The 72,089-nt window shown below is 37.5% G+C and overlaps 2 protein-coding genes across 4 annotated transcripts; one reads left to right on the top strand and one right to left on the bottom strand.

The window, feature by feature from the left end:
- The first annotated feature begins 28,589 nt into the window (after nt 1-28,589).
- On the top strand, nt 28,590-39,093 carry LOC107810514 (PHD finger protein EHD3). 3 transcript variants are annotated; one of them, XM_016635303.2, is made up of 7 exons: nt 28,590-28,711; nt 29,443-29,722; nt 30,917-31,153; nt 31,256-31,567; nt 36,741-36,830; nt 36,930-36,974; nt 37,837-39,093. In XM_016635303.2, exons 2-7 carry the CDS (start codon nt 29,495-29,497, stop codon nt 38,722-38,724), a joined length of 1,800 nt encoding a protein of 599 aa, XP_016490789.2. In that variant the 5' UTR covers nt 28,590-28,711; nt 29,443-29,494; the 3' UTR covers nt 38,725-39,093. The 3 variants fall into 3 exon arrangements, with proteins under 3 accessions (XP_016490789.2, XP_016490791.2, XP_016490790.2); XM_016635305.2 differs by having other exon boundaries at nt 28,592-28,711; nt 29,479-29,722; XM_016635304.2 differs by having other exon boundaries at nt 28,595-28,711; nt 29,232-29,722.
- A 242-nt stretch (nt 39,094-39,335) lies between these two features.
- LOC107810516 (uncharacterized) lies at nt 39,336-43,430 on the bottom strand. Its single transcript, XM_016635306.2, has 5 exons — nt 43,070-43,430; nt 41,485-41,623; nt 40,950-40,981; nt 40,201-40,287; nt 39,336-39,866 (listed from the first exon to the last, which is right to left on the bottom strand). The coding sequence occupies exons 1-5, from the start codon at nt 43,289-43,291 to the stop codon at nt 39,732-39,734; spliced, it is 615 nt and encodes a 204-aa protein (XP_016490792.1). The 5' UTR covers nt 43,292-43,430; the 3' UTR covers nt 39,336-39,731.
- Nucleotides 43,431-72,089: the final 28,659 nt, after the last annotated feature.

Here is a 72,089-nt window from a genome sequence, read left to right as displayed (position 1 = left end):
CTGAAAAAGCAAATGCAACATAATCTCCAAACCTTAATGGTTGTTTACCTTCTCTTCTTGATCTATGTTTGGCTATAGAATACTACTCTTCTTCTGGTTCAACTTCAGGAGTCTCAACTTCAGGAATTTCAGCTTCTATCTCAACTTCAGGAGTTTCAACTGTATTTTGCTCTAAAGTTGATGAGCTTGGCTCAGAAGGAATGCCAATCTCAATCTCCACCTGGTTTTGTGTACTCTTTTCTTTATCTGTATCACAAGAACTAGAAGACTCTTTTCTAGAATGTAACATAGAGGATTCATCAAAGGTTACATCTCTGCTAATTATAAATTTTGGTGCCATGGAATCAGGATACCATAGTCGGTATCCTTTCACCCCAGATGCATACCCAAGAAAAATGTACTTTTTAGCCCTTGGCTCTAATTTTCCATCATTTACATGCATGTATGCAGGGCAACCAAATATCCTTAAATCAGAATAATTAGCAGGAGTACCTGACCACATTTCCTTTGGAGTCTTAAAATTCAAAGGTACATAAGGAGCTCGGTTGACAATATAACAAGCTGTAGAGATAGCTTCTGCCCAAAAAGCGTTTGTCAACCCAGCATTTGAAATCATGCAACGAGCCCTTTCCAAAAGAGTTCTATTCATCCTTTCTGCCATACCATTTTATTGAGGTGTCATTCTCACAGTACGATGTCGAGCAATTCCTTCATTCTTGCAAAATTCGTTGAATTCATTATTACAAAATTTCAAGCCATTATCTGTTCTAAGTCGCTTAACATGTTTTCCTGTTTGCTTCTCAATCAAAACTTTCCATTATTTGAAATTTAAGAAAAAATCACTTTTATTTTTCAGGAAATAAACCCAAACTTTCCTTGAATAATCATCAATGAAAGTTAATATATACCTGGCACCACCTTTTGATGGGGTACGTGAAGGACCCCAAAGATCTGAATGAATGTAATCCAAAATACCTTTTGTTCTATAAATCGCTGGAGATTTGAAGTTGACTCTTTTCTGCTTCCCGAACACACAATGTTCACAGAACTCCATATTTTCGGTACTTTGGCCACATAAGAGATTTCTTTTGCTCAGGATGGAAAGACTTTTTTCACTCATATGCCCCAATCGCATATGCCACAATTTGGTGATGTCAGAATCTGATTTATCTGATATTGAAACTGCAGCAGTACCTGTAACAGTAGATCCCAAAAGAGTATACAACGTACCAGATCTGCGTGCTTTCATGATCACAAGAGCACCATGAGAAATTTTCAGAACTCCACATTCACCTGTATACTTGCACCCAAGAGATTCTAGAGTGCCCAAAGAGATGAGATTTTTCTTCAAGTCAGGAACATGTCTAACATCGGTGAGAGTTCTTATCACACCATCGTGCATTTTGATTCGGACTGTATCCTTTTCAATAACTTTGCAGGCAGCATTGTTGCCCATCAAGACAATTCCACCTCCAATAGATTCATATATGGTAAATAAATTCCGACTGGGACACATATGATAAGAACAACTTGTATCTAAAATTCACTCATTATTAGATTTGAAACTATTATTAGTTGCTAAGAAAATAGTTCCCTCAGTCTCATCAGCAACTACACTTGCTTCGGCAGTGTCAGAATTTTTGTGCTCATTTTTGTTTTTTGTATGCTTTTCTTTGTTTTTCAATTTAAAGCATTCAGAAATAATGTGACATTTCTTATGACAATATTTACACATGACATTTCTCTATCTGAATTTTGACCTTGATTTAGGTTTCTCACTACTTGAATCTTTCTTATTGGATCTACCTCTTATGAATAAGCTTTCCCCTTAGTTCCCACTAGTTTTCCCAGTAATATCTCTATCTATTTGTTCTTTTGATTTCAAAATAGATTTGATATCTTTATAAGAGATATTATCCTTTCCATAAAGCATAGTATCTTTTATATGTTTAAACGACTGGGGTAAGGAAACAAGCAATAACACAGCTTGATCCTCATCTTTGATTTTAACATCTATGTTACTTAAATCTATAAGAAGAGAATCAAAAGTATCAAGATGTGTAAGTATTGAGGTACCTTCAGCCATACGGAAAGTGTAGAGTTTTTGCTTTAGGTAAAGCTTGTTTCTACTGTTCTTTTTATATATAGGGTTTTAAGCTTTTCCCATATGCCTTTGGCTAAGCTTTCTGCTGCAACTTCACGCAAAACCTCATTTGAAAGATTTAAAATAATACCTGCTTTTATTTTTTTGTCTATGACAGCAAACTCCTCATCCATCATTTTATCTGGCATCTTCTCCTTTCCTTGCAGTGCCAAATCTAAGCCATCCTGAATTAGGATAGCTTCCATCTTTAATTGTCACATTCCGAAGTCTGCACTTCGGTCAAATTTCTCAACATAAGACTTTGTTAAAGTCATTTTGGCTATTAAACTAACCCGGTTAGATCTGGCTCTAATACCAATTTGTTAGGATCGGGTTATCGGGTAGTGTGGAATTTAGCCAAACAACATTATAATGACAATAACAAAGACAATGAAAGTTGATAATAACGGCAATTAAAGAATATAAAGAAGACACAAATTTAACGTGGTTCGGTCAAGGTGACCTACGTCCACAAGCGGAGATGAGCAATTTTACTATACCAACAAGAGTACAAAAGAGAGTACAAAATTAGAGTAAATACTCTAATTAATCCCAAATACCCCAAGAGAATAACCTCACAAGATCACTCCAAAGAAAGGGTTCACACAAGTGTTTCCCAACACTCACTCTCTTACAAAATACTCTATAATAAAATAAAGGAGGAAAAAGAAAGACAAGAGTGAAAAAACTCTTGAATTGGTGTGTTTGCAAATGAGGAGAAGCTCCTCTATTTATAGCAAGAAATCCTTGACCTAATAATGGATATTATGTCATGGCAAATGTCATGATCCACAAATTTTGTTATAATAGATATTATGTCATGGCAAATGTCATGAAAATTTGGCTATATTACACACTTTTTGATACTTTCGCCCCTTAGGATTGCCCGGGGCGAGTTTGCTACTCCCAGTCCTGGGCTCGCCCCAGTTTCATTGTTTAAAATACTGGTAATTATGTATGAAATCATTGATTGTGATAGTTTTTTTGCAAGTATGAAATTGTTGCTTGTTCTGCTCTTCGTTATTTGTCGCTAGGCTATATTTTCTTTCTCTAGCTGTATGTATTTCTAGCAAATGCCTAACCATGCGAGTTTCTCTAATTCCACCTTTAGTAATCTAAGTTGAATCTGTTATTTGATTTTTATTTTCTTCTCCAATAATTATATAATAGCGCAAGAAAAAAAGAACGTGCAGTACAGGGGTGCACATAAAATCCGAAAAATCGAATTACGAACTGGACCAAACTAATTTGGTATTTCGGTATCGATTTATTCGATATTTTAGTATTATATTTTTCGGTATTTTGGTATGGTACTTGATATTGAGTTTACAATAGTTCGATATACCGAAATGCCAAAATACCAAGATATTTAAGTGCTACACTGACCAGCTCACCTCTATTTATATTTTTCAGCCCAATAAAACTAATCCCAACACTTATACCCCAACTGCCCAACGCCCCAAAACTGTGATGATCTGCTTATCCATATACTGCGAAGTATTCATCGATGGTGTAGTGTATATATAAATTTTGCTTTGTTCTTGTGATTTTGGATTACTTGCGCTGAAAACTATAGAGTTTGTTTTATTCATCGATGGTGTAGTGTATATATAATTTTTTTTGTTTTTGTTCTTGTGATTTTGTTTTATACTGCGAAGTATTCATCGATGGTTATATTTTGCCATTTACCTGAAATTAAATGATATAATAATGTCATAGTTTACAATAAATAAATATTCATTTTAGAACACAAAAGCCTTATACAATAATAATAATAATGGAGTAATTACTCTTTCTTTATATTCTATTATTGATATCTCATCCTCTTTCTTTTTTCACTTTTACTATCAGAAGTTATGGAGCTACAAGAAAGGCACAAAAGTATGAAAAAGAATGTACATAAAGGTCTAAGAAGGTGTTAGTTCACCTTTCCTAAGACCATCTCTATGACTCTTGGATGATGATGACGCCTATAAAGAGTTAAATATATTAGTACTACCTTTCAAGTTTGACCGGCTATCTCTAGCACGTTTGGGATTTCTTTCATTTCGTCAATCGGCATTTATACTCAAAATTTTAAAAATTTCAGCCTCTAAAGATGACACAAAATAATACTCTAGAATTTTGAGTTTTAAAAAGCAATCCCTTGATAACATATTGACAGAATTTGTGATCTTAAAACTCTCTTGCACAATAAAGGTGAATTTACATTCAAAAAGAAAGACTTCTATCTGATTTAAGAGATGCATGATTAAACTGAGAGCGAGAACATAAAGTATATATATAGTATCCTTTCAAATAGGGGAGTTGCTGCCCTAATCCTTAGCATCAGAACTCTGTGGCCTCTTTTGCTGCCATTGTCGTATTCAACCAATTGTTTTAACCTCCATCTTTCTTCAATGCCCTCACTCCTTCTATTTCCTTCCTTTGCTTGTCCTCCTCATTAGATACAACTAATTTATAGCCATTGGCCAATACATCAACAGTGCTTCTCAGTTCTAACTGCAAAAAAAAAAAAAAAAAAAAAAAAAAGAGAAGAAGAAAATTTAAGTTTTTGGAAGCAATTTGACGAAGAAAATATTATTTTTCGCAGTCACATTTGTGCTCACATACAAACAAAAATTCAGCATAACCTGTGTTACACATATTCAATATTTCTTATTTTTACTAATAAAGAAATTAGCTATATAGGCATTTGATACATTTAAATTACAAATAGAAATCGTAATAATCAAATCCAAAACTATTGAAGAGAAGATAAATAGAACTTACCTTGATGAGAGCAAACTCTTGCTTGTTGAAAGTTCAAAAATTAAAATTTTTTAGTACAAAAAAGAATTATAGCATAAAACGTGAAAAAAAAGGTTAAGAGAAAATTTAGAAGATAAATAAGGATACAAACGACAAAGCAGACTGATGAAGCTTCTTGTTCTTCACTCACTGTTTTGTCTTTTTACCATACCATGATGTTAGAGATTCAAGAACATCTCCATCTCAAGTATAGGCGTATCCAGAATTTTAAAACTATGGGTGCACTGTTTGAAAGTAATGAAGGATTTGTCATCCTTTGAACTTCCGGAGCTATTTGTGAACTCACGGATGGCCGAGTACGTAGTACTAGAACTTGGCTTACCATTTTTTGGCTTGGTGAGAAATCTATCTATTTTAATGTTAAGGATTATCGTTCCTATAAAGTTAAACATTTACACTTTTATTCAATCTATCTTAATTCAAATAGAATAGTATGATTCAAATCATAGAGTAATTGAATTTAAGGGACACAAATCAATCGATTACTCCATTAGATCAGTTTTCTCATTCATTGGCCTCATAGTATGATTCTTTTTTTGATTGTTAGTAATTACTTCATTTTTAGAGAATTCTTAGTAGAAGTTCAAACTCTAGTTCTTAGCAAAGTTCAATCTTATGTTATCTTGGTACAAAATACTAATAATTAGTTAGAAATTAAGTTCACATAGCCCCTACTTAACTAAGCTCGATCAAGTATTTTCTCAAACATAATATGTGGGCAATAAATACTGCCAATATTCAAGACTTTAAAGCCATAGCTCTCCCAAATTCTCCCAAAAAATAGCGTTCAATAACCCAATCTTAGAAATAAACAATAATAATCACCAACAACAAAACAAAATCTTGGCAAGAGATTCATACATTGAAAAAAGGAAAAAGAGAATTCGAAAAACTGCAAGAGGAGAAGAAAGTTCAGCGAGTAAATTAAAATATAGAGCAAGAAAAGAGACAGGGTAGTTGCATACCTGAGAAACTAAAAGCAGAGAGCAATGAGAATGAGGAGAAATTGCGCTCTTGATTCTTGAAGAATCCACCGAGGGTGAAGAGAGATGGAGTATTCGAAGAGAGAAAGAGAGTAGTTGTAAAAAGGAAAGAAAAAGATAGTAAAAAGGGACTTGGGATTGGGGTCTTAGTGTTTTAGGGATCCGTTAATAGAAAATTTTAAGACAAAAGGGGCACTCAATCACTAATACACCAAAGTAATCAATTGAGCATGAGTGATCATCAATATATTTATGTATATAACTGAAAATTTTGTACTGTATATACATAGCTTAGGAAGGGAAGCATGGGTGCATATACCCCACTCCCCTCCACATAAATCCGCCCCTGATCCCAAGCAATTATTATCCATTTCAATGGGGGTATTACAAGGAAAGAGAAGAGGAACCAACGCCTGTTAAAAGGAAAGGCATCTACGGTCTGCCTTTGTAAGCAAGAATTGGAAGAAAAATGCCCATGCATTAATACTCACTCATAATTGTGGTACTTAATTCATTTTAGGAAGAGAAAACGGAATCAATACAAAGGAAATTTGAGAGATTTCAATGAAGTAGTAACTAGTATTAGCATCGCGCGGACACTAACCATGTCAAATATTTGAGTTATTTGGATTATATGTGAATAATCTTAAAATTTAAACATTCTCAATAAATATCTTTCTATTTATAAGGGGACATGGGCCACAAAACCCTAATAGTACAGATTCCCGGAATATTCCTTGAAATATTCTCTTTACAGTTCTATCCCTAAAACTAGCCGTTACTGCTCCGTTAAGGAGAGTACTCATCCTCGACCTCGATCTCTGTTGACTCCTCGACCTATCCTTCGTCCTTTGTCAAATCACTTCGACCTTGTCTTCATCTTTTATTGAACCATATTGATGACACGTGGCAGCTTTTGAAGGTTCTCTTAGTATCGACGTGATCCAAATATAACTAGGATAAATTTTGGCCCATACAGTTAGTCTCTCCGTTCATTGAGATCTCTTTTGTGGGCGAGTTCAACGAGTGGATAATATCGTTCAGGGCCGTCTTTATGGTCGAGCTCCCTGAACAGATAACATTGGTCGTGATCGTTGTAACGAGCAGGAGACATGGCTCTTCGTGGGCCGCGTATTTCAAATCCTTTAAATTTTCTGAGTGATTTGTTGGGACCATCTGGTCCAAGAGAAGGTGTGACATCAAGACGTCATGCGTCATGATGATGCTGGTTCCCGACGCATTGCGTCAATTCACGCGTGATCTTTGATTGGATCTTCCGTTTCGATTCCAGTGTTAATTATGATGAACTATTTTGGGCTTAGTGCCAATTATGGAAAACCGTTCTTGCCGGTGTCATTGGATCCTAAAAATAGTCACGAAACAAAATAATAACTCATATTTATGGTAAAATAATCAAAGGTTGAGACTATGAAGGACTCTTTGGATACGACTTGAATTTTTCACTATTACTTGAACTCTTATTTGGTGTGTTGATATCTTACAAAAAATATTTCTATTTTAAAATTTCAGTTTCTAAAACTTTATTTTTCAATAATAATTATTTTTATAATAATGGAAGTAAAAATATTATCCTTAATTCAAAACTCATTTTAGTCGGCTATCTAAACATTTAAAAAATTATTTAGCTAGTGAATTTTTTTTCCCCAGTATGACTCCATTTTGATATTTGACATTAACCATATTAAATATCTGAGTTATTTGAATTATATGTAAATAACCTTAAAATTTAAACCTTCTAGATAATTATAGATTAGAGCCGTCAATATGGGTTTGGCTCGTTGGGCCAACCTAGCCCAACCCGTGATTTAGCAGGGTTGGGCTAGAGTTTTTGGAGCCCATTTAAAAACGAGGCTTTTAAACCCGACCCACGTAAGCCCGTGGCCCGTGAGGCTTGATTGAGGCTGGTCTGGGCCGGCCCGTGGGCCTAATAAAAATATTTATTTAAAATATATGAAATATAAAACGTATACTGCCTCTAGTGATGGAAAGTCAGAATTGAATCTTTACTTAGAGGAACCAAAGCTTGATCTTGAGAAGTTCCAAGAGATGGATGTTGTCATGTATTGGAAGGACCATTTTAGAAATATCCCGATCTTTCATTGATGGCGCGTGATGTACTTAGTATTCCTATTATCACTTGTAACGACCCGGCCGGTCGTTTTGAGAGTAATAGCCCCGATCCTCTATTAACTACTTTTCACAAATATTTTTCTGCTATTGTGATTTGTCGGGATGATTGGTTTTGAGTTTCGGAGTATTTTGGGACACTTAGTCCCTAAATGAGAGCTTAAGCCTTAGAATTTGGACAGTAGTCGGAACTGTGTGAAGACGGATCCGGAATGGAGCACGTCCGAAATGTGTTTTGGGGGGGTCTGTAGCAGATTTAGGCTTGAATTGGCGGAAGCTAGTTTTTTGGCAATTTCGGTCGATAGTGAAAATTTTGATATCGAGCTCGGAATGGAATTCCGAAAGTGGCTGTAGGTTCATAATGTTGATTATGACTTGTGCGCAAAATTCGAGGTCAATCGGACGTGATTTGATAGGTTTCGACATCGGTTGTAGAATTTTGAAGTTTCAAATTCTTTAAGTTTGAATTGGAGGGTGATTCGTGATTTTAGCGTTATTTGATGGGATTTGAGAGCTCGACTAAGTTCGTAAGGTATTTTAGGATTGGTTGGTATGTTTGGTTGAGGTCCCGGGAGCCTCGGGTGTGTTTCGGATGCTTAACGGGTGAAAACTTGAACTTAGAGGAATTTCTGAACTTTGCTGGTTATGTTGTTCCTCGCACCTACGTTTCTTTGATTTCTTTGTCGTGCGAGTTATTGACACCAAAAAATTCTAAGATTCTATCCTATTCTTTTTCACAGATGGTGAGGACTCGCAATGGGAGGACCGACGATCAGGCACCCGAGCCCCCTGCCAGAGCCACCAGAGGCCGAGGTCAGGGTAGAGGACGACCACGCGGTGCAGCCCGAGCACCTGTGGTCTCTTTTACGCTGGTGCGAAAATACCAGAACCAACAAAGTTCAGAAATTCCTCTAAGTCCAAGTTTTCACCCGTTAAGCATCTGAAACACACCCGAGGCCCCCGGGACCTCAACCAAACATACCAACCAATCCTAAAACACCTTACGAACTTAGTCGAGCTCTCAAATCCCATCAAACAACGCTAAAATCACGAATCACCCTCCTATTCAAACTTGTAGAATTTGAAAGTAACGACCCGGCCGGTCGTTTTGAGAGTAATAGCCCTGATCCCCTATTAACTGCTTTTCCCAAATATTTTTCTGCTATTGTGACTTGCCGGGATAATTGGTTTTGAGTTTCGGAGTGTTTTGGGACACTTAGTCCCTAAATGAGAGTTTAAGCCTTAAGATTTGGACCGTAGTCAGAATTGTGTGAATACGGATCCAAAAAGGAATTCCGTCAACTCCGTTAGCTCCGTTGAGTGATTTTAGGGTTAGGAGAACGTCCGAAATGTGTTTTTTGGGGGGGAGGGGGGGGTCTGTAGCACATTTAGGCTTGAATTGGCAGAAGCTAGTTTTTCGGCGATTTCAGCCGATAGTGGAAATTTTGATATCGAGCTCGGAATGGAATTCCGAAAGTGGCTGTAGGTTAGTAATGTAGATTATGATTTGTGCGCAAAATTCGAGGTCAATCGTACGTGATTTGATAGGTTTCGATATCGGTTGTAGAATTTTGAAGTTTCAAATTCTTTAAGTTTGAATTGGAGGGTGATTCGTGATTTTAGCGTTGTTTGATAGGATTTGAGAGCTCAACTAAGTTCGTAAGGTGTTTTAGGATTGGTTGGTATATTTGGTTGAGGTCCCGGGTGCCTCGGGTGTGTTTCAGATGCTTAACGGGTGAAAACTTGGACTTAGAGAAATTTCTGAACTTTGCTGGTTCTAGTGTTTTCGCACCTGCGTAAAAGAGACCGCAGGTGCGCGAAACGCACATGCGGAGATGGAAGCGCAGATGCGATATATCGAGAGTTGGCTTGGGGTCGCAGGTGCGAGGAAGTTTCCGCATCTGCGATGCCCGCAATTACGCAAGGACGTTCGCAAATGCGCAAGATGCGCAGAAGCGGAAGGGACTCCGCAGGCGCGAGTGCACAGATGCGGCCCTTTCGTCGCAGATGCGAAGGCAGAGTGGGTAAGTGAGTTGCACAGATACGCACATTTTTCCACATAAGCGCACCCGCAGGTGCGAGCCCTGGTTTCGCAGGTGCGGAAATACTTGAGCAGTGATTAAAACAGAAGGGCTTCGCGATTTTTATCATTTTTGGCTTTGCAAACTCGGGTTAGGGCGATTTTTGAGAGCATTTTTGAGGCATTTCTTGAGGTAAGTTCCTTATGCTTATTTTTGGTCAATAATCTTGCCTTGCCATATATTTTCCCACCTAGTTAATGTGTATTTAAGGTGAAAATTGGAAGTTGGAGACTAGGGATTTGAAAGTTTGAATTGTGGATTGGAGGACCATTTGGTGTCGGATTTTAGTAAATTTGATATGGTTAGACTCGTGGGTGAATGAGCTTTCTAGTTTCGTGAATTTTGTCGGGTTTCGAGACGTGGGCCCTGGGGGCCGAGTTTGAGACAATTTCGGATTTTTGGCCTAATTTTTGTAGTTTTCTTGTGGGATACATTCCATTAGCGCGTATTGATGTTATTGTACTGTTTTGAATAGATTCGGGCCATTTGGAGTCGGATACTCGTTGCAAGAACGTGATATCAAGTTGATTTGAGCAGTTCGAGGTAAGTGGCTTACCTAACCATGTGTTGGGGACTCCCCCTTAGGATATCTTGATATTATTTGGTGTGTGGGCACCGTGTACGTGAGGTGACGAGTACGTACACGGGCTATTATTGCAAAAATCCCGTTTTTCCTTTCTAAATCATAAATTGTTTTTTTTTCTTATTAAATTGCACTAATACGTTTAATTGTGAAACTTAGACTAGAGAAGTATGCTTACGTGTTTTAATGCCTAATTGACATTCTGTGGGTCATGTTTAGTTAAGTCCTTATTTGCCTTATCTGTGTCCAGTATAAACTGTATAACTCGATGCCATATCTGGGAGATCCCCCTATACTGCATATTTAAATTGGGACTACGGACGTATTCCGGGAGATTCCCCTGTACTGCATATTTAAATTGGGACTACGGACGTATTCCGGGAGATTCCCCTGTACTGCATATTTAAATTGGGACTACAGACGTATTTCGGGAGATCCCCCTGTACTACATATTTAAATTGGGACTACGGACGTATTTCGGGAGATCCCCCAGCACTGCATATTTACTTTGGGATTACAGACGTATTACGGGAGATCCCACATGTACTGCATATTCATTTGATACTACGGGACGATATCCCGAGAGATTTTCCACTGTGTTTACCTTGTTCTGAGCCGAGGGCTCCCTTTTTAATTGTGTTATCGTAAATTTTACTTATATCTTTTACTGTTTGAATTACTATATTTTCTTCGGTAGGGCCTTAACCTGACCGAGGTTAGGCTTGGCACTTACTGGATACCATTGTGGTGTACTCATGCTCTTTCCTGCACATATTTTTCGTGTGCAGATCCAGGTACGAGCTATCAGCCTTGGGGTTAGCGCGTGCTGCTGATTCTAGGAGACTTTAAGGTATTTCTGCTTGCGTCCGTAGATCTTCGGAATCCCCTTCTACTCCCTCGTCTAGAGATTTTTCTTTATTATCTTCAGACTTTTGTATAGAGCTACATAGATTATAGCAGCTTGTGACTTAGCGATATTTCGGGTCTTGGAAAATTATTTTGTATATGCCGAGTGGTACTACTCTTGGCTATTTATAATATGTTGATTATCTTTAAAATATTGTATTTCTTTATATTTTTTGCAATATTAGGCTTACCTAGTCGTAAAGACTATGTGCGATCACGACATCTTACAGAGGGTTAATTTGGGGTCGTGACATCACTGTAGCATCGGAATTAGCATTTAGCATTGGTGGGCGTGTTTTGACAAAGTACAGAAGTTGCATCCATCATGAAAATGTCCAAACACTTGTTACTACTCGAAATTAGCTGCACGGCTTTTCCAAAACTCAAACTGGTAATATTTTTTTTTATGTGAATTTGAATATTATTAGTTTTTAAAATTTAATTATTCTTAATATTTAACTAATTAATATTGCATATGAATTATAGATGTAGATGAAAGTGAAGATGTTAAGACAACCGTGTCACAAGCGGATCCAAATGTGTTTGATGAAAATAATGTGTTGGATATCCCATAAGCGTCATGGACGCTCTTGAATAGTTTGTTTTGAGTTTTGACTTTTAGTGAATGATATATAGTTTTGTCTTTTACTTTTTTAGTGTTTATTGTGATATATTGGAACAGTATAAAAATTTACTAAGTTTTGCAAAAATTTTCTAATAAGATATTTTTTAACGTTTAAACATTTATCTTTTTTTAGTTTATAACTTAAAAAATATATATAATTATATTTTAAAAAATAATGGGCCGGCCCATGGGGACCTGCGGCCCACATAGGGCTGGGGTGGGCTGACCACTATAAAGTCCATCAAAATGGTGGGCTAGCCCAACCCAGTTCGGCAATTGCTAAAGCCCACATGGGTTGTGTTGGGCTAACCCGGTCATGCCCATATTGACAGCTCTATTATAGATAATCGTTAGATATTAATTAAGAAACACTAAATGAAAAACGACTAACATTTTCTCAAATCTCGTAGTAATAATTTTATTTTTACACTATTCTCATTGGTGTCATTGGAACCTAAAAAAGCCACAAAGCGAAATAATAGCTCGTATTTATGGCAATTCATAAAGGTTGACACAATATGAATGATTCTTTTGTTATGACGTGACTCTTTTACTATGACTTGAATTCTTATTTGGTATGTTGTTATCCTTCAAAAATATTTCTATTTTGAAATTCCAATTTCTAAAACATTATATATATTTAAATAATGATTATCTTTATAATGATGCAAGTGAAGATATTATTCTTAATTTAAAATTCACTTTAATCGGCTATCTAAAAATTTAAATGATTCTTTAGCCGAAATTTTTATTTTAGTATGACTCCGTTTTGAGCTTATCGATATCTCTAGCCACATATTTTAAATTTTGAATATGCTATGTATACAGATTTTTTGTTCTTTGAATCATTAAATGTTAAATTAGTTGATTGTTATAATATAACATTGCATATATTATCTTAAAATTGCCAAGTAGTTTTTTTTGACACCATACTTGGCTTAACCTTAATGCAAACTACTCAAATTGTATTTAAATTTAAATTCAAATATTATATCAGTTTGTTAGTAATAGTAATTTTTTTAAAAACGACACACAATGTAAAGTAAAAACAATATTCTAAGATATCCTTATCTTATAATCTATGTATTTGAGTTGAAAATAATATTTGAAATTGATGAGATCAACTTTCAAATTTTTATACTTAACAAAGATGAAACAGAAGAAGACATTCGTTGTCATCTCTTATTTCTGGTTTTTAGAATTTTCATACATTATTTTCTATATTTATTTTATTTTATCTTATTTTTTGTGTCTTTTTTATTTTGTTACAAAAAATTAATTTATTTCGCTATAAAAGGATGAGTTTTAATAGAAATTTTCTACATAAGAACTTTATTTATATTTTTAGTCTTTGGTTGAAATTCTTTTATATTTTTCTTTTGGCTTTATCTAATCAACCTAAATAGGTGCTCACCCAAGTTGGGCGTAAAGCGGGGCGTTTTAATATATGTCTCAGCGGGGCGTAAGCCCCGAGACGCGAGGCGTAAGCCCCATAGGTATTTAATTTTTAATATTTTATAAAATAATATAATGACAGTTAATATTTATAAACAGGTAAAATTGCATAAAAATTGAAGAAAACTATATATATGTGTGCTCCATCCCCACAAAAAACTAATCAAAAAATCTATTATACGTTACTTACAAGCACAAGTAATTTGAATTTAAAAGAATAAAGTTTTCTATATAGAGGAACAAAAAGGATGATTAACCTGCAATTTGAACTTTGGATTTGTTGCTATGAAGAAAAATATAGTTCTCTTTGTATTTGTAAAAAAAATAAAATATTCGTTGCTTTTGGGAGATATTAGCAGACTAGAGGACAAGATAAAAAATTGAAAAAATCATGAATTAGAGCTTAAATCAATAAAAAAGATCTTTACTTTTAAATTTAATACTTTTGAGTTCCTTTTTAAACCTTTTGAGTAATTACCAAACTCACTTTTGAAACTTTGGGTATTATATGAAGGACTAATTCAACAAATTTTATTTTAATTTGAAAAAGTATCTAGGGCTTACTCCTTACTAAAAAAGCGCGCCCCGAACGCCCGGGTGTATGCCTTTTGAGACTTTCGCCCCACACCATCGCCCCGGGGCATTTTTGGTACGCCTCGTCCCGGGGCTCGCCCCAGAAACGCCTTTTAAAACAGAGCACCCAACCACTTAAATTAAAAAAATTGAAGGATGTGTAGTTTATATATAATTCATATATAATTAGTATATAATCGTATGTTGTCGGTATATCATCTATGTATATTAGCTATAAAAAAGTAAATAATACATCTGGCCGGGATATTTATGTAAATATTTCATAGGATTTAGGTTTCTTGATTTTATCCATGATATGACTTCTATTATAATAATTTTAAAAGCTCTTTACTAAAATTCAAAAATATCTTATTTTTTTATTTTTAAAATTATATTATAATTTAAAAAATAATCCCATTTCGAATAATTTATTTACATTTTCAAAAAATATATTTCACGTCATACCAATTTATTTTTTAAAAAAAATATACTTTTTGTTACACTTGAAAATTGCTATAGAAACTATCAATTAGAAGCCAATACTCCTCTTGTTGAATTCGAGAAAAAAAAAATCTTTCACATAATCTAATGATGAATTCGAGAAAAAATAACCTTTCACATAATCTAATGATTCAAAACTAATATTCTTCAACGAAAAAAATATTATACCTTTGCAATGTTGGCTTAACTGCAGCTAAATGAAGAGGTTTCAGCTTATACCCTTCAATTCTAGAAGGTGCTAAATTGAAATTAATGATAGCAATTGTATAGCCAAAATTTTGTTATTTGTTTGATGTCCATTTATACAAATTGACTCTTCGAACGAACATTCTTCAAAAAAAAAATTTTTGAATATTGACTGATTTTTGTGATGTTTTTTCTCCAGCATATAGTTTTACTTCATTATATACGTAAGTAAACTTTTATTCGATTTTTAAACTCTTTTTTGTTATCTAGATAAACATAGACATGTATATATATATATATATATATATATATATATAACTTTATTCTATATTTGACTATATATATATAAAACTCAATTTGAATTAAAGGATAATTTTGAATTTATAGATAAAGTTTTTAAATTTGAATTAAAATAAAAAAGAAATTTATCTTTTATTATTTGTTATCATACTTAATTCGGTTAATGTTCATATGCAATCATGTTTGGAACATTTGTTATCTTTTCTAATTATTTAAATACTACTTACATAAATATCTGGCCAGATGTATTGTTTATTTAACTATAAAACTCTTTCACATTTAAAACCTTATAATTATAGTTCTTTAAAACACTATATCTAGATTTGAATAAATTGAATTTCATTTAAAATAAATGTAATATATATATTTGACTAACATAATCAAATATAAAATAAAGTTACTATATACTATTGGCATTTATTAGTTTGCCACTTGGCTTAACCACAATGCCAATTATATATGGTAACTTTATTCCTTTAATATATATATATATATATATATATATATATATATATATATATATATATATATATATAGAGAGAGAGAGAGAGAGAGAGAGAGAGAGAGAGAGAGAGAGAGATAAATGAGTAGTATTAAGAAGGAAAGAGATAAATAAGGTAACTTTAAATTTTTGATGTTTTTTAGATAAAAAATAAGGATAAAAAGCAAAGAACTCAGAAAAAAGATAAATAGGTTTTTTTTGCATATAAGAGGTACCACCTCACTTTTACATTTCCCTCTTTTATATAAATATATAGATTTTTCTTTTTAAGTATTTGATTTTAAATTATTAAATATGGGTGTTACAATTAGGAATTTGATCGCTTGGAGTATGTATTACTCTGTATACTTATAATTATGCTTGGATAGTTAAATCAATTTTTGCTCATTCTTTATTTCTTGAACTTTATAAAGAATAATATAATTTTATTTAATTTCATGGAACTTTGGCCTATCCCCGTGATATGATTTCACATGACAATATTAACTTTGGAAAGTCAAATCGTTCTTGATTACGGTTTTCAAATGTAGTGTACACGGTCAAAATCGAGTTCGGCCTTCGAACGACTGGTCGAAATGGAATATAATGGACCGAAGAGCGTCTTCATAATATCGGGATGAGATCCGAAGTCAGGTTACCGAGCTTCGAGTTTCAGAGACCGATCAATACCGAGCTCGAAGTTATTATCGAGCTCGAATCTAAAATCGAACTATGATGCGAAGCGACGTTATCGAGCTTAAGAATCAAAGACAGACCAATACTGAGCCCGAATTAATACCGGGCCCCGAGTCAAAATCGAGCTCGAGTCAATATCGAGCCCGAATCAAAATCGGGCCTCGAGTCAATATCGAGCTCATAGACAAGAGCCGTTACAGCCGCACTAAGGGAGAGAATCTCGGCGGGAATTAGGAAAAAACTGATTTATCATGGGTTCCCCACTATGTATTTTTAATTATATCTAAAGTAGGATCCCTCCACTATAAGAGGGATGATTATTATTTCTGTAAGGGGACGACTGTTAAGGCATTAACACACTATAACTAAAATACTATTGATACATTCCTATATTGGAAGATTATCCATTGGAGCTTCATACATCATTTTATCTTGCTTGTTCATAAATCATCCTCTTTTTATCTTTGCTTGTTTTTCATCCTTTACAGTCAATATTTGATATTTTTATTTTCCTTTACGATTCATGTCAAGTTATACCACATATCCTTAGAACTATATACAAATTCAACTCTATCCATTTTTCGGGTAAACAGTTTGGCGCCCACTGTGGGGCTAAGGATAACAGTGGTTATTTGATACGAATCTACAAAACACGCCATTTTACGTTTGTTGTTGAAAGTGTCTTTGATTTCGGGTTAGCAACGACGAACTCCCAATTAATGGCTTTACCTATCGACAACGAAGCTGGCCTTCAAGGTGAGAACAATAACTTAATGCCCAAGGCCGAAAGGCCGCTTGTCGATACCATTGGGGCTCAAGTCGAAGTACCATTAGACGTTAATTCGCATGTAGTCATTGAGGCAAACCAACATTCTGAACCTGAAAATAGCATTCATGGTGATATTCGATCTGCAGCTCGAGACACCCATAACGTTGAGGAAAACGGAATCCGCTTTGCGTATGATTTTCGAAATGTTGGCAAGCTCAACAGGTAGCGATAGCTCAGTTGCAGATTCAAACCCAGATACCGAGCAGGCCAGAGCCCAGTCCACCCCGAGAAGTCACCCATAGAACAGAGCCAGCTATAGTAAGGTCAAATGAGCAAGAATCGGGGACTAATCCCGAAATTACTAAGATGTTCGAAGAACTGACAAAACGAATAGAATCAGGAGAAATGAGGATCGAGGCAAACGACAAAAATGTGAAAACGTATAACTCCAGGGTTGATCAAATCCCGGGGGAACCACCAGTATTGAAGGGTTTGGATTCCAAAAAATTCGTGCAAAAGCCTTTTCCACCAAATGCAGCTCCAAAACCGATCCCCAAAAAATTTCGCATGCCCGATATTCCTAAATATAATGAAAGGACCGACCCCAACGAACATGTCACCTCTTATACATGTGCCATTAAAGGGAATGACCTAGAAGATGATGAGATCAAATATGTACTGTTCAAAAAATTCGGAGAGACCCTTTCGAAGGGAGCAATGATTTGGTATCACAACCTGCCACCAAACTCCATCGACTCATTCGCCATGTTAGCAGATTCTTTCGTAAAGGCACACACAGGGGCCACAAAGGTCGTAACGAGGAAATTAGATCTTTTCAAGGTGAGACAAAGGGGTAATGAAATGCTGAGAGAGTTCGTGTCCCGATTTCAAATATAACGCATGGAATTGCCACCGGTCACATATGATTGGGCCATTCAAGCTTTCACCTAAGGGTTGAACGAGCGGAGTTCGATAGCATCACGTCAGTTGAAACAAAGTTTGATCTAGTATCCGGCCGTAACGTGGGCAAATGTGCACAACCGATATCAATCGAAGATTAGGATCGAAGACGACCAACTAGGGGGCCCTTCCAGTTCAGTACATCCAAACAGGTCGGTAGTCAAAAACCAGAGGGAAATCGAAAGGGAGCCAAGGTCGAACAGAGACCGATATCAACCATATACTGCAGATCGAAGGAACAATGGTTCAGGACGCAATTCCATCTGAAACAATCCAAGAAGTGATCGAGGACAAAGTTCTCGGGGACTTATGAGTAAAAGTGGTTTTGACAAGTATGCCGATCCCACAGAGTCACCTCGGTTATCGGAATATAACTTTAGCATTGATGCATCGGGAATTGTATCGGCAATCGGAAGGATCAAAGATACTAGGTGGCCCAGACCCATACAGACCGATCCTTCCCAAAGAAACCCAAATTTGATGTGCAAGTATCATGGCACGCATGGCCACAAGACCGAGGATTGCAGACAATTAAGGGAGGAGGTAGCCCGTCTATTCAACGAGGGCCACCTTTGAGAGTTCCTCAGTGATCGAGCCAAGAATCATTTCAGAGAAAGAGACGCCAATAGGAAAAATGAACAAGAGGAACCCCAACATGTCATTCATATGATCGTCGGTGGGGTCGACATTCCACAGGGACCCATGTTCAAACACACTAAGGTATCAACCGCTAGGGAAAAACGAACCCGAGATTATGTACCCGAAGGCACTTTGTCATTCAACAACGAAGAAGCAGAAGGCATTTCTTAGCCCCACAACGACGCTCTAGTAATTTCTATATTATTAAGTAATGTTCAAGTTAAGCGTGCTTTAGTGGATTCAGGTAGTTCGGCGAATATCATCCGATCGAGGGTCGTGGAACAACTTGACCTACAGAATCAAATCATACCCGCAGCTCGGGTTTTAAACAACTTTAATATGGACAGTGAAATAACTAAAGGGAAGATTATTCTACCGGTGAACGTGGCTGGAACAATTCAAGACACCAAGTTCCACGTAATCGAGGTGACATGAGATATAATGCCCTGCTCGGAAGACCTTGGATCCACAATATGAGGGGCAGTCCCTTCGACCCTCCACCAAGTGATGAAGTTCCCGACGTCGGACGGTGTAAAAACAGTATACGGGGAACAGCATGCTGCAAAGGAAATGTTTGCGATCGATGAGGTAACACCGATATCGAATCTATCAACCTTGGAAAGGATGAGCATTAAAGGTAAAGAGGAAGTCAAATAGCAATCACAACCATTAGCCTCGACCGAATCGGGGAAGCATGAGATAAAAGAAAAAGATGAGGACTTTTTGACCCCTCGAACTTTTATTGTTCCCGAAGATTCCGACGCCACCAAATCAACGGTCGAAGAGCTGGAACAAGTTATATTGATCGAGTACCGGCCCGATCGAAAAGTATACCTGGGAACGGGATTAACCCCCGAACTCAGGAAAAGGCTTATTCAATTTCTTATTGATAACATAGATTATTTTGCTTGGTCCCATTTAGACATGACAGGGATCCCACCGGAGATAACGATGCATCGGCTAAGCCTGGACCCCGGGTTCAAACCGGTGAAGCAAAAGAGGAGACCCCAGTCCGAGATAAAGCACGCATTCAAAAAGGATGAGGTAACTAAACTTCTCAAAATAGGATCCATTCGGGAGGTAAAATATCCCGAATGGTTAGCTAATGTAGTTGTAGTCCCTAAAAAAGGGAACAAACTTAGAATGTGTGTAGATTATAAGGATTTAAACAAGGAGTGCCCCAAGGATTCTTTTCCACTGCCTAACATCGATCGCATGATCGATTCCACGGCCGACCATGAGATCCTTATTTTTCTTGATGCCTATTCCGGGTACAATCAAATCCAAATGAACCCGGAGGACCGAGAAAAGACTTCATTTATCACCAAGTATGGAACATATTGTTATAATGTAATGCCATTCGGGCTAAAAATGTAGGAGCTACTTACCAACGCCCAGTAAATAAAATGTTCGAAGAACAAATATGTAAATCAATGGAAGTTTATATTGACGACATGCTAGTTAAGTCCCTGCACGCAGAGGAACATTTGGTTCATTTGCAGGAAACGTTCGAGATTTTAAGGAAATACAACATGAAGCTCAACCACGAGAAATGTGCTTTTGGGGTCGATTCGGGCAAGTTCCTTGGCTTTATGGTATCGAATTGGGGAATCAGGATCAACCCCGATAAAATCAAGGCCATCGAAGACATCACCGTCGTGGACAGTGTAAAAGCCGCACAGAAGCTAACCGGATGGATAGCTACCTTAGGCCGATTCATTTTGAGGTCGTCGGATCGAAGCCACCGATTTTTCTCTCTACTCAAAAATAAGAGTGATTTCGCCTGGACCCCGAAATGCCAACATGCATTAGAGGAATTGAAGCGATACCTATCGAGCCCACCGCTGCTTCACACTCCGAAGGCAGATGAGAAACTTTACTTGTACTTGGCAGTATCAGAAATATCGATAAGTGGTGTCCTAGTACGAGAGGAGCAAGGTACGCAATTTCCTGTTTATTATATAAGTCGAACCTTAGGGGAAGCAGAAACTAGATATCCGCACTTAGAGAAATTGGCACTTGCACTGATAAGTGCCTCTAGAAAGTTAAGACCATACTTTCAGTGTCACCCCATATGCATGTTAACCACTTACCCACTTCGTAATATTTTGCACAAGCTCGAACTATCGGGCCGATTGGCCAAATGGGTCGTCGAACTCAGTGGGTACGATATCGAATATCAACCCCGGACGGCCATCAAGTCTCAAATTTTAGCGGATTTCGTGGCCGACTTCACGCCAACCCTCGTACCTGAAGTTGAAAAGGAACTCTTGTTAAAATCGGGTACATCATCGAGGGTATGGACCCTCTTCACATACGGTGCCTTGAATGTGAAGGGGTCCGGGTTAGGCATCGTTTTGAAGCCGCCCATGGGTAGCACTATTAGGCAATCTATCAAAACTTCTAAGTTAACTAACAATGAGGCCGAGTACGAGGCCATGATTGCAGGTCTCGAGCTAGCTAAAAGCTTGGGAGCAGAAGTCATTGAAGCCAAGTGTGACTCTTTACTGGTGGTAAACCAAGTAAACAAAACCTTCGAAGTTCGAGAGGATAGAATGCAAAGGTATTTGGACAAACTGCAGGTAACTTTGCACCGTTTCAAAGAATGGACTTTACAGCATGTACCTCGAGAACAAAAAAGTGAGGCTGGTGCACTTGCAGATTTGGGGTCATCAGTCGAGGAAGACGAGATCAACTCGGGGACTGTCTTTCAACTCTCGAGATCCGTGATCAAGGAAGGTCCTGCCGAGATAAATTCTACGAGCTTAACCTGGGATTTGAGGAATAAATATATTGAATACTTGAAAAACGGAAAGCTCCCATCAGACCCTAAAGAGTCAAGGACCCTACAAATCAAAGTTGCCTGATTCACATTTGCTAAAGATGGAACATTATACAGAAAGACATTCGATGGACTATTAGCAGTATGCTTAGGACTAAGAGATGCCGATTATGTTTTACGAGAGGTCCATGAAGGCACTTGTGGGAACCACTCCGGCGCCGAATCACTAGTACACAAAATCATTAGAGCAGGATACTATTGGGATATCATGGAAAAAGACACTAAGGAGTTTGTTTGAAAATGTGATAAATATCAAAGGTTTGCACCGATGATCCATCAGCCCGGAGAACAACTTCATTCAGTCCTATCCCCATGGCCATTCATGAAATAGGAGATGGACATCGTCGGCCCTCTGCCATCAGCCCCATGTAAAGCTAAGTTCATTTTATTTATGACTGACTATTTCTCTAAATGGGTTGAGGCATAGGCGTTCGAGAAAGTGAGAGAAATAGGTTATAGACTTCATCTGGGATCACATCGTATGTCTATTTGGGATACCCGCCGAAATAGTATGTGATAATAGAAAATAATTTATCGGCAGCAAGGTGAAGAAATTCCTCAAAGACCATAAAATAAAAAGGATATTAACAATGCTGTATCACCCTAGTGGGAACGGACAGGCCGAATCGACGAACAAGACTATCATTCAAAACATAAAGAAAAGGTTGAACGACGCTAAGGGGAAATGGAGAGAAATTTTACCCGAAGTCCTTTGGGCATATCGAACAACATCAAAATATAGTACGGGTGCATCCCCGTTCTCCTTAGTATATGGCTCTGAGGCCTTGATTCCAGTCGAAGTCGGGGAACCCAGTGCCAGGTTTCGATATACAACAGAAGAGTCAAATCACGAGGCTATGAATACTAGCCTCGAATTATTGGATGAAAAACGAGAAGCCGCTCTCATCCGATTGGCAGCCCAAAAATAACGGATCGAAAGATACTATAATCGAAGAACCAATCTTCGCCATTTTAAAATCGGGGACTTAGTGCTAAGGAAAGTCACCCCAACACCCGAAATCCAAATGAAGGAAAATTGGGTCCGAACTGGGAAGGACCATATCAGGTACTCGAAATCATCGGTAAGGGATCCTACAAGCTCGGTGTTATAAACGGCAAACAACTACCATGCAATTGGAACGTGTCGTACCTAAAACGATACTACTGCTAAGTTACGACCCTCCCATGTTCGTTTATATTTCGGAACTAACCCTTGCAGGAGTTCAGCCAGGAACAAGGATGGATTATTCAACACAGCCTTAGGCCTAAAAGCACGCATTGCACTCTTTTTTCCTTAGACCGTTTTTATCCCAAATGGGTTTTTCGGCAAGGTTTTTAATGAGGCAACCATTGATCGTGCTAACTTAGAACAATTCAACAGTATCCGAGGCCTCTTTACAATCAACCTCGAATACTGGGGGGAATTACCCTCAAATATATCAAGTAAGTTCGATTATCAAGTTTGATGCAAGAAAGTTACTTCATAACAACAGGGTTTCGATAGGAAAAATTGTAAGAGCCAAATGGTCAAAACGAACCATGCTCGTGTAGGTTGCTTGATCCCTAGTACAAAACATGAACACATGTAATATGACATAAAAAGAAACTTCTTCTTTGCCGATATCTTATGTATCAAAACCTATCCTCTATTTCATGATCTATTATGCAAACAGGCTCGAGGATCGTCCATTACCCCATTAATCGGGGACTGCCAACCGAAAAATCAACGAGGCCAAGCCCCACACAAAGCCTACGGACTACCTTCCTTCGAGTTCGAGCATTTACTCACTCGACTATTAAGCCTACGGGCTACCTTACTTTGAGTTCGAGTAAAGCAATCACTCGACCAATAAAAGCCTAAGGGCTACTATTACTTCGAGTTCGAGCAAAGCAGTCACTCGACTACTAAGCCTACGTGCTACCTTATTTCGAGTTCGAGCAAAACACTCACTTGACTAATAAAGCCTATGGGCTACCTTTCTTCGAGTTTGAGCAATCACTCACTCGACTATTAAGCCTACGAGCTACCTTACTTCGAGTTCGAGCAAAGCACTCACTCGACTAATAAAGCCTACGGGCTACCTTCCTTCGAGTTCGAGCAATCACTCACTCGATTACTAAGCCTACGAGCTACCTTACTTCGAGCTCGAGCAAAGCACTCACTGGACTAATAGATCCTACGGGCTACCTTTCTTCGAGTTTAAGCAATCACTCACTCGACTATTAAGCCTACGGGCTACCTTACTTCGAGTTCGAGCAAAGCACTCACTCGACTAATAAAGCCTACGGGCTACCTTACTTCGAGTTCGAGCAAAGCACTCACTCGACTAATAAAAGCCTAAGGGCTACTATTACTTCGAGTTCGAGCAAAGCACTCACTCGACTACTAAGCCTACGAGCTACTTTACTTCGAGTTTGAGCAAAATACTCACTCAACTAATAAAGCCTACGGGCTACCTTTCTTCGAGTTCGAGCAATCACTCACTCGACTATTAAGCCTACAGTCTACCTTACTTTGAGTTCGAGCAAAGCACTCACTCGACTAATAAAGCCTATGGGCTACCTTCCTTCAAGTTCGAGCAATCACTCACTCGACTAATAAAGCCTACGGGCTACCTTTCTTCGAGTTCGAGCAATCACTCACTCAACTATAAAGCCTGCGAGCTACCTTTCTTCGAGTTCAAGCAATCACTCACTTGAATACTAAGCCTAAGGGCTAACAATTATTCTGAGTTCGAGAAAAGCACTCACTCGGTTATAAAGACTACAAGGTCCGAATTCGATCAAAATGCCTAAAGCCTCGAATTTATGAAAACTTTCATAAGGCATGAATGAAATAAGATCTTCACAAGGCCGAAAAAAATAGAGACAAGTCGGGAAAGGAAAAGATCTTTATATATATACAAGAGTGTTTACAACGTCCGAAGTGTTTACAACGTCCGAACAGGACCCTACATAAAAAATAAATAAAAAACTCTAAGTCTACTGGTTATCTCCGGAGGTGGTCTCTTCTCCATCGGGCTCCTCCCCGCTCTCAGACCCACTCTCGCTCCTATCATCATCATCATCATCATCGTCATCATCGGAAGCCAAGGCTTCAGCATCGGCTTCGAGCTCTTTAGCCTTTTTTATCTCTTCGGTGAGATTGAAACCTCGAGCATGGATCTTCTCGAGGGTCACCCTGCGAGATTGGCATTTGGCAAGTTCAGCAACCCAATATGCTCGAGTTTTAGCTGTCTCGACTGCCTTTCTTACTTTTACCTAAGCAGCTTCAGCATCAGCCCGATAGACGGCCACGAATGCATCCGCATTGGCCTTTGCTTTTTTGGCGTCAGATTTGACCTTGGCAAGTTCGGAGGCCAACCGAGCCTCGACCTCCTCTATTTTTCTTGCTTGAACCGAGCTCTTCTCCTTTATGCTTTGAAGTTGGTTTTCAGCCGATGATAATTGGGCTGGAGTAGTTTCTTTTTCTCCTTCCATGCCATCTTTCCATCCCAAGGTCTCCGCCCTTATCATATCGACCTCCTCATGAAGCTTCCCAATCACCTCAAGCTTTTGCTGCAGCTGTGATATCGAAATATTAGCCGCCATTCCAGAATCGAGCCCATGGGTTTTTAAGATTATCATTACCTGCTCGGTCAGGTCGGTCTGTTCTTGATGAGCCTTGGCCAATTCAGCTCAGAGGTCCTTGATTTCTTCTTCCCTTTGCCCGAAGAGGAGTCTAATGGCATTCCTCTCCTCCGTGACCCGTCGGAGGTTGACCTCGTACCGACGCAGCTCAGATCGAGATCGAGAACATGCTTCTCGATGAACCGTTGCGGCCTACGAATAAAGAAGAAAAGAAGTTAGAAAAGAATAGCAAACATGAAAGGGGTATCAACGAAGGGAGTTATAGCTTACCCGATTCAGAACTTGTTGCACTTCATAGAAAAGGCTCGACACATCACTAGGGCCAACAACATCCTCGACACCAGTAAACAAATCACGGAAGGGGTCCTCCCCTTCATGAGACCGGTCTACCTCGAGGGCCCCCAAAGCTTGGGCTTCCCGAATCGCCCATTCGGAAAAAGTAGGGAGAGTGGGCGAGTCTCCGATTACTATTGTCCCAAGCGACTCGCTTGGGGCGTTCTCCTCAGTTCGGAAAGCTTCAGGACCGGACCCTTTGGATATACCCACCGTTTGTTGACTTCGGTGGGAAGCATCCTCGGTCTCTAATGATTTGGGGACTCTGCCCGAATCTTTCTCCGATATCCCCTCAGTTCGAGGCGGAGCTTCATAAACCACCATCGATCCAACTGCCTTTGGGGCATTGATAATTTTCTTCACTCGGGCCACCAGTACGGACCCGTCAACTTCTTCTTCTTCTTCTTCCCTCAGACGCTGAACAGATTCTTCGGTCAGAGGAATAATTTTCCTCTTCGGCTTACGAGCTGTCCTTGTCTTGGGTTTTGGATCCTCGGAAGTGGAGACCCTTTTTCTCTTATTGTCCTTCGTTGGTTTCGGAACCGGGGCTGAAGTCTCTTCCTCACCAGATGGGGGCCTCATGACCGCATCTTTGCCCAAGCTTACACACAAGAAAATTGGTTAAGTATATGAAAAACATTCTGTTTGAACCAACAAAGGCATGTGAAAGAGGCTTACCATGATTTTTGGCCTCCCATAGGCCCTTTAACAAATCACGCCATGAGCGCTCGGCGTATATAGAGGTCGAAGCCAGGGCCTGTACCCAGCTCTTAAGGTGAGGAATAACACCGGGAATCCAAGCAATCGCTATATCACAAAAAAAAGATATCGGTGAAAGAAACAAAGGAGCAAAGCAATTAAAGCTAACAATCGAAATACACATGCGCTTCATGTTCCACTCCTCAGGGAATGACATCTGCTCGGCCGAGATCAGATCGGAGGTCTTCACTCGAACGAACCTGCCCATCCAACCCCGGTCCTTGTCCTCGTCTATGTTCGAGAAGAGCACTTTGTTAGCCCGGCGTTAGAGTTTTATTATCCCACCTCGATAGAGGCGGGGGCTGTACAGTCTGATAAGATGGTCGAGGGTGAAAGGCATCCCCTCGATCTTGTTCACAAAAAAACGGATCAGAATAACGATCCGCCAAAATGAAGGATGGATTTGGCCTAGGATTATTTGGTATTGGCGGTAAAAATAGATAATAACAGGGTCGAGAGGGCCCAATGTGAAAGGGTAAGTATACACACTTAAAAACCCTTTCACATAAGTAGTAATATCTTTTTCGGGAGCCAGGATTATCACTTCTATTTTCTCCCAGTTACAATCTTTTCTCATCTGCTCGAGATGTCCCTTAGTTATCGAGCACATATACCTCGATACTAGTTCACATCGACCAGGAACCGACTAGGCTTTATCGACCTTAAAATCGGAGGTAAGAACATATGCCCCGGGAACAGACTCCTCAGGCCGTGGTTCCACCGGTGTTTTGACGGCGACAGACTGTGAAGAAGAAGTCTTTTCTTTGTGAGGAACAATTTTTGATGTTTTCGCCATTTTGGATTTAAAGATCGAAAAAGGAAGGAGATAACAAAGATCTGATGTTTTAAAGAAAGATTTTGCAGTAAAAATCGCAGAAGAAAGATTTTACAGTGAAAAATTATAGATTTACAGATGAACTCAGAAGATGCAAGAAAGAACTTTAGAAAATTTGGAGATTAGAGATGTAAAAGTGATAAATGGTAAAGAAAAGAGCTATTTATAGATTGAGCAATGTAGGTTCAGTATCAATAGTGGCCGACCATCGTCTGACACGCATTAAATGCCTTGGTAAACTAAACCGATGGGACAGCTATCACGTACGTCATGATCGAGCTCAATGCAAATGCCAGTATATATCTAATCGTACCGTTGGAAAATCATATCGTTTCTCGCTACATCCTTCCCGAAAAACGAGGGGACTATCTGTATACAGTCAAAATCGAGTTCGGCCTTCGAACGACTGGTCGAGATGGGAACATAATGGATCGAAGAGCGTCTTCATAATATCGTGATGAGATCCGAAGCCAGGTTGTAGAGCTTCAAATTTCAGGGACCGATCAATACCGAGCTCGAATCCAAAATCGAACTATGGTGCGAAGCGACGTTATCGAGCTTAAAAGTCAAATACCGACCAATACTGAGCCCGAATTAATACCGGGCCCCGAGTCAAAATCGAGCTCGAGTCAATATCGAGCTCGAGTCAAAATCGAGCTCGGGTCAATATCGAGCTCATAGACAAGAGCCGTTACAACCGCACTAAGAAAGGAAATCTCGGCGGAAACTAGGGAAAAACTGATTTATCATGAGTTTCCCACTATGTATTTTTAATTATATCCAAAGTAGGATCCCTCCACTATAAGAGAGATGACTATTATTCCTGTAAAGGGAATCTATTAAGTGATTCATACACTGTAACTAAAATACTATTGATACATTCCTATATTGGAAGATTATCCTTTGGAGCTTCATACATCATTTTATCTTGCTTGTTCATAAATCATCCTCTTTTCAACTTTGCTTATTTTCCATCATTTACAGTTCCTTTATGATTCATGTCAAGTTATACCACATATTTTTAGAACTACATACAAATTCAACTCTATCTGTTTTTGGGTAAATATGTAGTTATTAAGAATTTGAGTTATAGTATCTAGGTAAATTTCAACGATGTATATCTTATCTTATTTATAGAAAAATAGAAAATTTAATATCCAAATCGAGACTGAAGTAAAGAAATGTTCTAGCCCAAATCCACAATATGAGCCGTGACTCGTGAGAGAATTTTCTACCGGATACCGATATTAGCCGGTCCGTCCTAAACGCAGACAATAACCGGACCGTCAATTTCCAGTCAACATGTCAAATAAACAAAAAAAAGAAAAAAGCTTCTTTCTAGTTAAACTACGCAAAAAGCGGAAAAAGCCCTCTTAGTTTTCAAAATTTAAATGAACCCTCTCGGATAAGACACAGCGCTCTCTCTCTCTCTCCATTTTTTCAGACTCAAAAACCTCTATACATTTACTCAGGTGAAGTTAAAATTTGCACTATTTATGTTTACTACTTTGTATAATTTCTTTGAATGTATTCTTTATAAGTTAATTAGTTTCTTAAAGTTTTATTTCTTACTGAAATATTGCAGTTCTTTAAAGAGTTGTTTAGATTAAGGGGTTTATTTTAGTGTTGGAATTGTGAAATGGTGTTATTTTGTTGCCTGGACAGATAAATTAGGTTGTTTAATTTAGTGTGTATTGGGGTATTTTCTTGTGGAATTTTAGTTTTCTCTTGCTGTAGAGATTTAGGAATTTAGGGTTTTTTTTCTTGATTTACCGAGGAGGTAAAAATGGTTGATGAAGTAAAAAATGTAATCTTCTTTTGACATAGTTGTTACTTTCTCTGCTATTGAGAGTTTCTGTTGATGTTGGGGTTTGAGAATAATTACCTTTTTTGAGTATTTTGAGTTGTTAAACGAAAGAGGTTAATTTATTGTCAAAATAGTGAAATGGGTTGTGTTTTGTTGAACTGACAGAGAAATTGGTGTTTTTGCAGTGTAAATTTTGGTTCTTTCTGCTCTAAAGGTTTTGGAATTAGGGTTTTGGTTGATTGGTCAAGGAATGCCTCCTCTTTTGGAGTATTTTGAGTTGTTTGAGTATTTTGAGTTTTTTAAAGAAAGAGAGAAACTTATTCTTAAATGGGTCGTGTTTTGTTGATTGACAGAGAAATTATAAATATCTGATGGTGCAAAGTGGGGTTTTTGCAGATGAAATTTAATTCTCTTTGCTGTATTTGGAATTAGGGCCAAGGAGGAAGAAATGGTTGGTGAAGATGTAGGAAATAGTGGTGGTGATAGTGTTGTGCTGGATTTATTGGCTGAAAATGCTCTAACTGTAAGGAAATTGAAGGGCCGCCCATTGAATGTCGAGAATGGTGATATGAACCCTTCAGGGTCATCAGGTGATGTTTGCCGGACTTACAAGAGGCGGAAGCGTACCAAAGTAGTAGAAGATGGCAAGGTTCCGGCTTGTCAAAATACTTACAAGGTCTGGTGATCTTTTACATGAACTCTTAAGATGACTTTATATCTTCTATTTGTTACATTTCCTCATGCCACCTTTGAGATTTGTGGACCTCGATTTTTCTTTTTTGAATGCCTCATGTGCGTCTTCTGGCTTGTTTTTCTTGTGATTCTTTAAAGTTTGCTTCCTTCTTGTTTCCAATTTGTCCTTTTGTATCAAACATCACTTTTTCTTCATGCTTTCTACAATTTCGGCGTGTAAAGATGTTCTGTATGAATATCATATGATAAAATTTTAGAATTGATTACTCTGAGTTATGCTGTCTGTCTATTTGGAATTTGTGTCGATACAGACTTTATTTGAAAGAAATGTTATATAAAGTAGAAAATGCACGCTAATGTGCCAGTTGGGTTAGTAGCGATGTACAAAATGTGATTTCTCTTGGGTAGCTGCAAGAGCTATTAGGTGTCTAGTGCTCCACCCTGGTTTCAAGTGATATGCTCCACCGAAGGATCAACTGCTCAGCATTGTCAAAGGCGAAAAGAATAGAAAAGGCCAAGGTCTATTGACGTTTCAAGTGCAAAGCTCAATCAAAGCTCGGTATTAGTGCTGATATGTGAATCAAGAAAAGATGAAAAAATATATGACACAAGAAAAAACAACTATATATACAACTATGATTATATTGATAGAGAAATTAATAAATTGTGATTAAGTGGATTTATGAAGCAAAAACCATGTTAATCAAGTTGAAACACTATATCAAAGTTTAGTTCAGATGCAAAGATGCAATTTCAAGTTTTCTTACTCCAAAATTCTGATTTCCCATTATAAAGTATTCACCTATTTTTTTTTTTTTTTTTTTTTGACAATTATCTTTATATATATACTATTATTAACCTCTTTCTTTTGAAGAGCTCTCATGAGCCTAGTGAATTATCCTGATTTTTCAAAAAAAAAACTATTGGTTTGGTGGTTTTTGCGTAGATGGCCTCGGTATTTCACTGCCTGTACGCCTTGCTTCAAGGCTTAAATTGCGCCCTTGACAACTTTGCAGTTACTCTTAAGTGATGCACTTCCTATTAAGAAATCTCGTCCTTTAAGTACTTGGTGGTGGTTCTCTTCTTGTTTCTTCCTCTTCCCTGTTTTTCTTTTTCCTTTTGCACTATATTTTCCTTTTTCTTTGTTACTACAACTGGTTTGCTTGATCTTATGCAGTCAATGAATGAACCACTAGATACAACTCTTAACAAAAGTTCCTGCACACAAGCTAGTGTAGCTCATTTGAGACCACATGGTCTTCTGAATGATTTCAGTTATCAGCCTGTTAGAAATTGGAAGGGTGCTGTTCTGAAGCAGATGTTTCAATCACTAGAGAGTGATGGTGGTTTAAAAGAGTGTATTCAAGAGGCACTTGCATCACATTCAGAAGCCAGTTGTGCTGTTGAAACTAAGGTAGTGCTATTGCACGTAGCTGGATAACCTAATATGCAGTAGTGAATCACTGTTTTCTTTGTTGTTAACTGTTCTTTGATAGCTAGTTGCTTGTTTCTTTAGGAATCTGGAAAGTGTTGTGATTATGGGAACAGACATTCTCTGCCATCAAAGTTTGTATCTCAAAATGGAGCAAAGGCAGTGTCTAATGGATCAGTGGATGAGCCAAAAAGATACACAGTGACAGAGATCTGTCAGCAGATGTTTCTGGATGTTGTCAAATCAGAAAAATTTGCTCAATTATGTGATGTGCTTTTTAAAAATTTTGAAGGAATGAAGGTTGACAAATTTTTTGATGTCAGTCATATTCACTCAAGGATGAAAGATGGATCTTATGAGGGCTCATCCCTCCTTTTTCAAACAGATATTCAACAGGTACTATTTTGTATCTTCTATTTATGCTTTGAATTCAGGAAAATAGTCATGCTTGGATTTAGCTAACAATCTAGCAAGAATCTATCAAGTTCATGCAATATGATTTTCCTGTAATGTACTTAATCCATCTTTCATCCTCTCTGCTTAGTTTCTTATTTTCTGCGTCTGATAAGATGAACACCTCTTAGCTTTAAGATGCATTTATTCCTTATCTGCTTTACCCTGTGCATCTGGTGAGTTTTATGAATCTTCATGTTACATTATGAAAAGGAGCGAATTGGTTATGTTTTGACTTCTTGGTATGGTAGTTGGTTGGGTTAGAACACTATTCCCAACTTCACTGCAATTTTTCATGGTCAAGAACCCACATGTCTCAATTCCTAGATATTCTTGAAAGATTGATATGATCTGTTATTTATTCCATATAATCGCGCTGTTATGCAGGAACTTTGTGCACATAGGAGACACACTTAATGAACTTTTTTTAAAAATTTAAAATTTCAAATATTTTCAAGTAATTCCACTGACCAAACCACACACACAAAAAAAAACTATTCAATCAAAATTGGTAGTCCCTATTCTGTTTGTACTGACCTCATGGGGCTACAAGCATTACAAGATTCACGAGACACATGTTAACATCATTCCGCTAGTTATCATGTTTATCGTTACATTCCCAGCTTATATTTTTCTCTTCCATTTAATAAGATAGCAATGAAGAAAACTCAATGTAAGTAATCTTTCATAACATAATTTATAAAAAAAATATAAAAAAAAATATATAAGAAAATTTTCTTTAACTTGTTATATTGATAGATCTGTGCATAAATAGAATAAACAGTCAACTTACATATGGGCACACCACCGATGGAGAAATTTTATAATGGGTGAGACAGTGTGAAGGATTTTCAATAAAATGATAAGTGTAATGTGGGACCAATTATGACGGGAAAAAATATATGACCCATTATCCCTTCTTTCCCCTCTCTTCACCAATCACCCAACTTCCCAAATTCAATTTTGGCCAGTGAATTGGCCGCTAATTGAAACCGCAGCTCATTACAATAATGGAAGCATCTGAATTGGCTGGTTGTGCATCTTGTTACAATAACCGATGCATCCCAAATGGGGATTGCAGAAACTTTTCCTATCATGGGATTGCCTATCTTGAATGTAGTTTTGATAGTAGAACATATATAGTCTTACTCAAAGATATTGAAAGCAAATTGTAATTGTTAGATTCCGAGTAGTCTTCCTTTATTGTTACGTCTGCTGTTTCAGAAAAGAGAAAAAGTCTCTCCCCTGTCTGCCATTCTTGGACCAATAACTCTTCAAGATGTTCCTCATTCACAACCCATCTTTTCAATTCCGCTTATATCCAATTTGTTTCCAATGTTTTTAATTATACCACCCTCTGTTTACTCTCCCAATTTTTTTCCATTTTCACTATCAATATTTTCAACTCCTTGCAAATGCTTGTATTTTCTAAATGTTTTGACATTTCATTACCCAACCAAAATAGAGAGAGGAAGGGAGAAAATATGATGATAGAGTTGTGGATTAAACAGTGGCATCCCCATTTCTACTGTGAACTTGGGGCTGGGGTTGGATTGGGATTTAGGGCTTGTTCTGATGAATGAAGAGAGAGAAAAGATAGAATAGCGGAAGGGAGGGGCTGTCCAGGAGTGTGAGCTGTGGAGAGGGGATAAATTGAGCGGCCAAGGGTAAGGAGAGAAGGAGAAAGTGAAAGAGCAAGGGATAAGGAATTTATGGTCCTACAGTTTACACTTCTCATGAAATGAGAACCTCACACAACTAATAATACTTGTGTCTCACACCAAAATACATTTCTCCTCCTACTGAGCCATAAAGTGAAGTTGTAAAAAGCTGCCGAGGTATCAGTACTGAATTGAGATTGAGTAGCTTTACCTGATGATAAATCTTAATTACTGGGATACCTTATTAGATATCCCTCTTGAGTCTTGAACCCAAGAAGACCGTTTTCATTACAAATCCTAGTAACCTCCTGCTCACTGTTGTATAAAACTTGCATCTGCATTCTGTTCTGATCAATATGGCACTGTTTATCAGAAAGTGCTTTTTGTATCTCTTGGAATGATTTGTCTTTGGTGTGAAATTCTCTCCTAGGTGCAACATAAACATCTCTGAAGGATAAATTCACAAGGTGTGAGTTCTTTGTTTTGGTAAGATTGATGATGTATGGGAATGTCTTCTCCTGAAAGTAATGATTGATATTTTCTGGCATGGGAGACTGGGGATATTAGGATTATGCCATACTAACTGTAGAAGGTTCAACTAAGTTTTCCGGTTTTGATCTGTTAGGTTCTTTGCTTAGTAATTGCTATGTATCATCGATAGAGTATTGCATGATTGCATGCTATTGTGGTTGTCTAAAATAGGTGCTTTATGGTTGCATACTTGGTCAATAGCTTTGGTTTTTGTCTGTGAAAATACTGTCAATGCTTTCAGTGAAATGAGTTGTCATTTAAATGGGACCCTTCGATTAGTAAAATGGTCTAAAGTTCAATGTAATAAGGAGGGAAAGAGCTTTAGCTTATGTGTATATTTGGATTGCTGAATAATACATGTGAGTGATGAAAGCTATGTTTGATTTTAGCGGTTAAATCATGTCTTGTTTCGGGAATTGGGTCTTCGTAGGCTGAGGAGACAGTTTTTACGAGGAAAGAGGACTTGAACATTCTTGACAAGAGAAGATTTCGCAGTTCTCTAATCTAGGAAACTAAGCTGTCTTACTGCTGCTCAACTAATAAGGGAAGGGGTCCTAGTGTGTTCTCCCTGCCTTAATTTACATGACGTCTTGACCTGTGTTGATTGTCTACATACTTATATTTAAGTAGATTATTGTATGATTTTTAATGATAACAGATGGAAAGTGTGAAAGTAGGGTATTTTCTTTAATGTATGTGTACTAGTGTAATGGCTTATTGCTGATCAAGACTGAGTTTTGGTGAATGGGAACTTTTGCGTTTTTATAAAGGAGTTAAACTCAGATCTGATGGGTTCGAGTACCCCGAGGGAGGTGCCAGATCGACTTCTAGTTGTACTGGATCTTATCTTTTTTACGGTATCTCTATAATACGGAAAAATCTGGGTCTTGGTGTTTTACCTATCCTTTTTGCTCGAGTACCTTTAGCTCTCTTGTCTTAGTGATTCTTTCTCTTTTCTAGGTTATTTTCCGAGTTATAAAAAGGCAATTTTTTCATTTGCCAATGAATTGGGTGTAGTAGCTCAGCTCCATTTCGTTCCTTCTAGAGTTCTTACTTCCTTCAAATTACTTGAAAAGATTGATAAAAGAGATTCATTGCATGAAATCCTATATAGTTCAATATCATTGCAGTGCTGCTTGTACCTGCATTATTTAGTACGTGAAGATGATAGATTTTGGCCCCAACTCAATGCCAAAAGCTTGTTCATGGCTTGAGAATTGTCCAAGACAATATAGGAGACATCTCAACCAATATGGGACACTGGACACTTAACACCATCTCCCCTCACCCACCCCACCTGCACGACCAGGAGTGGTCATTTTGGAAGCATGGACAACATAACATAGTTGCCCAACATTGGGTAAACCAAGAAAATGAAACTTGCGCCGAAGCCAACTGCAAAAGGAAATAATAAGCAAATGTTGAAGTTAATCAAGAATCATTTTACAACACTTCATTCATGAAGGGACTGTCTTACGTGTACTAGTTACTTGTTCACCCGTAATAGTTTTAACTCCCTGCTTTTGACTAATGCTTCTTAGTCAGTATTCAATATTATCATTTTAACTACGCCATGAGCGTCACAACCAGATTTAAGACAATTATACGAACCACAATCCTATCGTGGATTCTTTGTACAATTTATCTTTATACCAGAACTGTAGTTATACTTCAAAGCCTAGACAGTTTTATAGGCTTTGCTCAGCCATTGTGATAGTTGTCAGACTCTGGGATTTGAGTTATGTCTAATTAAATTTTATTGCACTTCTGAATTGGTTAATCTTTTCGAGGTAGTATATTATATAATACCTTAGGGTCGACTTTTTCTTGTGGAGATATCCGATCCTGCAGAAGTTCTACTCGAAGTTTAACTTTAGGAACCTTCTAATTCAGCCATATGATGAAGTACTGTCTAAATATGATGCTTTTGTAAATTGTAATAGTTACCTTCAGCAAATCAGCCCACATAAAATCACACATTCGACGGTTTGCGAATTTCTTAGTTGGTGAAGATATGCCACTGTTGGAATGCCCTTGCTAAAATTAGATTATTTGATTCATAGTTTGTATTGTCAGATCAGTAGCTTTATCTTGGAGCTGTGATATTTGATCAGGGTAATTCATAGTCAATCTGTTTTAAATGATGTATTTGCAACTGATATTTTGGTAGCTCTGCAATCTTGTTGATAAGGATATACTGCTTTTGATACACAGGTACTAAAACTATATTAGTGAATCCATGATTTGTGTTGGCATTTCAGTACTGATATATTTGTGGGTATGTGATACTCTTAGTTGGCAGGACTAATCCTTTGTGGATATACCATGCTAATTTCATAAATCAGTTTCGATATAAGGTTGATGATATTGGGTACTATAGCAAATTCTTGGTTGGTGATGATAAAATTGATTAGTAATTAATTGAGCCAACATCAAAAATGATTATGTTGGGAGCTGTAGCAGATTCTTAGGAAAAGAGAGCATGTCACCATGGATGCACCCGTGGCAGAACTTGTATGATGACTTGATAGTTTCTGATGGATATGATTTATCTGTACTGATATAACTTGATCTGTGACATTTGTAAAATACAAATTTTGGTAAGACACTACGAAACAGCTAATTATTATTAATTTTTTTTTTTTGCTACATTTTTATTTTATAAAGTTCAACAGTTAATATATGGTCCTACAAGAGCGTGGTTCTGCCTTTCATCTGAGGCCACAAATTGATGATGAAGCATTTCTTAATAGTTGATGATACTTCTGAAAATATTGTCTGATCACTGGTCAATAATGTAATTAAGCAATGGATGGTTTGGATGACTAATGTGGGACTTGAATTTGCATGGATTGTCCTTTTTTTATGTGCCGAAGATAGTCATCCCTTCTAATTCGTGTATCTTTATCCTGAATTATTTGCAGATGTGGACAAAGCTTCATGAAGTTGGCAGTGAAATGATTTCTCTTTCAAGGAGCCTTTCAGACATATCAAGGGCTTCTTTCCAAGCTCAGGTATATGATTTCTCGCTAACTCTTGGTTCATTGAGTTGCTTCTTTCTTTTGCATACACTGCTGGTAAAACTGACTGATTTTAACCTTTTACCTCTTTAGGTGAGCTGTTCAACGCGTGGAATTACTGAGGATGGAAAAGATGAGGCAAGTCTTTTTACTGTCATGCTTTAGTGTTTCTGTTTTGAGTGGTAGATTATTCTGTGAGGTCATTTTGGTTGCTCTTCAGTCAGCTGCTTGGAGGAGAAACTGCGTTTGAAAACTGTGCCTGAAAATTTCAAATTCCTTATTGTTCTGTTAGCGTAAAATTTCTCACTCAGTGTAATACCTCCCAATTTCGGAATTTGGTTGTGGCACGTACCTGCCAGCCACCAAGTACTTGCAGTTATTCCAGATTTCTTGGGGAACCATTCAGGCAAACAATGTTACAAAGCTCTTAAAAGTGGTGTTGCAAGCCCTTTGTGGGGACATATAGGTACCGACCAAATATAATGCTCACTCACCGAAATGGTGTGGTCTTGTAGTCAAAATGAAGTGGGTGCATACCTTGGAGACTAGGGGTCAAATCCCAGCAGTGACAAAAAACACTAGGTGATTCATTGCCATACGTGTCTAAGCTTTGGTGCTGAGTTGCCCGGTACATATGTTGGTGGGAGATAGTAGATAGCGGCGGAATAGTCGAGTTGTGCATAAGCTGGTTTGGACACTACCGTTGTTAAAATTAAAAAGCTCATATATACTTATTTTGCTTTTGGTTTCAGTCCTTTGAGGTCCACATCCTTGGAATTATTCACTTAGTTTAAATATGAAATTATAATTAAAAAATCTTGCTTTTGTCAAGACAGTGCTGCAATTTTGATAAAATTGACTGAAGTAAAATTCACCAAAATTCCAAGGCATTGCATCGGTCGTATCTTTAATTCTTTTTACAACTTGAAACTGATTTGTATGTTTTAACATATTATAAACTTCAGGTTACTATATTTTCTTTTCTTTTCGATGTTGACAGTTGGTTGCTAAAATGGAACAAGCAGAGATCTCTGGTGTAAATAAAAGGTGTGCTTGCCAATGTTGTGGGGAGAAGGCGGATGGTAGAGATAGTTTAGCTTGTGATTCATGTGAGGAGATTTACCACGTCTGCTGTGTTGAGCCTACTGTGAAAGAAATTCCACTAAAAAGTTGGTATTGTGCCAAATGTACTGCAAAGGGAATTGAATCACCGCATGACAACTGTGTAGTATGCGAAAGACTCAGCGCCTCTAGATCAGTGATAATTGAAGATGGGGTTGAAGAATCTACAACTGAAGACATGCTTCTGGAATTGGAGGAAAGCTTAAATGGTTTAGTGGATGATGAACTTAAACTATGTAAAGGAGTTGAGGATCTGCCCTGTTGCAACATATGTAGAGCTGAGGTGGGAAGTAATGGAAACTATAAAATATGTGGCCATTCCTTCTGCCCTCACAAATTTTACCATGAGAGGTGCTTGACTAGAAAGCAGTTGGATACTTATGGCTCCTGCTGGTACTGTCCGTCGTGTCTGTGTAGAGCTTGCCTTAAAGATTGTGATGATGACAAAATTGTACTTTGTGACGGCTGTGATCACGCTTATCATATTTTCTGCATGCAGCCACCACGCACTTCAATTCCTAGAGGGAAATGGTTTTGCAGAAAATGTGACATGCAGATACAGCGTATACGCAAAGCAAAAAGGACATATGAGACTAAGCAAAATGAATTGAAAAAGAGAACTGAACAATGTGGAAGATTAGGTGTACCAAAAGGAAAGGATGAGGAAGCTTTAAACAAATCTGGAGGTGTGGAAATGCTTCTAAATGCTGCCAAAACTCTGAACTATCAGGAGGATTTAGCTTCTTTTGGATCGAAGGACCAATAGAACTTAGATTATGCATGAGTAGCTCTGTAGACGACGGATGTTGTTCCAGAGTAGTCAGTGCTACATGACCTGGTTGCTGGATCTTTGTGGAGTGTAACAATGACACAAGTCTTGAACTGACTCTCAGATTTTGGTAGCATAGAATTTCTTGTCTAACTGATAGTCCTAACAGCCATGCCTGAACTGTTTCAGCTTGTATTTTTGGTACATATTCTTTCTGGGATAATCAGCAACTGATGTTCCATGTGTTGTAAAATGAGAGGAGCATAAGGATTAGCCTGTTTTCCGAATATCAAAGGGAAGTAATCTGTCGTGATCTGTTGTATAAGCCATTGCTGCATTGACTGTATCAAGTTAAATTTCTTAGCATTAACTTGGCTTGTTCTATATTTAAGTGAAAGTGCGGATATATCAGCCTTTTTATGTTGATGTTTCACTGATCTTCATGTCACAAGGTGTTCAGATTGGCAGTGTAGTTCTTCATTTGAAGCCTTTTGTGAAAATGCATGTTACAAGTAATCCTTCAATTAACTCCAAAGTAAAACAAAAAAGAAAAAAGGTACAGTTGGTTATCAAAAAAGAACAAAGGTACAGTTAATGAACCATCACCATTCTAAAACAAACTCCTCCAGTGGCAAGGATCTTTGAAATGCACTTGTAAATGTAATAATGTCAGTTTGATTTGCTCAACAGAAAGTTACTAATCTGAATTCTTTTTACTAAAAACAGAACAACGAAGTAACTCTAGATTAGAGGTCAAAAGACTACATAGCAGCACATCTGTAGTGAAGGTATACATTTCAGTGGGGGGCATCGAGTTTTATCTTTGTAAACAAGCTTCTGACTTCTCTCCTCGCTGAGAAGCGCACACAGAAAATTCTTGCTGTTGCTGCACCAGTATTTTAAGCAACAATGACTCGAAGTCATATGTGCGGGTCAAGCCCATCATTATGGAAGCAGTACATGTTCCCTAGCCTCCAGTGTTTTACCGCTACATTTTCAAACCTTCAACCGCTCTCAGATTTGTCTACTACAGCAAAACGGTTTTGGTTCATGCTCAAACCTGATGTCTGTAACTGTTTTCTCCTCTGAATATGATGCAAGGCCGCTTGTCGGTCATTACGCACCTCAGCAGAATCCGGCTGCAAAACAAGTCTGATTCACTTAGGTGCATAAATAATAGACTTAACACGTGAGCATCAAATACAGAGGCAGTGACATGCTTAGCACAATATTCCAATGAACATTTCAGAACTAGGATCTGACAGAAGTTAGCATGATAAATAGAGTTTCGCACTTGCTAAAATCTCAGAAGACAGTTTGCTCTCCAGATACAAAGGAAATGCTGACATTGGGGTATTGCATATAAAGCAGAGAATATGCATTTATTCATGAAGCCTCAAAAGAAACATCTCCAGTGAAAGAGGATCCCTAGAGGCAGCAGGTATGAATGTTATAAATATATCTAAGCTATACCTTGATGGCTAGTGCTTTGTCTAAGCTTTCGATAGCACTGTCAGGCTCACCATAATTCAGCTGTGCTCTACCAAGGGTGATCCACGCCTGCAACAAACAGAGGAACTAGTAATAAGGACTAGAATAAAAGGCAATGTCTTGACTGTTTCCTAAGAATCAGAATGCTGTTAATCGCTTTTCAGTCAAAGCTTCTTATTCCAAAAGCTGTAAATAGTTTTGATGTAAGAAATGTAAGAGAAAAGGAGCCTGTGACTTTCACTTGATCGTGCCATATAACTCTAAGCTTAATTATGCATGCAAGTAAGACCAGGAAACTCAGAAGTGCAAAGCTGCTTCGACCTGCATGAGGTAGCTTGTCTTGGTAATTTATTACCAAGTGAAGACAAAGAAGCATCACATTCTCATAGTCTAGGGGACAGATGCAGGAAGAGGTAGAACAGACGAGGAAGTAATGTGCATGTCGGGTGAATAACTAAAGCTGAAAGTCAGGGGACATTTGTATATCAAAACTAGCACATGACGCTCATAGCTAGTTAAAATTCGACAAATTATTCTTTAAGTATTGAAACTGAACAGAGCACAGATAAAAATCAGTGTTCCATTTTTCATAAGGATCATACGATATAGGCAAAGGTGGTGTGGGTTCCAATTACTATAGTGCACTGTGAGTTGATTTTGCATCCCTAAAGCAGGTAAATTTGCAAAAGGTGAAGCAATAGCAGAAAACGAATGACAACAATTTCACACACCTCAGCCCAGCTTGGTTCCAATCCAGTTGCACCTGCTCAAAAAGGAAGCAGGTTATATATGTGTCATGAGATTATATCATCAAAAGTTATTTTATATACAAATGCAGATCACTGACTTAAAGGGCATTAGTTACAATCCAAGTAGGCTAGAAACCCAACTTCGAATATCGCTATGCCAGATATAGATTTACAACGGGAAAGATGTGGAGAAGAAAATTAGCTCATGCTACCGAAAAGGAAAACAGAAGATAGACTTAGTCGTAATCTAGGTTCCCATTGGCTGGTATTAAGATGATTTGAAACGATATATTTGTGTGATTAATCCATAACTTTAAAGATGTGTCAAAAAGTTGGCATTAAGGAACTTCAGAGCCTAAAAGTAGGTCCAGTAACCTTTCATGAGATATAACATTGAAAATAAATCCATTAAAATTTAAAAGAATGTCTACAAATTGGCATTATCCCACTCAGAATAACTTGCTCAGAAAACAAGGAGAATCAATTTGAGAATAATGCAAGAAGTGTCAAAACATACGAGTAGCAGCTTTTAGCGCATTCCATGTTTCTCCAAGTTCAAGCAAAATTTGAGCCTTCTGTTCATGCAGAATTGCACGATCTGGCATCAAAAGTATTGCAGCTTCCCACTTCCCAAGTGCTTCACGATATTTCCCATCCTTAAAAAAATTACAATAAAAATAAGAATAAAAGGCTTAACCCTAGTTGAGGGATCATGCTGCCGGAAATGATATCAGCAATTAATTAAGTGTTGGAAACCACTTATTCAGTGCAGAGGCTATTTTTACGACTTCCTTTCAACTTTAGGGCCACCATGCAATAAACTTAGCATTGCGTTTAGCCTCAGTACAACCTTACCTCCACTCAAGAATCTGTAAGAATTGCTTTCTGCAGTGGATTTTCCATTGTACTTAGACTTGCCTTTAAGTGCTAATGCAAAATATAGTACACATCCAGGTCACTTCATACTCAACTTACCATTGCTAGTTTCAAGACTCAACTCTTCACTTCAATTCACCTTCTAACTATAAGCTTACTGTCGTGTTGAAGCTCACTTTTAAGTGGCGCAATATAACTATTCTGCAAATAACCTTGTTTTTCACATGGCAAGACAGTTATTACAACAACAACAAACCCAGTATAATCTCACAAGTGGGGTCTGGAAGGTTAGTGTCAAGTGTGTATGTTTGACCTCCAACTCACAACTTCAAACTTAACGTTATACTGATGCAATCACCTTTTAAGTGTTTTTTTAAGGTAATGGGAGGTTATCAAAATCCAGGGTCAGGGCATGCCCCTCAACAAGGACTTACATTGTATCTATAAAATGTCCAGCAAAATGGAATGTTCACAGCAGGAGTTCAATAGACAGACACTCCAATTATGTCCAGCAATCAGACGAAACAAAAACCTCCTTAAAACTAACAACATGCCCTGCCTTACCCCCTGGAGTTCCTGAGAAAATATAGAGTTACAATTGCTAAAAGAGAGAAAGAGGGAGAGACAAAGAAATAGAGTCAAAGGGAGTAAAGAGAGGGGATGATAATGCACCCAAGGGTGTAGCTTAGCAGTTGAGGAGCTAACGAAGACCATGCGATACCATCTGAGGCAAAAAGCTTGGAGATTTCTTTCCATTTTGCCTAAATCCTGGTGGGCAGATTTAATCATTACATGTACTAGCGGGAGAGGGTGCATCTAAATTGGCCCAAACACCACCATGATCAAAAGGGGATGAGAATACCTATTGAATTCTTAAATATTCAAGTATGTTAAACGACGACAACTTAGAAATATTGGAATAACTAATACTCCATTAGAATAATACTAGATAAAACCTCATCTCTAACATTAAAATAATCTTCATTTTGTTTCCAACTAATAGACAGAGATAACTAAAATCAACTGATAACCATATCATCCAGCTGCAATTTGCTAAATCTAATCCCAACCAACAATTTTCAACTTTCACATTAACACACATAATAGTATTCAACAAAGACGCTCACATAATAGAAATAACAAGTTCAGCTATACGCACTGAATAAACTAAAAAAAGAAAAAGAAAAGAAAGGTGAAGGAGGTCGGTCACCCAAGTAAAGAAATACCTCAGCAAGCTTATTTCCTAGTTCTTGAAAGGATTCCACAAGCTTTATTGTATCATCATCTCCATTAGTATGAGAAATTAAGTTACTCTCCGACACGGCTTCGACAGTGAAATCGTGAGTAGGATTTTCAACTTCGAAAGGGAGGTTTTGGGAAAGAGGGGTAATGGGTCTCTTATTATTAGGTTTCTTTTCGCTCTGATTTTTCCATGTCATCTTCATCATCTTCTTTCTCTAGTCTTAAGTGAAGTTGATTCTCTGTTTTGCTTGCCGCAGAAGAAGAAGAAGAAGAAGAAGCGAATTAAGCAATTTAAAGGAAGGTAATCAAAGTGACACGATTGGAAAAAATGACATAAAGTCTGGATTTTTGGTCCATTTATCCAACACTTTCAAGGAATCAGCTGTTGCATAACAATATCTCAGAAGCAAGGTGTCCACTGAAATGCCCAATATAGCCCCTGATAGTCGGTAAGCTAACATGAAATAATTTCACTAAAAAATTATACTTAAAAACTACTCTCGTCATTAACTTAATTGAATTTCTCATTCTAGTAATAGAGTCATTACAATTTTTTGTTGTCACTTTAAATTAGTTAAATTTTACCTATATTAACTTTAAAGCCACAGAATTTTATTGATAACAGGAAAATTATCTTGATGGGCAGGTTTTGATATTATTGTAGGTAAGTTTGAGTTACTGTATAGTTGGTAAAGCTAAGTTATTTTATTATAACAAAAGAATAGTTTTCTAATTTTGGGTAAAATTTGTTGACTCTACTATTATAGTGGTTTTTTAGTTCAATTATTATAACGCGACAACCAGGGGCAGAGCCACCTTGTGGGAAGCGGTGTCACGTGATACCGCTTTGTCAGAAAGATTTATTAAATGCATATATAGACATAAGCAAAACCAGATAATACAAGTGACACAACTTGAATAAAATAGCTCGTTGTCCAGCTGGTTAAGCGTTTCAACTTCTTAGTAGAGGTCGGGAGTTTGAATCCTTTTGGTGGCACGCTTAAGTTTTTATTGTTTTGGAGACATTATTTATTAAAGAAGAATTAAAATATATTATGTATTAGTGAGGCTTGAACCACTTACCTCTAACAAAATTAAGCAACAACAAAAATCACTTGAGCAAGAATTCATTTGTTAGTCAAGTTGACAATAAATATACTCAAATCATTCTTCGAAAAAGACATACTTGGCACTAGTATTTCTAATGAGACTATCATTAATACATTTCAGAAAATAAACTCGTTGTAGAGATTTATAGTAATGTTTTGATTTTTTTTATAAATATGATGTCATTATAGTTATTCATTTGTTCACCTATTACAAATGTGACACCGCTTACGAAAAATTCTACGTACGCCATTGACGACAACAATTATGTTGTATATTTAACCCTATATCAATGAGTGAAATTAACATTGCAGACAAGCTTAAACTCACTCTTCTCTATTCATCGCGTACTTGCATTGCACACACATGTTGTATCAATTATTACAAAATTAGTGAACTCGTTCGCAATTTGGACGATGGTAAAGTACCCCGTGTAATTTACAAAAACGATTAAAGGAAGTATATGCCTTAGTTTTTCATTCAACTAGCCACTAATTATTGCTTCCTTTTCGTACGTTGTTTATTGATTTAAGATTAAAGGAAGTATATATCCGATAGGTCGTTTTGAGTACTAGCCTTAATTTTTATATTCGGAAATCTCTCATAACTTCATTTGATGTTTATTGGTTTGCGTGTGTGGTCCGTGTCGTTTTCTGGAAAGCTTTTACGTAAAATTTTGAAGAAAAATTGACTTTTGACTTAAAATAAGGTTTGGATTGACCGCAATCGTTCTTAATAAACGGCCTCAGATTGGTGTTTTGACAATTCCGGTAGGTTCATATGGTATTTTTGGACTTGTATGTATGTTTAGTTGGGGTCCCGGGGTGATCCGAGCGCGTTTCGGTGCATTATGTGAAAGATTGTGAAAATGAGTTTTTAAGTAGAAATCTAGACTTTTGATGATCGATTCTTGTTATTTGATGTTGTTTTGATGATTTGAGGTAGCGGAAAAGTTTGTAGGATATTATTACACTTGTGTGATATTCGGTTTGGAGTCCGAGGGGATCGAATGAGATTTGGGATGCATTGCGGACTGATTTGGAACAATTGATACATAACTGTTGCTAGTGTAAACCTGCATATCTCGCAAATACGAGCCTCGCTTTTGTGAGTGACTGCTCGCATTTGCAAAAGGTGTTGGGGAATTAGCAATTCGCAATTGCGAAGTTTGGATTGCAAATGCGGATTAGGGGAGCTCTGCAAATGCGATATGGCTGTCGCATTTGCGACACTTGAGCTTCGCAAATACGAAGCTTTGATCACATTTGAGCACATGGGGGTAGTCGCAAATGCGAGGCTTTTGTCGCAGTTGCAACTTCTGGGGGTCTGATGCACTGATTGCATTTGTGATCAGTGTTTCGCAATTTCGGACATCGCATTTTCCAATTGCAACGTTTGCAGCTGAGTAAAAGGTGGGAAAGTCGGGACTTAGCTCATTTGACACTATGTTTTAACCCTAAACACTCTAGAGGCGATTTTTGAAGAGGATTTTCTTCCCAAATTCATTGGTAAACAACTTTAACTAGTTTTCAATCAATTTTAATTGCTTTTCCATGAATTTTATCATCAAATCCATAAATTTCAAGGTAGAAATTAGGAATTTTGAGTAGAATTTAGGAATTTTGTAAAATTGAGTTTTAGACCTCAAATTAAGGCCGGATTTCGAAATAAATCACATATCCGGGCTCGGAGGGTGAATGGATAATCGGGCTGGGGGGTGACTTTTTTAATTATGATCAAAATTGAACCCTTTTCATTCGTGTATAGTTTCTAAAGCTTGTTTTGAATTATTTGGACGATTATTGGCTAGATTTGGTTGGTTTTGAGGGTTGTTCGAAAGGCAAAGCCGTGGTTGATTATTAATTTAGTTGCGTAAAGAGATAAGTATCGTGGTTAACCTTGACTTGAGGGAATTAGGACTTAATTGGTCTATTTGTTACTTGATTTTATGTGTGGGGACGTCTTATAAGGTGACAAATGTACATACATTGTCATGGGTTAAGCATGTGGGGTGAGCTTTTAACTGTGCATTTTAACTATATCATGCCTTCTTATACTCCGTGCTACTATTCATGTCATGCCGTCATTGCTACTTGTCCTTACTTGTTAAATACATGTCTTTCTTGCTACATGCCTTCTTTTGCTACATGTTTCGTACACCCATGTTTTACTTGTCCGTTTTTACTTGTTCTATGCCTTTAATTGTTTATTTGGCTTTAGTTGCTTCTATTTCGCTTTGGTTTGTTATATTGCTTTGCCTTAGAGTATTTGCTTGTTTTGGTTCCTTTCTCATATGTTGAGAGCTACGCCATAGTTGTTTGTAGTATTGATATTATTGTTTGGGATCGGGTTGCATGTTGCAACAGATATTGATAATTATTATTTGGAATCGCGTTGTACGCCGCAACGAATATTGATATTTTTGTTTGGGATCGGGTTGCACACCGCGGCGGATATTGATATAGTTTTTGGGATCGGGTTGCATACCACAATGGTGTTGGTATATATATGTGTGTGAGTCGGGTTGTCCGCCGCAACAAAGAATATATGTTATAACTGTTCTTGACTGTTGGTTCTATATCTATGTTGTATTGTGAATTTGAACATAGACGATATTCCGGGGCCTTCTGTTATGTATTGTTTGTTTCGGTTTTTGTGTTAGTCGTTGCCTCTCTATTCTATTATTGTTTTTATTTATACTCGTACAAGTTTATTGTGAGTGCCTTGTTATAGCCTCGTTACTACTTCGTCGAGGTTAGGATCGACACTTACGGAGTACATGAGGTTGGTTGTACTCATACTATACTTCTGCACTTCTTTTGCAGATTCTGGTGTTGGTCCCTCAGCATTTAGCGGAGGCTTGCTCGGATCGTCATTTACCCAGAGACTTGAGGTAGATCTGCACGGTGTTCGCAGATCCTGAAGTTTCCTTCTTATCTTTATGCTGTTCACTTCATTCTGACAGTTATATTTTATTTCGGACCTTGCTTGTAGTAGTTTTAGTAGCTCATATAGTTGTGACACCTAATTCCGGGATTAGACTAGACAACATATTTGGAGTTTATTATATATATTTTGAAGATCTATAGCTTTATCTTCTTATTAATATGCTTTTAAAATTGTTAAAAATGAATATTGTGTAGCTAATGTTGGCTTGTCTAGCAAGTTGTTGTTAGGTGCCATCACAACCTCGTGGTTGGGATTTCGGGTCGTGACAAGTTGGTATCAGAGCACTAGGTTGCATAGGTCTCACGAGTCATGAGCAAGCTTAGTAGAGTCTTGAGGATCGAAACGGAGACGTCTGTACTTATCTTCTAGAGGCTATAAGGCTTTAGGAAATGTCTTCTTTCTTTCTCTATCGTGCGACTTTATTCTATCGCTGAAGTTTGAATAATTCTTCTCTTACTCTCTCGCAGATGTTGAGGACACATACGACATCCACACATGATCAGGAGCCGAAGCCCCAGGTTGTATCCACTACCAGGGGTAGGGGCCGAGGTAGAGACAAAGGTAGAGCTCAAGAAGCAGAGCTCAGCCTAGAGCACGTGCAACAACACCTATTGCAGAGCCTTAGATCGAGCAGGAGGAGGAGATCCATGTTCAGACCGTGCCAGTTGGACAAGATCAGGTCCCATAGGGGTTCATTGCTACCCCAGTACTTTACCACGCCCTAATCCGCCTGGTTGGCCTTATGGAGAGAGTGGCCCAGGCCGATGTGTTTCTTATGGCACCAGCCATGTCTCAGGCTGGGGGAGGATCTTAGACTCCTGCTACTCACATTGTAGAGCATATGACTCACGGATATCAGACTCCGACAGTTCCACCAGTTGGAACAGTTCAGACTGTTATTGCTACAAAGCCCGGGGAGGGACCCACGATGTCGTTCGGATGGCTGAAGTGGTTGGACAAGTTCACCAAGTTCTTTCCTATTCGCTTTGGTGGCACACCTTTTGAGGACCCCCAAGATTTATTGGACCGTTTCCATGAGGTATTGCGCAATATAGGTATAGTGGAGTCCAAAGAAGTTGACTTCGCAGTGTTTCAGATGCATGGCACTGCCAAGAGGTGGTGGCAGGAGTATGTTCGGGGCAGACCAGTAGGTTAACCTCCTCTCACTTTGGATCAGTTCTCACAACTATTCTTGGAGAAGTTCATCCCCTTCACCCAGAGAGAGGATTTTTGCAGTTCGTTTGAGCGCCCCCAGCAGGGTAGCATGACCATTACCTAGTACGAGACCAAATTCGTGGATTTATCCCGCCATTTAGTTGTCTTAATTCCTATTGAGAGGGAGAGGGTGTTGAGATTTATAGATGACCTTACTTATGGTATTAGGCCATAGATGGATAGAGAGACTGAGGATGATATTTCCTTCACTCAAGTTATGGAGATTGCTAGGCGGATCGAGAGGATTCGTGGTCAGGGTAGAGAGGAAGCATCTGAGAAGAGGCCTTGTCATTTCAGTGGTTTCAGTGGTAACCTTGTCGTGAGGCAGGGTTTATTTGGTAGAGTCCATTCTATCAGGCCGGTTCAGCCAACTCTCCAGGTATCACATGGTGCTTTGGGCAATCGTAGTTCTTATGGGTCTTGTCCTGAGCAACTAGCATACTGTGCACCTTCAGCTCTCATTAGTGCACCGCCAATTTAGACCTATCACAACAGTTATTCGAACTATCAGGGTCAGTCCTAGATTCAACAGCCACATCAGCACAGAAAGTGCTTTGAGTGGGGAGGTATGGGTCATATCAAGAGGTACTGTCCCAGACTTCAAGGCAGTACTCGCCAAGCCCAAGAGTATTGCCACAAAACACCCGTAAAGCCTCATACTACGCCAAAATAGGCTTTTAGTGGCAATATTTATTGCCGCAAAATTATTTAGCAGCAATAAATTAAATGCCATTAGATCTAGGGTCGCTAAATCCTCTAGCTGCATTTATGCCGAATGCTGGTAAAGACCCAAATTATTGCCGCAAAAACTAATTACTTATAGCAGCATTTATTTAGCAGCAATTACTATAGCCAGTAAAGTTGATTTAGAAATGTAGTATTTAACATATTTTGCGGCTTTTGTTATTGCCGTTAAAATTCAACAATTGCCATTAAAGGTAATTTATTTTAGTGGCAATTATTATGGTGGCTAAACTGACCATAAATTCACCTTAATCCACTCATTTAAGAAACACTATTTTATAGCATAAAAAATAAAGTCATAAGAGCAATACCTTCTAACTAGAAGAATTATCAAACTCAAAACAATGCCATTTACTTGAAACAAGAACTAACAAAGCCGACACACCAACTTAGTTATCGACTTGTAAGAAATGTAGTATCCTTATGTACAAGACAACTAAACATCAAATTGAAAACTGAGTCTCTCATCAACAATGTGATATTCTCAATCTTCTCTTCCATTTATTAACAATGTGATACTCTTGTCTGCTACCATTGTGTGACCTTAGAGCCAAATTTCCTTGTTTAAGTTTCTGCATTTCACCATCATACAATAATAATTTTTTGCAGATAAAATACATATTATAACATATACGAGAGCAAATCCAAGAAGATAGCAAGAATTAAAGTAATATACATGTAACCATTTGAAGACAACTAAAAATAAGAAAACAGAGTCATATTTGATATTATGTCTCTCAAATTGTAAGCCTACATATGCTCCCTCAATTCAAACTAGAATGAAGCGATAGGTTAAAGCGCCATCACTCTGCCAATAACATTGCTAATATATAAGGCATATGTCTAGGAATCTGTTGCTCCAGTTTGTTTCCTTGTAAAAAGAAATAGCTGAAGTTGGATTGAATTTTATAATTTCATTTTGTTCGTACGTCTTTTTTCTATTTCATCAATCGACATTAAATGTCGAGTCTGTTTGCTATGGATCCCCTCCCCTCCCCTCTCTTGCCCTTTATGTAAAACAATGGCAACTTAAACATGGTAAAATAGCTGCCATATGACCAGGAAGTCACGAGTTCGAGCCGTGAAAACAGCCTCTTGTAAAAATGCAGGGTAAGACTGCGTACGATAGACCCTTGTGGTCCGACCCTTCCTCGGACCCCGTGCATAGCGAGAGCTTAGTGCACTGGGCTGTCCTTTTTAAATAAGAATGGCCAAGTGCTTCAAATAAGAATCAGTGCATAGGTTCTAGTAACATAATTACAGGAATTTTAATACAGAATTAAGTTGTTCTATAGCTGCCTGACCTCAAAATTTCTCACCGGTTAATTAGATTCTAACATCAACTAGCGAGGTCCTTCAATCCAACAAACTAGTCTTTCATTAAAAACACTTGGACATAACACAGCTTCTAAAAAACTCATCAAATGAAACACTATACATCACAAAACATAGGAACAAGGCATAAACATATTACATTATTCCCTATCGGGCTAATTCCATTTACACAATAAGTTGTAACATAACAAATATCAAACCAGTGTTTTTTTCAAATCAGATACATAAGTTTTTCTTTTTAATAATAAAATCGGTATATGGAGAAGTACAAAAATTCACATGATATTTACATTCTTACCTCTAAACTTTAACACCCGAGCTCGACTACTGCTGGTGAATAGTGAAAGGCAAAGTTTTGTGTGAATCTGCGGAGGAAAATTTCTAACCCTAACGATAAGAAATTTCAGAACGTATATGAGAAAGTTCAAAATTGAGCTGAACTTACAGAAGCTATGGAGATTGCCGAGATTTGATATACAAAGCAAAGAGAATGACTTCAGATAGTAGAGTAAAAACACCAAAACCAATACAAAAATCGCAAAAATCAAAATTAAAACAAAAAGCAAAGACAATATATACAGTAATAGTATAAAGTATAAACATATATAAGATCGATCAGATTGATATTACACTAAACTTAACTAAAATGCTAGCTGAATCGAATAAGTACATTTATAGAAAAATCGAGAAGTAGATAAAAGAATAACTAAGTTGAATTGAAAAGACACTCACCGATCAGAGGAAGAGAAATGGAGAGAGAGAGAGAGATCGTAGGCTTCGAATTTGAATGGGGGAATTTAGAGACTAAAAATAATTGGAGGGAAGCTAAAGAGAATTGGAGGTCACACAACTTGAATTTGAAAAGGCTAGTTTTTCTCTTTCTCGACTAATATTTTTAGTTTGTCACTAGAAAGTATTCTTTTACCAGCTAAAGATTAACTGCCGGTAATTAATGACTCTAGAATATAAATTAGCGGCAATTAAGCTATTGCCGCTAATTAATTACCGCTAAATGTCTAATTTGTTGTAGTGGATCACCACTCCAAAAGAACCGATCACTTCTATTACTATTTTGATCCGACCCACTATCAAACTGTCTTATTTCTTTGAGTTCCTCCCGACTTGCCTTCAAGTTAACACTTCTTCTTGCCAGTATACTACGATCCTTAACAAAGCGCACCACAAGAGATCCTAGCATAAAATCACATCGTCTTAAAGCCCATAACCACTGCATTCCCTCTTAAGCACCCAATAATACCGCAACTGAGATACTCACTCTGAATAAACCTTCTGTAAATTTGAAGCTGTTTCTTTAACCCCTCTGATACGGAAATGTAGAATCACTCATATTACAGAAATACCAAAAGTCTCAACGCCATCCAATGCAAATCTCAGATCTTAGCCATATACAAATCCTGGTAATCCTCAACTACCATATATGAATCTTGAACTCATTAGAACTTTCACGAGATTCGTCCACCCTGCCCTAATATTCAATGCACCACCAATACGAGTCGATCGACTGGTGCCCCATTAGCACACAAACACCTAAAGAAGTAACCCCTACCTTTCAGCAACCGAGTGAATCCTTTCTCCTAGCACACTACATATACCACGAATAACAAACCTGAATTATTCCAAGATTCCCATATGTCCATAAAGTATAGCACAACATGCATCCAGTAATTCCCTTGCTCAAGTTGCAACTGATCCACAAATATGCCTCAGGCCCAAATTGATATAACACATGACCATACAATCTGATCGGTGATAATATGCTCCCCCACTTAGCTCGAAGCCATAGAACATAACATCCGATAACCCGCAACACCCTTACTCCATTTGAAAAAAAAGAATTTAGTCAAATATTTTTGAAAATAAACTATTATCTTATGTATACTAGTTCATTTCCAAGAAATTAACAGGAGTCATCCTAATTAATCCATTATACCCGCACAAACACCACACACTCACACATACACACACGCACATACACACACACGCACTCTCTCACAAACACACACACACACCATGCAACAATAAACTAAATAAAAAGTAGTTTTCGGAAACTTAATTAGCTTGAAAGATTAATAGGTTGGTGGTTCATACATACGAATTACACAATCTTTTAATTTAACATAAGACTTTAGATAAAAATGAATATATACGTATTATATTCCAAATCCAAAACCCAAACACAGAGACACATTCTATGCAAGAATGAACAACAATGTTCGTTCAATCTTACTTGAGCTAACTCAGAAATTCACCAGAATTTACATGAAAAAAAAACAGAGTAAGCCATAAACAAAAGCTTCAACTCCTATAAATACCTCACATGAACTACTTCTGAAAACACCATAAGTTAAGCAACAAAGCAATTTCATACACTCTCATATTATACGTAACTCTACGACATCAGAAGAGATGGACAATAATAATGGAAAGGGTAAAGGATATATTGGTGAAATGTCACGATCCAAAATTCCACCACAGGCGTCGTGATGGCACCTAGTCTCTAAGACTAGGTAAGCCGATTTCTATTACATTTTGAAGCCATTTTTTTTTAAAATTAAATAAGTAACCAAAACTAACAGCGGAAATAATTACAATACACAACCTCCCAAAACTGGTAATACTGAGTCACGAACTCTACTGAATACATGGAATGATCACGAGTACCGAATATACAATACTATTTGATTACAATTTAACAGTACAATGAAATAAAAAGACTCCAAGGGACTGCGACGACCAAGCAGCTCTACCTTAAATCCTTACAATCCCGCTTTAATTCTTCTCAAGTCCGTTATCTTCAATACCTGGCTCTGCACAAAAATGTGCAGAAGTGTAGAGTGAGCACACCACAGCGGTGCCCAGTAAGTATCAAGACTAACCTCAATGGAGTAGAGACGAGGTACAGTCAAGACACTCACTAGTCTAATAACCTGTGCAATATAATATACAAAATAATAGAAAATAAATAATAATAAAGGCAGGATAAAACAACCAGTGATATGCACAACAGACAACAAACAATACCATTAATATCACTCAATAATTAATAAACACAAATACACCCAATTAAATCAAGCCCTTTAAATAAATTTCTTTCACATAGTTCTTCCAGATAACTCTCTTTCAAATATAATTTTCTCAAATAATTATTTTTCAAATATAATTCTTTCAATAAATGTTTTCAAATACAATTTTCTCAAATAATTATCTTTCAAAATACAATTCTTTTATATAATACTTTCTAAGTAAAAATCCTTCCAAATAAATATATTGAATATAATTCTTTCAATTAAAAAGTCACCATGTGACACCTCATTTCAAAATCATCAAAATACGGGTCTCAGCCCATTTTTATATTTTCACGGCACCTCGTGCCCATAATTAAATTATCATATTTTCCCGGCACCTCGTTCCCTCATTTCATATCACAACTGCTCGGACAATTCACATGCCAAATATCATTATCATTTCATCATAGTACCTCGTGCCCACATTTTATATCACAACTGCACTGACAATTCACGTGCCAATATCCCCATCTCATATCAAAATTCACGGCACCTCGTGCCCACATTTTATTTTATAAACCGCCTGACAATAGCCACAAGCTTCCAATTTCAACATAAATCAGATTATTATCAATTTACTAACAACAAGATAAGTTGCACAAGGTATAAAAATAAACACAAATAAATCACAACATTACATGAAAATTATCAACACCACAACCCCAAATCATCACATATCGTCCCTGACAATAGCCACCCTTATCGCTCCTATTTCCACCCTTATCGCTCCTATAGCCACTCTTATCGCTCCGCCCATACAATATCAATAGCCACCCTTATCGTTCCGTCCGGACAATATCAATAGCCACTCTTATCGCTCTTATTGCCACCCTTATCGCTCTTATAACCACCCTTATCGCTCCTATTGCCACCCTTATCGCTCCTATAACCACCCTTATCGCTCCGCCCAGACAATATCAATAATCAACAAACACAACAGTAAAATTTCACCCTTATAACTACATAATATCAACGGTGAAATGCCATCCTTATAACCACATAATATCAACGGTGAAATGCCACCCTTATCTCCCCAAAATAACAACTCACACAATACAACAATTTACACGGAAAATTATCACAATAATATAACAAAAATCAATTCATATCACAATTTGCCCAATGGCCACAACCAAATTTCAAAGCTACAACCAAGTCAATTAATTTCACAACAAATATCCAAATGCTCCACACAATGTGTACAACACCCAAAAATAATCAATAGAGATAGAAATTACTCAACATAAAGCAAAGTCTTCATAAAAGATCAAATTTTCAATAATTTTATAAACACCTCTTCTTAAGCTCATTTTATTAATTATTTACAGAGGGAAAAATCCAAAATGAAATCAAATTTTAATAATTATCAAGCCAGCAAATTCACAAAATTTTATAAATAATCAAATAACAATCACATCACATTGTCATATAACAACAGAGTCAACAACAAGGGTTTAGACACGACAAGTAGATGATAAAATTTATGCCAACAATTATCTAATTTACTACACAATATGCTCAAGACTTTAACTCAATAAAATTTGCACATATAAACCAAGTACGTACTCGTCATCTCACGTTCATGGTTTTCAATTACCCAAGTTGCACATAAGACTCAATGCCTAAGAGGAATTTTCCCCACTCGAGGTTAAGCATGACACTTACCTTTTTTGAAGTTAGACCGATATTCCAAAATAGCCTTCTTGCTTGAATTGACCTCCGGGCCGTTCAAATCTATCCAAATTAATTGTATAACTTCATTAAAATTCATCGAAAATAATTTCGGATAATAATACACCGACTTAAAAATTTATTCCAAAAAGTCAATAAAAGTCAACGCGGGACCCGCCTCTCGGAACCCAACATAATTTTCATGAAATCCGAACACCCATTCTAATACGAGTTCAACCATACCAATTTTATCGAATTTCAATAACAAATCGACCTCCAAATCTTAAATTTAAACCAAGAGGGTTTTCTAATTTTTCAACCCAATTCACTAATTTAGTGATAAAAACAACAATAGATTTATGTAATTTAACCAAAATCAAGTTAGGAATTCTTACCCCAATGTTTTCCTTGAAAAACTCTCGAAACATCGCCTCACCCAAGCTTCCTTGGTCCAAAAATAGAAGAATGATACGAATTTGGACTTTATTCTACTGCCTAGGGGTTTGTTCTTCGCGTTCGCGAGACTCCCCTCGCGTTCGCGAAGAACAAATTTTTTAAAAGTCATTTTCAAACTCTTCTCAGATAGCCTCTAGTATAATGGTCATAAAGTTTTGTACAAAACTCCAAATGATGAATGGTTTAACTTTCTGAAAACTAGACTCCAAGGGCTATAACTTTCATTTGTTGCTCATCTCCCAATTCCTTATATATTACGAGATATAATCTTCCAAAGTCATCCCTATGCAATAGAGATTTCCAAACTCTTCCCGGACAACCCATAGTATATCCACCATAACGTTTTGTACACAACTCCAAATGAAAGATGGTTTACCTTTCTGAAAACTAAACACAAAGGACTATAACTTTCATTTTTGGATCATCTCCAAATTCCTTATAGATTGTGAGATATCAGCCTCTAAAATCAGACGACGAACAACAAAATTTCCTTCTTCGCGAACGCGAGAATCTCTTCGCGAACGCGTAGAACAAAGTCCTAACAGCAAAATCCTTCTTCTCGAACGTGAGAGGTTCCTCACGAACGCGAAGAACAACACCAGAACCAGCAACATCAAAACACCTAAACTTGGTCCGGAACCACTCCGAATAAAACCCGAGGCCCCCGGGACCCTGTCCAATCATACCAACCAATCCCAATACATAACACGAACCTGCTCGAGGCCTCAAATAACATCAAACAACATCAACGCCACGAATCATACGCCAATTCAAGCCTAATGAACTTAGAAATTTCAAATTCTATAACTTGTGCCGAAACACATCAAATCAATCCGGAATGACTTCAAATTTTGGAGGCAAGTCCCAAATAACATAACGGAGATGTTCCAACTCCCGGAATCGCATTCCGACCCCAATATCAAAAATTCAACCCCCCCGGTCAAACTTTCCAAAAATTTAACTTTCGCCATTTCAAGCCTAAATTGGCTGCAGAACTCAGATTCACGGTCTGAACACGCTCCTAAGTCCAAAATCACCCAACGAAGCTAACGGAACAGACAAAACTCTATTCCGGAGTCGTTTTCACACAGTTCCGACTACGGTAAAAATCCTAAGGCTTAAGCTTTCATCTCAGGGACTAAGTGTCCCAAATCTCTCTGAATCATTCCTAAATCAAACTCTACCACACACGCGGGTCATAGTACATATTGCGAGGCTGCTCGAAACCTTAAGTCACTGAACGAGGCGTAAAATTTTTAAACGACAAGTCGGGTCGTTAGATTCTCCACCTCTTAAACAAAGGTTCGTCGTCGAACGTGCTAAGAATCTTTCTGAGGACTTTAAATTACTGAGTATATTCTTGCACACATACTTGTGAGTGATTTTACATTCCCGCAATTTAACACGAGTCCGACAACACCATCTCAATTGAGATTATTTCTTTTCTCCATTCTTATAAGCTTTGAAGCAAAATCCCTAACTCTCCAATCATTTCCAAAAATGCTTGAATTCTCACAACAACGCACAATATTAGTCTCAACTGGCTATAGCAACTCGTGCCTATGCACATATAAATTTCCTCAATAGTGTTGAAGTAAACTTTCTCTGGGGTGCTACATTATTCCCTGCTTAGGATCATTCGCCCTCAAACACATAACATAATTTATCTCTTCCTTTGCAAATCTCTATCCCCCAAGTTTTACTAACTCCCAAATTTTTCAGAACTCTCGGCAGAGTCTCCCCTGTAATTGGGCCTATCCACCTGCTAGAGTAACACCCAAACAACTCCTAACAACATATCCATAACCCAACAAAATACCACAGGGTATATATCAATAACATTAATCTCAGCATTGCCTGATCATAATGATATCAAGACATGAAGCACATCATATATATGCTCATCACCACATCTCTGGTCTTAAAAGTTGTTCATAATTAATTCCAACATCATCAATTAATCTCATATTAACCATCACCTCGTTTCGAATTTTCACAATATTAACAACAAAACGTGAGGCATGAAGACCTCATGATTACTTACTCGGATTAATGTGTCACATTTAACACCACCTGGGCACTCACCTCATAGGCTAAAACTCAATATTTACAGCACAAAAATGGATGAATATGAACAGAAAATATACAAGCATTATCAAATAAGCCTAACAGGCATGACTCCCTATTAATATTATTGCACAAATAAATTTCACAAAGGAAAAATTTTTAAACTCATAAATATTTCACCACAAGGACCTCGTCCTTACATAACTTCTATCGCGGCTTGCAGCCCGGTTTAAATATTTCACATCATATATAAATTTCGAAGATCTCGTCCTCAACTCCGAATCATAAGTATTTTTGCACATTGTGCCAACTAAAATTTTCAATTTCCTTTCTTTCTTCTTTTTAATATATTTCATAAATAATTTTCACAACATATAATGAACCCTCCTACTGGTAGGGCATATAATTCATAAAACATATTGAAATCAATTATTCCAAAACACATTAAACCCACTATAGTGAATAATTAAAATTACCTTTGGGCTTATAGCCCTTAATGGTGTACCAAAAATAAAATGACATACACGGGCTCACATATTTAAATCTCCCCACAGGGATAAACATATAAGTGAGTCACAAATTTATGAAGCTCACCCATAAGTGAAGCATAATAGGAGGACTCACCTCAATATTCAGAACTGAATCAAATTAAGGGAAATTATCCTTTATAATAAAAAATCAGGATCGTACCTGTAACGACACCATCTGGTGTATTGGCCTCAACCAAATCATAGTGATTAAATCAATGGGTCGGGCCTCCACCTCTTAGGCGTCCACTACCCGCCCGTCCTCCACCTCTAGCTGACTGTGCACGTGGAGTATCAACTGGAATAAAGCTTGTAGCTGGAGTGTTCTAATGAAATCCACCCCTCCCAAGTCTGGGACAATCTCTCATGATATGCCTAGTATCACCACACTCATAACAACCCCTCTGAGGTCGCGGCTGCTCGTACTGAGTCTGTGCCGGATAACTGGGTTAACCACTGTAAGAATCTCGTGTCGGTGGTGCAATGCAAATTGGAGTACTTCGAGTAATCTGATGTGCGGACTAAGCTGACCGACTGCTCGAGCCTCCGCTATAATGGGTTCTAGCTGAAGAGTAAAATCCACTGAACCCTCCAGATCTTCGAGACCTTTTAGCCTCCTTAGACTCCCTTTCCTCTCCTAAAACACGCTCAATCTTTCTTGCAATCTCCACTACTTGTTGAAATGGAGTATCGGTTTGTAATTCTCGAGCCATGCATATTTTAATATCATAATCGAGCCCCTCAATGAATCTGCGGACCCATTCTCTGATTGTAGGAACTAAGATAGGTGCATGACGGGCTAACTCACTGAACCTGATAGCATATTCTGACACTGTCATAGTGCCCTGACTCAACCGTTCAAACTCTACGCGCCACACATCTCTGAGAGTCTCGGGAACAAACTCTTTCAAGAATATTTCTGAAAATTGAGCCCAAGTTAGTGGTGTGACATCGGCTGGTCTACCTTCTTCATAGATCTGCCACCACCGGTACGCTGCGCCCGACAGATGAAATGTAGTAAAGGAAACTGTGCTCACTTCCACAATACCCATGGTGCGGAGAATACAGTGACAATTTTCCAGAAATCCTTGGGCATCCTTTGTAGCTGTGCCACAGAAAGTTGGTAGATCATATTTCTTAAACCTTTCAAGTCTCTTTTGTTCTTCTTCTGATGCTTCGGGCCTGACCTCAGGCCGAACCGGAATAATAGGTTGTACCGGTACTACACCCGGAACCTGACCAATGTGAACCTGCTGCTCTGAAGTTGTGATAGGAGTCTGAGCTACTCCCCCAATCTGCGGAATATTTGGTGCAACAGAGATCAATCCCGCCTGAGTTAATGTACCAAACATACTCAGGAACTGTGCTAAAGTCTCCTGAAGTCCTGGGGTAACAACAGGTGCTTCTGGTACCTGTCCCCCAACTGGAGCTACTAGTGGCTCCCCAGCTGTTATTCTGACAGGTGCTCTAGTCGCAGTACGTGCTCGCTCGACCTCTACCTCGACCTCTATCTCGGCCCCGGCCTCTTGCAGCCCTAGCAGTATGTGTGGATGCCTGCTCAGCTAACCCAGTAGCACGTGTCCTCACCATTTGTGAGAGAATGGAGATACAAAGGTTCAAATTTCAAATTCAACAAATTTCGCACGACAGGAATGAAAGAAATGGAAATTTCCTAAGAGTGTTGTAGCCTCTCGAAGATAAGTACAGACGTCTCCGTACCGATCCGCAAGACTCTACTAGACACGTTCGTGACTCGTAGAACCTATGAACCTAGAGCTCTGATACCAACTTGTCATGACCCAAATCCCACCACAGGCGTCGTGATGGCACCTAGTCATTAAGACTAGGTAAACCGATTTCTATTACATTTTGAAGCCATTTTTTAAAATTAAATAAGTAACCAAAACTAACAGCGAAAATAATTACAAAACACAACATCCCAAGACTGGTAGTACTGAGTCACGAACTCTACTGAATACATGGAATGATCACAAGGACCGAATATACAATACTGTTTGATTACAATTTAACAGTACAATGAAATGAAAAGACTCCAAGAGACTGTGACGACCAAACATCTCTACCTTGAATCCTTATGATCGAGCTTTAACTATGCTCAAGTCGATATCTTCAATACCTGGCTCTGCACAAAAATATGCAGAAGTGTAGAGTGAGCACACCACAACGGTGCCCAGTAAGTATCAAGACTAACCTCAATGGAGTAGAGACGAGGTACAGTCAAGACACTCACTAGTCTAATAACCTGTGCAATATAATATACAAAATAATAGAAAATAAATAATAATAAAGGCAGGATAAAACAACCAGTGATATGCACAACAGACAATAAAAAACACCATTAATATCACTCAATAATTAATAAACACAAATACACCCAATTAAATCAAGCCCTTTAAATAAATGTCTTTCACATAGTTCTTCCAGATAACTCTCTTTCAAATATAATTTTCTCGAATAATTATTTTTCAAATATAATTCTTTCAATAAATCTTTCCAAATACAATTTCTTCAAATAATTATCTTTCAAAATACAATTCTTTTATATAATACTTTCTAAGTAAAAATCCTTCCAAATAAATATTTTGAATATAATTCTTTCAATTAAAAAGTCACCATGTGATACCTCATTTCAAAATCATCAAAATACGGGTCTCAGCCCATTTTTTATATTTTTCGTAAATACGGGTCTCAGTCCATTTTCATATTTCCACGACACCTCGTGCCCATAATTAAATCATCATATTTTCCCGGCACCTCGTGCCCTCATTTCATATCACAACTGCTCGGACAATTCACGTGCCAAATATCATTATCATTTCATCATAGTACCTCGTGCCCACATTTTATATCACAACTGCACGGACAATTCACGTGCCAATATCCCCATCTCATATCAAAATTCACGGCACCTCGTGCCCACATTTCATTTTATAAACCGCCTGGCAATAGCCACAGGCTTCCAATTTCAACATAAATCAGATTATTATCAATTTACTAACAACAAGACAAGTTGCACAAGGTATAAAAATAAACACAAAAAAATCACAACATCACATGAAAATTGTCAACACTACAACCCCACATCATCACATATCGTCCCTGACAATAGCTACCCTTATCGCTCCTATTTCCACCCTTATCGCTCCGCCCATATAATATCAATAGCCATCCTTATCGCTCCGCCCAGACAATATCAATAGCCACCCTTATCGCTCTTATTGCCACCCTTATCTCTCCTATAACTACCCTTATCGCTCTTATTGCCACCCTTATCGCTCCTATAACCACCCTTATCGCTCCGCCCAGACAATATCAATAACCAATAAACACAACAGTGAAATGCCACCCTTATAACCACATAATATCACCGGTGAAATGCCATCCTTATAACCACATAATATCAACGGTGAAATGCCACCCTTATCTCCCCAAAATAACAACTCACATAATACAACAATTTACACGGGAAATTATCACAACAACATAACAAAAATCAATTCATATCACAATTTGCCCAATGGCCACAACCAAATTTCAAAGCTACAACCAAGTCAATTAATTTCACAGCAAATAGCCAAATGCTCCACACAATGTGTACAACACCCAAAAATAATCAATAGAGATAGAAATTACTCAACATAAAGCAAAGTCTTCATAAAAGATCAAATTTTCAATAATTTTATAAACACCTCTTCTTAACCTCATTTAATTAATTTTTTACAGAGGAAAAAATCCAAAATGAAATCAAATTTCAATAATTATCAAGCCAGCAAATTCACGAAATTTTATAAATAATCAAATAACAATCACATCACATTGTCATATAACAATAGAGTCAACAACAAGGGTTTAGACACGACAAGTAGATGATATAATATATGCCAACAATTATCTAATTTACTACACAATATGCTCAAGACTTTAACTCAATAAAATTTGCACATATAAACCAAGTACGTACTCGTCATCTCGCGTACATGGTTTTCAATTACCCAAGTTGCACATAAGACTCAATGCCTAAGGGGAATTTTCACCACTCGAGGTTAAGCATGACACTTACCTTTTTTGAAGTTAGACCGATATTCCAAAATAGCCTTCTTGCTTGAATTGACCTCCGGGCCGTTCAAATCTATCCAAATTAATTGTATAACTTCATTAAAATTCATCGAAAATAATTTCGGATAATAATACACCGACTTAAAAATTTATTCCAAAAAGTCAACAAAAGTCAACGCGGGACCCACTTCTCGGAACCCAACATAATTTTCATGAAATCCGAACACCCATTCCGATACGAGTTCAACCATACCAATTTTATCGAATTCCAATAACAAATCGACCTCCAAATCTTAAATTTAAACCAAGAGGGTTTTCTAAAATTTTCAATCCAATTAACTAATTTAGTGATAAAAACAACAATAGATTCATGTAATTTAACCAAAATCAAGTTAGAAATTCTTACCCCAATGTTTTCCTTGAAAAACTCTCAAAACATCGCCTCACCCGAGCTTCCTTGGTCCAAAAATGGAAGAATGACACGAATTTGGACTTTATTCTACTGCCCAGGGGTTTGTTCTTGGCGTTCGCGAGACTCCTCTCGCGTACGTGAAGAACAAATTCTTCAAAAGTCATTTTCAAACTCTTCTCAGACAGCCTCTAGTTTAATGTCCATAACGTTTTGTATTAAACTCCAAATGATGAATGGTTTGACTTTCTGAAAACTAGACTCCAAGGGCTATAACTTTTATTTGTTGCTCATCTCCCAACTCCTTATATATTACGAGATATAAGCTTCTAAAGTCAGCCCTGTGCAACAGAGATTTCCAAACTTTTCTTGGACAGCCTATAGTATATCCACCATAACGTTTTGTACACAACTCCAAATGACAAATGGTTTATCTTTCTGAAAACTAGACACAAAGGACTATAACTTTTATTTTTGGATCATCTCCAAATTTATTTATAGATTGTGAGATATCTGCCTCTAAAGTCAGACGATGAACAACAAAATTTCCCTCTTCGCGAACGCGAAGAACAAAGTCCTAATAGCAAAATCCTTCTTCGCGAACGCGAGAGGCTCCTTGCAAACCCGAAGAACAACACAAGAACCAGCAGCATCAAAACACCCCAACTTGGTCCGGAACCACCCCGAATCAAACCCGAGGCCCCGGGGACCCCGGCCAATCGTACCAACCAGTCCCAATACATAACACGAACTTGCTCGAGGCCTCAAATCACATCAAACAACATCAAAGCTACGAATCATACCCCAATTCAAGCCTAATGAACTTTGAAATTTTAAATTCTATAACTTGTGCCGAAACAAATCAAATCAATCCGGAATGACTTCAAATTTTGCAGGCAAGTCCCAAATAACATAACGAAGCTGTTCCAACTCTCGGAATCGCATTCCGACCCCGATATCAAAAAGTCAACCCCCCGGTCAAACTTCTCAAAAATTCGACTTTCGCCATTTCAAGTCTAAATTGGCTGCAGACCTCAAATTCACGGTCCTGACACGCTCCTAAGTCCAAAATCACCCAAGGGAGCTAAAGGAACTGACAAAACTCTATTCCGGAGTCGTCTTTACACAGTTCCGACTAGGGTAAAAATCCTAAGGCTTAAGCTTCCATCTCAGGGACTAAGTGTCCCAAATCTCTCGGAATCATCCGTAAATCAAACTCGACCACACACGCGGGTCATAATACATATTGCGAGGCTACTCAAAATCTTAAGTCACTGAACGGGATGTAAATTCTTAAAACGACAAGTCGGGTCATTACATGAAAGCAATACATCAAAGAAAGGAAGTGTTTTTCCAAAGAAAGACAAGAAGTCAGTGAAAGCGATGGCTGTTGAAACGATAGGGAAAGTTGTGGCGTCCCCTTTCAAGAATGATAAGAAAAGGATTAACCCCTCTAATGCCAATTCTGAGTGGTCCGGTTAATTAATTGAACCTGCTTTCTTGCTTGTGCTAGTATTGAATAAAAGAATTTACTTGATCTTTGATGTATATAAATTAAACTATATACGGTATGGTATTTCGTATTTCCTTAGTTAATTAAACTTCAGGATGTTGTAATACAAGTCTTCTATTGTTTGTTTATACCTCTTTGATATCCTGATTGTGCATACAGACTATTTTATTCTTCAAGAAAAATTCAATATATGTTCTTAACTGTTTAATGGAATATAAGGAAGATGGTACATAGCACATTGATAACCATATCATCCTGCTGCAATTTGCTAAAACTAATCACAACAATTTTCATAATCCTTTAATAAATATAAGGAACTTTTTACACTAGTGTAATTTTAACTTGTTATAAAGATAGAATTTTATATTACAATCATTTTAAGTGATCGGATTAAGTAAATATTATTTATATTATCAGTACACACAACTTAAGCTCGGAAAGTAATTAAAAGAAGAAAAGTCGAGGATGTGAGAGAACCAATGATAGGACCTTTGACACCTTAATTAATGCATAGGTTAATAAAATTATCACCACAATCTCTTTCTCTCATCACACCATCTGAAAAGGAAACTCCGATAGAGACGATCCAGAAATGTACAACGAGACCTTTAGTGCTCGTTTGGTTTGAGGATAAAATAATATAATTATGGTATAAATTGGTATTGGTTTATACTTGTTTGGATAAAATAATATAATCATGGTTTTTTGTTGTTGGTTTGTATTAGGGGTGTATATAGGTCGGGTTGATTCAGATTTTTCAATTACCTAACCAAACCAATGGTGTCGGGTTTTTAAATTTATAAACAAACAAAAGCAATAAAGTCGTGTTTTTCAATCTCGTTTTTTCGGGTTTTTTTCCGGTAAAGTCTTAATAGCACAAAATATGTAACTTGTGCTCAAAATATTTATTTTAGTCTTAGTAGGATACAACTATATAATGTATTTTTCAAGAAAATAAAATAATAATATGAGATGAGTCATAACATTGTATTAAAATATTCAATAACATAAATAATAAAATCGCACAAATTAAAGAAAATATTACTAGTTTAAATGATACCGTTAGACCAATCATAAATGGGTAATTCTCCCGCACAAAGTTAGGCAAGGAACTTAACTCAATTAGGCCAATTCAATACTCTAAAAATGCTTTTCCCTTAAAATTCACATCCGTTCAGCTCAAATCTAGCCAAAATCGATTTAATAATATCAAACAATGAAAGAGAAACCAATTTCAATTAATTATGTTACAATCTTTACATAATTTCCCAAAAGATAACAAAAGTCAATGCTTGTTCCGCTCAATCAAAATTCGAGTAAAAAGGTAGATATCGACTACCCATAACCCCACGAGTCCATATATGTGTTTGATTTTCAAGTCCGAGTCTAATTCGACTCTCGAATCTCAAATTTTTATTTTTCAAAATATAGTAAAGAATTCCCAAAATTTCTCTTAAAATCTCATAATGTAGATGTTAAAATTCATAGACAATCAGGTTATATAATCAAAAGTGAGTCAAAATCACTTACCCAATAGTTTAGTATGAAAATCTCCTTCTAAAATTGCCTCCCACTAAGTGTAGGACTCAAAATGTGATAAAATGAGACTAAGTCCCGAAATCCCAACCTTAAAACCAGCTGTAGATGTCGCTGATTTTTTTTGGATTTTCGGATTTTTCCCCGGTAAAGTTTTAATAGCACAAAATATGTAACTTGTGCTCCATATATTTATTTTAGTCTTAGTAGGATACAACTATATAATGTAGTTTTCAAGAAAATAAAATAATAATATGAGATGAGTCATAACGTTGTACTAAAATATTCAATAACATAAACAATAAAATCGCACAAATTAAAGAAAATATTACTAATTCAAATGATTCAGTTAGACCAATCATAAGAGGTAATTCTCCCGCAATAAGTTAGGCAAGATACTTAACTCAATTAGGCCAATTCAATACTCTAAAAATACTTTTCCCTTAAAATTCACATCCGTTCGGCTCAAATCTAGCCAAAATCGATTTAATAATATCAAACAATGAAAGAGAAACCAATTTCAATTAATAATGTTACGATCTTTACATAATTCCCCAAAAGATAATAAAAGTCAACGCTTGTTCCGCCCGGTCAAAATTCGAGTAAAAAGGTAGATATCGACTACCCATAACCCCACGAGTCCATATATGTGTTTGATTTTCAAGTCCGAGTCTAATTCGACTCTCGAATCTCAAATTTTTATTTTTCAAAATATAGTAAAGAATCCCCAAAAATTCTCTTAAAATCTCATAATGTAGATGTTAAAATTCATAGACAATCACGTTATATAATCAAAAGTGAGTCAAAATCACTTACCCAATAGTTTGGTATGAAAATCTCCTCCAAAAATCGCCTCCCACTGAGGGTAGGACTCAAAATGTGATAAAATGAGACTAAGTCCCGAAATCCCAACCTTAAAACCAGCTGCAAATGTTGCTGATTTTTTTTGGGTTTTCGGATTTTTTCCCGGTAAAGTCTTGATAGCACAAAATATGTAACTTGTGCTCCAAATATTTATTTTAGTTTTAGTAGGATACAACTATATAATGTAGTTTTCAAGAAAATAAAATAATAATACGAGATAAGTCATAACATTGTACTAAAATATTCAATAACATAAATAATAAAATCGCACAAATTAAAGAAAATATTACTAATTCAAATGATTCAGTTAGACCAATCATAAGGGGTAATTCTCCCGCACAAAGTTAGGCAAGATACTTACCTCAATTAGATAAATTAAATACTCTAAAAATGCTTTTCCCTTAAAATTTACATCCGCTTGGCTCAAATCTAGCCAAAATCGATTTAATAATATCAAACAATGAAAGAGAAACCAATTTCAATTAATAATGTTACGATCTTTACATAATTCCCCAAAAGATAACAAAAGTCAACGCTTGTTCCGCCCGGTCAAAATTCGAGTGAAAAGGTAGATATCGACTACCCATAACCCCACGAGTCCATATATGTGTTTGATTTTTAAATTCGAGTCCAATTCGACTCTCGAATCTCAACTTTTTAATTTTTAAAATATAGTAAAGAATCTCCAAAAATTCTCTTCAAAGCTCATAATGTAGATGTTAAAATTCATAGACAATCAGGTTATATAATCAAAATTTAGTCAAAATCACTTATCCAATAGTTTGGTGTGAAAATCTCCTCCTAAAATCGCGTCCCACTGAGTGTAGGACTCAAAATATGATAAAATGAGACCAAGTCTCGAAATCCCAACCATAAAACCAACTGCAGATGTCGCATTTGCAACATGAGTTTCGCAAATGCGACCCTCGCAAATGCGATAGGGGATCGCAAAAGTGACCCCTGAAAGCCATAGAAATTGTTGGTAATGCGAGATAGGTATTGCAAATACGAAGGCAGGCTCATCGCAAAAGCGACCTGCCCAGCCCCAAAAGCCTTTCGCAAATGCGACTCTGGCTTTGAAATTGTGAAGCCAGCCCACACAGTAAATCCTCGCAAATGCGATGCGAGGTCCATAAATGCGAACAAGATCTCGCATTTGCGAGACGTGAAGCACGAGCAATAAACCAAAAATTCGGAAGCCATCCGAAACACTCTGAAACGCATCCAAAACTCACCCGAGCCCCCGGGGTTCCACACCAAATATCCACACAAGTCTAAAAATATGATAGGAACTTTCCCGCGAGCTCAAAATACCAAAATAATATCCGAAACCACGAATCGGACACCAAAATACATAGAATTCACAATGAAACTCAAGAATAGCTAAAATACAACCAAGTGTCCAATTCTTACCAAACCATCTCGGAATGACTCCAAATTTTGCACGCAAGTCACAAATAATAAAATGGACCTATTCAAGTCCCTAAACCACAATCCAAACCCGATATCTATAAAGTCAACCCTTGGTTAAACTTCTAAAATTTCTAAATCTTCAAATTGCTTACTTTTGCCAATTAGAGCAAAAATCTTCTAGAAACACCCAAATGCAAATTTGAACTTACGCCCAAGTCCAAAATCACCATACGTACCTAACAAAATCATCAAAACTCTTATCCGAGGTCAAATACATAAACGTTAAACTTGGTCAACCCTTTCAACTCAAAGCTTTTAAATTTAGAATCATTCTTCCAAACCAAACGACCACTCAAAAACCAAAACCATCTATACATGCAAGTCATAATACATCATATGAAGCTACTCAAGACCTTAAACCATCGAACGAAATGCAAATGCTCAAAACAAACGATCGGGTTATTACATTCTCCCCCACTTAAACATGCATTCGTCCTTAAACGTGCCAAGAGTCGTTCCAAAGCCATCAAATCATTGTATAAACTCACCATACCTGTACCCATGGGTGATCCCACGTCACCCCAATCCATATAAGTCCAACAATACAACCTAACTGAAGATCCTTAACTCAACATTAGTTCACAACCCTTAGAACCCAATCTCCGACATCTCAAATTCATCATAAGACCCAAATCTCGTATCTATATACTGTATAAGTATGAACGAGTTGTATCAAGACATAAACATAACCTAAGATATAATCACATGATATACCGCATGACCCAGATTCTCATAGCAATAACTTCCGACCACAATGGCTGCTCAATAACAAACCCGATACCGGTAACAAACCTCATATCAGGTACAACGTTGTCCAAATATTTCGTACACTGCCAATGATGAAAGAAATGCACAGATAGTCATAACCACTTATCAGATTAATAAGTCGCGGAGCTGTCTCGCCCACCGAGAGCATTGCCAAATTCTGAACTGACTAGTTACGTTATTCTTCCAAAAGTACTTTAATCAAATCCGGTAGCACTCATTCCAGGTCCAATAACCTCATCTCATCTAGTACAAGCTGCTCGACTAACACGCCACCAGCACCATCTCGAGTCACATACCGTGCGATCGGTGCATCAAATAAGCAACACCTCGAATGTACCAAATAAAGGAAAGAGAATCAAATGAGAGGACCATCCCGCAAGCTCAACAGATACCACTACAAAGAGGAATGCTATGAACCCATCACCCAAAGGAAAAAACAAAACGCACGACATAAGCAGGAAGGATCATATCCCAACATAACTCCGATGCGATGCATGACCCAATCCAAATAGCAGTCCACGTGGAATACCTATTGCCCAAATCTCATACTCACCCAACACATGTATAACAACAATAGCGAGCACGCGAAGCACATGACCATAACCATGAAGAATCGGATAACACAATATACCAATGATAGGAAGACCGTAACCAAGGCACAATCAACCATTCAACACCTCAAGATCCATCTCGCTCGAATTTCGCTACAAAGCCCAAACAAAAACTGCATCATGTGTGTGAATAGTCAACAGTCTCACAACGCATTGTAGCATAAAAGAGTAACACATGAAACACATCAGAACACGAATAAGATCAACTCTAATCGATAACACACCCCTCTGCAATTGCCATGCGGAGTAAACAAATCCGATCCGATGTAGAATACACATTCTGATTAGGCCTACCGGCGGCCTCTAAATCAACTCCGATCCTCCCAAAATAGGTAGATAACCTACGAAAAATCCACAATAACCTATACATAGCACATACAATCAGCCCTCAACCTCTTAACATACCTTCACCATCCGCAATCATGGAACAATGTGTCTCTGAAAATCCTCATAGTGTTCAAATCCCTAGAATACAAGAATCACCATGTCCAATACCAACTCCACTACTCAAATGACTGACACATTCCTCATACAGAATCATCTCACGAGAAATACTTCCATAATTCTTTTGTGCCACATAGCAAAATCTGAACATCAGCAGTCGATCAACCATGTCATTACCGTAATATCAGTCAAGCATAAGCAAGTCGAAGCACAGCGCGCCTTCGGGAATGTGCACCCTTCTCAGGTGATACCAGATGGTGCTAGCATTCTTCTAAACATCTGAAGTCGTCTGTGGTGTCTAGAACCCATGGCCTCCCCTTCAAAACTGAATCGCAAACTAGTACATGCAAATCTCAATTCCACACGACGCATCATATCCATCATGCCATCATATGAAAATACAAGAATCCCATTATCAACTTTTAATCGCAATTAGGATAGACACCCCATCAACTAGGAACCTTCCACATGACCCTATCCAGGAGAAAATCACAACAACTCCTCATGCCTATAGAAAACATCTTTCCTAAACCGTGATTGAAGTCATCGAGAACTATTCGAAACCCATTAGCACAAAACCAAGCCATAAAAATGAATCCCTCTAACTCAACCAAGCCACGCAGGTCGCCAAGCCCAAGAGTATTGCCACAAAACAACCGTAAAGCCTCACCACTCCAAAAGAACTAATCACTTCTATTACTATTTTGATCCGACCCACTACCAAACTGTCTTATTTCTTTGAGTTCCACTCGACTTGTCTTCAAGTTAACACTTCTTCTTGCCAGTATACTACGATCCTTAACAAAGCTCACCACAAGAGATCCTAGCATAAAACCACGTCGTCTTAAAGCCCATAGCCACTGCATTCCCTCTTAAGCACCCAATAATACCGCAACTCAGATACCCACTCTGAATAAACCTTCTGTGAATTTGAAGCTGTTTCTTTAAGCCCTTTGATACGGAAATGTAGAATCACTAATATTACAAAAATATCACAAGTCTCAACGCCATCCAATACAAATCTCAGATCTTAGCCATATACAAATCCTGGTAATCCTCAACTATCATATAAAAATCTTGAACTCACTAGAACTTTCACGAGATTCGTCCACCCTGCCCTAATATTCAATGCACCACCAATACGAGTCGATCGACTGGTGCCCCATTAGCACACAAACACCTAAAGAAGTAACCCCAACCTTTCAGCAACCGAGTGAATCCCTTCTCCTAGCACACTACATCCACCACGAATAACAAACCTCAATTATTCCAAGATTCCCATATGTCCATAAAGTATAGCACATCATGCATCTAGTAATTCCCATGCTCAAGTCGCAACTGATCCACAAATATGCCTTAGACCCAAATTGATATAACACATGACCATGCAATCTGATCGGTGATAGCATACTCCCCCACTTGGATCGAAGCCATAGAACATAACATTCGATAACTCGCAACACCCTTGCTCCATCTGGAAAAAAAATAAAATTTAGTCAAATAGTTTTGAAAATAAACTATTATCTTATGTATACTAGTTCATTTCCAAGAAATTAATAGGAGTCATCCTAATTAATCCATTATACCCACACAAACACCACACACTCACACATACACACACGCACATACACACACACGCACTCTCTCACAAACACACACACACCATGCAACAATAAACTAAATAAAAAGTAGTTTTCGGAAACTTAATTAGCTTGAAAGATTAATAGGTTGGTGGCTCATACATACGAATTACACAATCTATAAATTTAACACAAGACTTCAGATAAAAATGAATATATACGTTTTATGTTGCAAATCCAAAAACCCACACACAGAGACACATTCTATGCAAGAATGAACTACAATGTTCGTTCAATCTTACTTGAGCTAACTCAGAAATTCACCAGAATTTACATGAAAAAAAAACAGAGTAAGCCATAAACAAAAACTTCAACTCCTATAAATACCTCACATGAACTACTTCTGAAAACACCATAAGTTAAGCAACAAAGCAATTTCATACACTGTCTCATATTATACGTAACTCTACGACATCAGAAGAGATGGACAATAATAATGGAAAGGGTAAAGGATATATTGGTGAAAGCAGTACAGCAAAGAAAGGAAGTGTTTTTCCAAAGAAAGACAAGAA

This window comes from Nicotiana tabacum, chromosome 12 (assembly GCF_000715075.1).
Source record: "Nicotiana tabacum cultivar K326 chromosome 12, ASM71507v2, whole genome shotgun sequence".
NCBI classification, from domain to species: domain Eukaryota; kingdom Viridiplantae; phylum Streptophyta; class Magnoliopsida; order Solanales; family Solanaceae; genus Nicotiana; species Nicotiana tabacum.
This window is presented reverse-complemented; position numbering and strand designations above follow the sequence as displayed.

Excerpts from the sequence above, each read along its gene's own strand:
- LOC107810516 (XM_016635306.2), bottom strand. The coding sequence starts at position 43,291 with ATGATGAAGATGACATGGAAAAATCAGAGCGAAAAGAAACCTAATAAT. Across the intron at positions 40,982-41,484 it reads TGCGCTAAAAGCTGCTACTC|GTGCAACTGGATTGGAACCA; the intron begins GTATGTTTTGAC and ends CTTTTTGAGCAG. Across the intron at positions 39,867-40,200 it reads ACAAAGCACTAGCCATCAAG|CCGGATTCTGCTGAGGTGCG; the intron begins GTATAGCTTAGA and ends CTTGTTTTGCAG.
- LOC107810514 (XM_016635303.2), top strand. The coding sequence starts at position 29,495 with ATGGTTGGTGAAGATGTAGGAAATAGTGGTGGTGATAGTGTTGTGCTG. Across the intron at positions 31,568-36,740 it reads TTCAAACAGATATTCAACAG|ATGTGGACAAAGCTTCATGA; the intron begins GTACTATTTTGT and ends AATTATTTGCAG. Across the intron at positions 36,831-36,929 it reads GGGCTTCTTTCCAAGCTCAG|GTGAGCTGTTCAACGCGTGG; the intron begins GTATATGATTTC and ends TTACCTCTTTAG.